Here is a 72,089-nt window from a genome sequence, read left to right on the forward strand (position 1 = left end):
GTGGATGTAGCTTGATCAACTACATTTTCTTAGGAATGACTAGCATGTGTCTAAGAATGATTGTGGTGTTGCAACAAGTCTAAAAACTTACCAACACTACTACAGAACATTAGAACACGAATACTATAGGAGTATTATGTATTACTATAAGTTACATATGTGAAAACTAAAAAGGTCGTTACTATTAGAGCAATAGTTGCTAAGTGGATACTCTATGGTTACATGTGACTAAGGCATTATAGACTTAGAATCTGTGATGTTTGCTTTACTTCCTGTTCCTTGTTTGGTTGTGGATTTAGAGTTAGGGTCACTTATTCGAAGGTCTATTTTGTTTTGGTCGCATGTAATTAGTATGCGTATGCAAGTATTGGTCTAACTAATAACGATCCTCTTAGAAGTATCTTAGATTAGTACGCCTATTAACTATTCTTCCCCTTTTCTCGCATAGATATCATGGCTGGATTTCTTCATGGTGACCCGTACTTCCCAAACCACGACAATGCTGGATGGCTTGAAGAAGAGCCTGATGATGAACATCAAATCCCTTTGGATGACCACCAAGAAGAAGGCTTCTCGGATGGGTCCGACTCCGAACCCGAAGTCAACAAGTGGCTTCGGTCCCAAATCCTAACCCCTACTAGGCCTTCCAAAGCCCGACGCCTGCATGGGTGGAATGCATAAAAACATGGAGTGAAGAGCAAAATCAACCCATGTCATTCAATGGAGACCAAAGCTTTTATGACAAGAGCGAAGGAGGATCAGCAAACAGAGTCTTGCCCATCCTGGTCCAAAGAGTTGACCGCAATGAAATCCAAGGCAGGACAGCCCTCCAATGCATCGTCAAAGTTGATACAAATGGAGGACTGCACTTCATTCGCACCAGTCGTCTGGAGCATGCTAGGGAGAGGTCTGCAGCGGACCACGAGGCCTTACTTCAAGCATTAACTGAGACTCCGGCTGAAGTCATAGAGCTCCGGGTTTGCCAGAGATTCTAAGAGCGACACCTCCTCGACATGGAACGCCAAATGGCGGACCTTAGGGTTCGCCTGAGAAACGTCTACCGCCGCCATTAAAAAGATGTCTAGCACATCTTTTCTTTTGACTAAGAATTAGCCTATAGCATCTGCGCTTGAATGAAACACTTTTCGGTAGAATATTTCTATCTTTCAGTATGCTATGTGGTCTTCTAAAACTGTCAATCATTTTCCCTCATATGGTTTGATGTAAGGCCTACTGTTAGGCCGTTTTTCCCGAGCTTATTTACGTTAGTAATACCATTAGTATTAGCAGTTATCTAATCTCTTGGAAAAAGTCTATACTCTTATGTTTCCCTAATCTGTATATGACTCTGTCTGACAATTTATCTATGGTGATTTAATCCATGAAACACTCTCATCATAATCACAATTGTTTCTCACTATTGTCGTCATCCTTATAAATTTTCAGTAAAAGATGTCGCCCCGCAAGCATCCAATCAGAAAAACACCCGCAACTCAAGCTCCTCCACCACCTCCACCTCCTCCTCCACAGTTCGATCTAGTGATGTTTCAAACAACTGTAACCGTAGCTGTGACTGTAGCTATGGCCCAAATAAATTTCGGTGATGCAAGTGGAGTTGGAATGGGTACCAACTCTAGACATGGTGAAGTCCACTCACGTACACAGGGGTGTACCTATAAGGATTTCATGAGCTGCAAACCCAAATTATTCAATGGAACAAGAGGGATCATTGTACTATCCCAATGGATCGAAAGAACTGAAGCCATCTTCGAGATGTGCTCGTGCCATGAAGAAAGAAAGAATAAGTTCGCTGCTTGCACCTTCACTGAAAGGGCCCTGACATGGTGGAATGGCCATGTTAAATCACTCTCCTTGGTAATAGCCAACGCCATGGGCTGGGACACTGAAGGACCTATTAACAAGGGAGTACTTCCCTAGGGGTGAAATACATAAACTCGAGGAAGAACTATGGAACCTCAAAATGAAGGGGACCGACATAGTGGCTTATACGACTAGGTTCTGCGACCTGGTAACTATGTGTCCTAACATGATCCCCACTGAGGGCAAGAAAATTGAACGATACATCTGCGGTTTAGTACCCCCGTATCGAGGGAACGTTTTAGCATCACGCCCTACGACCTTTAATAGTGCCAAGGAATTGGACCAAAGGTTGATTGATCATGAAGCTCCTTCCACTACATCAACGACAACAACGGTTGCCACTGCACCAATCAAGATAACCGACAATAAAAGGAAACGGTGGGACTGGAAGAAGGGCAAATCAACCCAATCCTCTTCAAAGAACCAACAAGTGGTGGCTGTCCATGCGACCACTACCCCTGTTGCCCTCGTACCAACCAAAACATATGCAGGAAACCTACCCAAGTGCACCAAATACCCTTTCTATCATAACGTCCCCTGCCGTGAAATGCACTGCACTAATTGCGACCGGAAGGGCCATACCACCCGGTTTTGCAGGTCTCAACCCAAACCCATTTCTTAGGTCCCCATCTTGGGAGTAAGCCAGGCCTGCTATGGTTGTGGCGAAGTAGGGCATTTCAAAAGAAACTGTTAGAAAGCTGGGAATATAGGAGGAACAGGAAGACTACTTGCTATTGGCCACAATGAAGCTGTAGCAGACCCCACAGTAGTCATGGTTACGTTCCTTCTCGATAACTCTTATGCTTGTATCCTATTCAATAGTGGGGCAGAAGGAAGCTTCGTAAACCAAAACTAAAAACACTTACATAAACAATACCCACAACCATTAAAAGAAACCTTCTTCGTAGAAATGGCCAACAGAAAGACAGAGAGTTCTAACGAGACCTACATGGGTTGTACCCTCATGCTGGATAATCACTTGTTCCCAATCAACCTCATACCAGTATCGATCAAGAGTTTCGATGTCATTAAGGGCATGGACTGGTTGAGTCTCCATCATACTGATATCTTGTGCTTCGACAAGGCTATCCTTCTAAACCTACCGAATAACGAAACCTTGATGATCTACGGAGACAAACCCAGCACGAGCCTTCGTATCATCTCAAGTATTTAAGCCCAAAAGTACTTGCGTAAGGAATATCGTGCCTCCCTTGCACACGTCGTCGATACGAGCCAGAAAATGAAAGATCTAAAGGACTTCCCCGTAGTAAGCGACTTCCTCGACGTTTTTGCATAAGAGCTACTAGGTTTACCTCCCCAACGTCAGGTCGAGTTCAGGATCGACTTAATTCCAGAAGCTACACCTGTAGCCAAATCGCCCTATCGTCTAGCGCTTGCTGAGATGCAAGAACTGTCCGGTCAACTTAACGAGCTGCTCAGCAAGGGCTTTATAAGACCAAGCTTCTCACCATGGGGAGCAACGGTCTTATTCGTAAAGAAGAAAGACGGATCATTCCGTATGTGCATCGATTAAAAAGAGCTCAACAAGCTGACGGTCAAAAATCGTTACCCTCTTCCTCGTATAGACGATTTATTTGATCAACTGCAAGGGGCGAGTTACTTTTCCAAGATTGATCTAAGGTCCGGGTATCACCAGTTACGAGTGCTAGAGGAGGATGTCCCAAAAACAACCTTCCGAACTCGTTACGGACACTTCGAGTTCGTAGTGATGCCGTTCAGACTGACCAACACGCCCGCAGTATTCATGGACTTAATGAATAAGGTGTGCCTTCCTTACTTGGATCAGTTTGTCATCGTCTTCATTGATGACATACTCATCTACTCTCGCAGTAAGGAGGAGCATAGCGATCATCTATGGCAAGTCCTGGAAACTCTATAATCGTAGAAGCTATACACGAAGTTCTCTAAGTGCAAATTTTGGATCCGAAGAGTCGAATTCTTAGGACACGTGGTTAGCGAATAAGGAATCCACGTGGACCCATCCAAAGTTAAAGCTATTGACTACTGGTCAACATCGAAGATTCCTACAGAAATTCGTCAATTTCTAGGCCTCGTTGGCTACTATCGTAGGTTCATACAAAACTTCTCTCGAATCCCGAAACCCCTTACAACATTGACCCAGAAAGGCATGGCCTTTGACTGGGGAGAGAAACAAGAGAAGACATTCCAAACCCTGAAACGAGCCTTATGCACCGCACCGATACTATCCCTCCCCGAAGTGATAGAAGATTTTTTGGTATATTGCGATGCATCAAATTAGCGGCTCGGTTGTGTTCTGATGCAACAAGGTAAGGTTATCGCTTATGCCTCAAGACAGCTAAAGACACACGAAGTCAACTACACTACACATGATCTCGAACTCGGAGCAGTTGTGTTCGCCCTAAAGATCTGGAGGCACTATCAGTATGGTACAAAGAGCACGATATACACCAACCACAAAAGCCTCCAACACATATTCAACTAGAAGGAGCTCAATATGAGACAATGACGATGGATCGAACTACTCAACGACTACGAATGCGAAATTCATTATCACCCGGGTAATGCCAATATAGTAGTAGATGCCCTAAGCCGAAAGGAATATTCTGGACAAAGGGTCAAGTCATTAATAATGACTATCCATTTGCATCTATCCACACAGATTAAGGAGGCTCAGCTCAAAGCCTTGAAACCTGAAAATGTGGCGGGAGAATCCCTGCGAGCAATGGATAAGAACTTGGAAGTCAAGGGTGACAGAGCCTTATATCTCATGGACCGAATCTGGATGCCACAACACGGTGGCTTCAGAGACTTGGTCATGAAGGAAGCCCACAACACTCGATACTCCATTCACCCAGATTCAGATAAGATGTATCTGGATCTTAAAAAGTTATACTGGTGGCCTAACATGAAAGAAGAGATTGCTACCTTCGTCAGTAAATGCCTTACTTGCGCCAAGGTCAAGGTCGAATACCAGAAACCATCAGGTCTACTACAACAACCGGAGATACTTGAATGCAAGTGGGAGCGGATCACTATGGATTTCATAACCAAGCTACCCAAGACAATGGGTGGGCCTGTGTGACAACCCGAAGTTCGTTTCAACATTTGTAACCCTTTCCGTTAATAAATTCGTTGTTTTCAAATTCATTTCCGTTTACGTTATTAAATTAAGTCATAAATTTGAGATTGCTATTATGACTTAATGGGTGTCCAAACACATTTAGAACACATAATAACACTCCATTTTAGTAACCGGAAAAATTTTAGAATCGACCATATCGGGTTACGGCAACTTAATCGGGTGCGACCAAAAGACACGTCTAACGTCGGTATCGGGTAGAATTCCACCGTGTCCCGAACTTAGAACATATTTAAAGCCCAAAAGAATTCATTTTGAAGCTTTTGCACTCTCTCACTACTCTCTCTCTCTCTAACCTCTCTCCTCAAATCCAAGCTTTAGGTCCAAAATCATCAAATTAAGGCTACAAATCATCAAGGTAACTACCCTAACTTATAGATTAGCATCCTTAGCCTTCAAATTCATGTTTAATATATGAAAAAGGACCATATTCATGTTTTTATGTCCCTGGAACACTCTTGGGCCGTGAACACACATAGATGGGGTTTTTGAGCCTTAAAACCCTTCCAAACCACCTTTGGAGCTTAGATATGGCTAAATGGCTTAATGGAACGGAATTAGAATACCTTGAACTTAACTTTTGGGTATTAAACATGAGTTTACTGCCCAAGAACATGCTTGGGCTGTAAACTCATTATCATGGGTAGTAAACTCAATTTCAAGTGTTTAAATGCCACTTAAACACACCAATAGCCTTGGATTAAAGTCTAGAACCAACCACAATCGATTTAGGGGCCTTAAACATGATGAAAACCTTCCTTTTAGGAGTTTACGGCCGTAAAACCCCCAAGAATGGGTTCCTAGGCCGTAAAATCACTTACACAAGTCAAATGATGCCCTAAATTCATTCTAAGGCTTGTAAAATTGGTTTGAATCACATGTGATTGATCTAGGGCCATCAAATCTTTAAAGGAATGGTCACATAGGAGCTTACCGCCGTAAACTCCTAGTTTATAGCCATAAACTCCATTTGGTAATGTGCTTGATGATTAAATCCATTCTCATGCTTTAGATTTAATCATATCAACCTTCCCCAAGTGATATTTGACCATTTAGCAACATAAAACCCCTCATCCATGAGTTCACGGTAGTGAACTCATGTGGAGTTGGTCTTAGGGCCGAAAACTCCATAAGGAGTTTACTCTTGAAGAGTAAACACATTATCCAAGCCCTATACGTTCGTAGATGTCACTCGGGTCACTCCAAACACTTGATTTGAAGTGTTTTTGCATCTTGGAGTGCATAAACATTTCTAATTAGTGATTTAGAGTATAATTAGATACATTTGTATATCATTTCATATTACATAGGAACCTCATGTATTTTCAAGCCCTAAACCGACACTTAGCATCAAATCCGTCACGTTTTCTCGTCTGGTGAGTTCATACCCCTACCCTTTTTCAATGTTTTTCACTGTTTTCAGGGGGAATACAAGCAAAGTGCAAGGAATACATGTACTCAAAACTTGTTTTATATGTGTTGTGTTTCATATTACATATGCTTTTAACACTGACAATCATAACAGATAACCGTTTGAACTTGCAGAACACATTATCGTATTATTTGTGAAAAACGTTATAAAATGTTGTATTTTATATTTTTCACAAATGGTTTTCCACATTATAATAGTTAAAAGCATAACATTTGAACTTTGAACATGAAACTGAGTACATTGTTTTGTCCTCGGTAACACTCCATAGAGATACGTAAGTGGAGGATCATTATTTGTAATAGGATCATTCTCTATTATTACTAGTAAATTTGATATTCCTATAAATTGGAGACACATCCTCGGAAGAACACTCCACAGAGATATGCGAGTGGAGGACCGCCTCTATAACCAGAATCTCTTAGATAGGGAGTGTGACTTAAGTGTATAGATCTATACGGGGCTGACTACCCCGCACCTGGCTGCTAGCTATAGCCGAACCGAAAGGTTCAAGGGTGACGAAAGTCATAAAGTGATTTGGACTAATTATTGCCGTATCTAGTCTATCGTATTGTTATGGAACTCGCAATTTGGATTAAAGAGATTTACTTGTTAGTAATATGTGGAGGACCGCCTCTATAACCAGAATCTCTTAGATAGGGAGTGTGACTTAAGTGTATAGATCTATACGGGGCTGACTACCCCGCACCTGGCTGCTAGCTACAGCCGAACCGAAAGGTTCAAGGGTGACGGAATTCATAAAGTGATTTGGACTAATTATTGCCGTATCTAGTCTATCGTATGGTTATGGAACTCGCAATTTGGATTAAAGAGATTTACTTGTTAGTAATAATGGATTCAGTAACTAGTTTACTTTGTACTTATTAGTTTTATATATGTGTTAAAACTAATACTTTTCACAAGGATAATCAAGTTTTCAGTATACATCTTTTACATTACATTTCAGATTGGTAACCAAATTTTAGGAAAATATGGGATTTTCCTGGGTTAACAGTTGTTGATAACCGGAATCGTGTAACAAAGAAGATGATTAAACTTTACATATCAGAAAATATGGGATTTTCTTATATACATAAATTTTTCAGAACCCGAAAGGAAACTTGTACATTTTCAGAAAACAAACCGCTTATGAACTCACCAGCTTTATGCTGATTTTTAATATGCTTGTATTCTCAGGTCCGCATTAGACAGGTACCCGATGATCCTTTTGACGAAGATGGAGTGCGTTGAAGACACGTCTTAACTTTTGCTCATATATACTTATGTATAACACTTGTACAACTTTATTTTCAAACAAATGTAAATTTTCATATGTAATGTAATGGTTGTTTACTTTTTTGCTTACTATGTACATTGGTTATGATATTCAACATGAAGTCACCTCCGCCCTGGAACATTTCCGCCCTGGGTTTCGGGGTGTGATAGCTTGATACCATATGGGTCATCGTCGATAGATTGACCAAGTCTGCGCACTTCCTACCCATCAAGGAAACAGACAAGATGGAAAAGCTCACAAGAACATACATTAGGGAAATCGTACGACTGCATGGTGTTCCCATATTTATTATCACCGATAGAGATAGTAGACTCACTTCGAGATTTTGGCAGTCACTACAAAACTCCTTGGGAACGAGGCTGGACATGAGTACAGCCTAGCATCCGCAGACCGACGAACAAAGTGAGAGAACTATCAAAACTTTGGAAGATATGTTGCGAGCATGTGTGATCGACTTTGGTAAGGGATGGGATACCCACTTACCCCTTGTCGAGTTTTCCTACAACAACAGTCATCACACGAGCGTCAAGGCTTCTCCATTTGAAGCCTTCTACGGTCGAAAGTGCAGGTCCCCTCTGTGCTGGGCTGAAGTGGGTAACACTCATTTTCTGTCGGTCTTTAGCTTTTCTATCGGTCTTTAGCGGCTTTCAATTGAAAGCCGCTAAAGACCGACAGAAAAGCTACGTAGACAAATGAAGAAAACCCTCAGAGTTCTAGGTGGGAGACCGAGTCCTTTTGAAAGCCTCACCATAGAAAGGCTTGATACGCTTTGGAAAGCGTGGAAAGCTGAATCCAAGATACATAGGGCGTTTCGATATTCTCGCTAGAATCGGCCTCGTAGCTTACAAACTCAATCTACCTTGAGAGCTCAGCAATATACATCCTACTTTCCATGTCTCGAACTTGAAAAGGTGCCTATCCAACGAGACTCTCGTAATCCCACTCGACGAGATTGAGATCAACGAGAGCTTCAACTTCGTGGAAGAACCTATGGAGATTATGGGTCGAGAGGTTAAACGAACAAAAAAAAGCTGCATACCAATTGTGAAAGTTCGTTGGAACGCCAAACAAGGACTGGAGTTCACTTCGGAGTGCAAGGATCAAGTGAAACTTAAATACCCTCATCTTTTTGCTTAGTTATCGTGTAATAGCTTAGTTGCTTGAACTCTAATTTCGTGATGAAATTCCCTCTAACGGGGGGGGGGGGGGGGGGGGGGGGGATCATGTGACAACTTGAAATTTCTTTCTTGTACAAGAGACCAATTGAATCCAAGTTAGACTCATTTTGTTTGCTTTCAACACCATTTGGGGTTTATTAGAGCGTTCTAAACGTAATACAAATAAGGTAGGAACCTAGAAACAGGATAACACAATGCATATCAAGCAAAATCGGGCCAAGCACTCCAAAACATGGAGTGTGTGGCCACACACTTGAGTGTACGGCCACACACCCGTCCCCCAGCCCCTTCATTCATTCTTTGCCTTCTTTGGTTGCACTCTACTTCTCTCTCTAGTTTGTCTCTCTAAAAATCTCATCCAAAGAACACTCTAAGGTCCCCAAGAACGTGAATCGCCCCATCAATCAACTTGTTATACTGGTAAAACACCTGAATCTCAGCTTAAAACTCATAGTATTCTTAGTGTTCTTCATCCTTTGAAGGAGTGCGGCCGCACACCTTCATAAGGTGGCTGCACACACCTTAAAAACTTTCCAAAGTGAAGAGTTTGGCCTTCATTTACTTGTAAGACTTGGTATTACTACAAGAACACCTCAAAAATCGATATTTTGGGCACAAAACAGGAGTGTACGGCCGCACACTCCTGTGTACGGCCACACACACCCTCTGTACGGCTGCACACTCATGTGTGCAACTGCACACACGCATTTGTGGTGCATTTTGACCATACACTCCCTTGTGTAGTCATATACAACTCATATACAGTCTTATATGGTTGTAACACTTCATAATAAGTATTTACTAGTCCTTAAAGCATTCCCAATGCAATAAATAGTTATTCCAAACACTAACTGCGCACATATATATGTCATTATATAGTTAATAGGATCCGTTTGTGCTCAAGTCCACAATTGACACTCAACCTCTTAAATCGATCCTACCATCGCATCACTCACTACAAGTGAGTTCATACCCCTTAATCAACCTTTTAAATATTTTTAAATGCTTTTATGGGGGGGGGGGGGGGGAATACAAGTTGAATCAAACAAGTTATAGTATCAATCACATGTGAATTATAACTTACAACCAAAAGGACTTTCTATACTTTTAACTGCAATGCCAACAAAATTGTTTTAAATGTTTATCAAACTCATTTTTATGTTAAATTGTTATAAAATTATTTTCAACTCTTTTAAATTTCTTTTGTTCCTAAATCATATCTACACTAATATAGTTGTATAAGTAAGAATTTAAGGACTTAGAATTGATAACTCACCTTACTTCCTGTTCTTGTTTGATTGTGGACTTAGGGTATCCTGTTATCTGTCCAACTATCGTTGAATTCTTAGTTATAATATATATATGTATATATATATATATATATATATATATATATATATATATATATATATATGTTGGATATAAAAGTCTTCACTTCAGTTCAATACCTTTGTGTATCAAACGCTTGCAGCCAACATCTCTATTTAACTATAATAGGTATAGTTAAGGATTACCGCTCATTACTATTATTACCATGACACTTACTATAGTCTATACATGCTAAATACTATACGAAGAGACTACTATATACTCTACAAGAGAACACTCAATACATTATACCAAGAAGTGCATTATACTCTAATACAAGAGAATACACTAAAATATAATCTGACATACTACTTCTCGATATGACACTTCACAGTGCGATCACCGTATAACCAGAGTCTCCTGGAGGGAGAGTGGGCATTATGTGTATAGATCTATACGGGACGGACACTCCCACATCCCGAATGCTACCTACAGTCCGAGCCGACTAGGCCCAGGGGTGACAAAATGTCACCATACTATGTGCGTGCTGGAGGGTTATATGTTATTCGATCGTCAATCAGCATGGTTACATACGAGTTCACATTCAGACCTTTAATTAACACATTAAGAATTAAAAGTAAAACAAACTCCCTGAGGTGTATTGTACATTTAATACTACCTGGAGTTTGCATCTTTATTACCTTCAGCCGACAGTGACACTTCTGGGGTAAAACATTATTTTCCCAATTACTTAATATGAACGAAATTTAAAACTATATTTTTCATACTGATAGTTTCACCGTGGAAAACTTTTACATTTTCAAAGGATCAAACATACAAAAAAAAACGAGTCTTAGTAGAAGACTACTTTTGCTGGAAAATATAGGATTTTCTAGGGATCATACTATTTTCAAACCTTGATAACAGCTATTATATTACACGATTGTAAACATTTTTATACAAGCAATGACACTAAATACTTATGAACTCACTAGCTTTATGTTGATACTCGTTTTGAAAATAACTTGTATTATCAGGTCCTCAGTAGACAGCTACATATGCAGCTTTTAAGAAGATGGAGCACACACAAGACTCATCTTTTATTTTGATTATACTTTTGGTGTCGAACAAACTGTACAGAACACGCTTGTATTACAATTATTATCCTATTGCAATGGATGGTGTTGCTTGTCTTTACTATTATGCATTGTTATGATATTATACATCATGTCCTCCACCCCAGAATGTATTCCGCCGTTCTCGGTTTTGGGGTGTGACATCTCACTAGAGCACATCAATGTGTAATAGATCATTTAGTATTTCGCTTGACTTAAATACATATGTGAACAAGGAATCAATCCTAATTTCATAAGGACCAAGATTCTCATACATCACATAGTTCAAATCGTATAATTCCAAGTTTCTCTCCAATTGAAATTTGGGTAATGAAAATCCTTCCTCACTTGGCAAATTACGACACTACTGCAAACGATATAATCAAGAATCAAATCCGTTTTCAACATTGGAAATAATAGAAATATGTAAACACCAATTTTCCTTAAATGCTATTGCAAGGAAACATCAAGTAAATAACAAAAAATTTATTAATAATGTGCAAAAAAACTTGTCATTACAACGTAAATACATATGAAAACTATGTTTCTAAATATTCCTAAGTGATCTATCATAACTCCTAAGCAGCAACTCAAAAAAAATGATCATCTAACCATGCAAGCGAAATCTACTTCTTCATGATTAGACTAAACTTACTTTTCCTTTAAGCTTTCTTCTTTCTTTTAGATTCTGCAAAACATCAAAATGTAACTTTACATCATGCAATAAGAATATATAAATAGGAACTTAATAGAGTTAGATGGTGAATGTACCTGATGTAGAGCCATACAATTTGACATTACCATCTCTTAGATCTCTCAGGTAGTCAGGGAAACATCGCTTCCAATGTCCCTTCAATTAGCAATAGAAACAAATTGACTTTTTATGAGTGACACATGGAACTATCTCAGAGTCAGCGTTTCTCTTATTTGAAGGTAGGCAAATGATGATTTACCGATTCCACCACGAAAACGAATTTTTTTTATGAATTAGGTTTTAAATGAAATTCATAGATCTTTTGAGATTCATTGAAATTTTCAATGTCATTTTTAATATCGTCTATGCCCTTCAAATTTGTGAATGGGATACCGAAGATCACAAACAATGTGTGAATAACCATGAAAATTAGCTTGGTACTCTCGATGCCATTTATCATCTAATCAATGTGTCAGTCAACCACACACGCTCCATTGATCAACGATAATTTCTAAGGTACCCATTATCATCCTTCATTAGTCCCAAATTAGTGTGTCAGTTAACCACACACGCTCCACTAACGACCAATAAGGTGTAATGTGCAATTTCATGGGTTAGCATCAAATTCACATTTTCCTAAAGTAACTAATAATGGGAATTTTATAAAAGCATTTAATTACTTTATAATTCATTCTACTTTTAATGAGAGTTTGGTGTCCTATCCTACCCGTTCGGTTAATGACCCTCTACTAGTCAAGAGTGTGGTGGGTAAGAGTGGATACCCAATGGCGGTCATTTTATAGGCCGCTTCCTTTAACACCCCATATAGATCAGTTTCGTGAATGAGACCTACTAACGGTAAAACTGACCTTTTCTTATAAATATATATAATTAAACTTGTAATGTTTACAATGGTGTATTTTAAACTTTTAAAATACTAAGTTGTTTAATCCTTTAATAAATTAAACTTTTAATTTAATTAAATTTAAACCATATTATGGATTTATCAATTCTCTTTTAATTAAACATTTAATTAATCTTATTAATAAACTCCTTTAGGGTGTATTTTAAACTATTCAAAATACCAAGTTTCTAAATTTAAGATTTCAAAATTAAAAATATTTAATCAAATTTTAAAATATAAAACCAAATGGGCACTTTTGAAACATTTTAAAATACTAGGTTAAATTTAAAATAAAAAATAATCTTATATTATCCAAATTTAACCAATCTTTAATTTCGATGAGAATATCAGATTACCATATAAGAAATTCAAATTTAGGAAGTAAAAATAAATTTTGGTAATTATCCATATCAAAATCAGATCTAAAAATTGAAAATTCTGGGGACAGACGAGTAAACTCGTCGAGTTGGCCAGAGAACTCGTCGAGTTCATCCAACTCTTCGAGTTCTTACATGAACTCGTCGAGTTCCATATCCAGACAGCAAAAAATCGATCTTCTTTTACTTTGGACAGTTTAGTATTACAACAATTCAATTAAAAAGATCATAGGCTCTAATGCCACTAATGGGTTATGAGGATATCTACATTCCTATGTGATCATGCAACCCTAATTGTTTTGGATCAAAGTTTTTCTCTATTGAACATACAAATATGAACAATTCAAAATTATATATATATATATATATATATATATATATATATATATATATATATATATATATATATATATAATTAGGGTTCGATCATTACCTCACTTGTTATGTAGCAATAACAAGAGCCACCTAGACTATTGGAAGCTTAGTGACCCAAGTGTTCCATCTCTAATGGAGTCACAAACACCTAATGCAAATGATGACTTGGAGAGAGGTGGAAAATTAGCTATCCTAGGGTTTCTTAAGCTTAGGGCCAAAATTCTAAGAGATGTAAGGGATTTATATAGTTGGGTGGGCTGCTAAGGTTTCTTGAGGAAACCCTAATTCCTACTTAAGGCTTAACCAGCCCATGGACCTCCTCTTTAGAGCCCTTGGGCGAAATCTTATGGTCTTACCCATAAATTTCATCAATTCCACTCTAAGGAGTACATCAGCTCAGTTTTGCAACTATTAGTGGTTTGCAAAATAGCCCCTCCATTATTAATCAGTTCCTTTAATCCCAAAATTAATATCAAATTAATTTCTGATTAATTACTAATTAATAACATGATTTCCAAATAATATATCAATCTTATAATATATTGATAAAATCATTATGAGTACCACTTTATTATTCATATAATAAATCTCTCTCTCTCTCTCTCTCTCTCTCTCTTTCTCCTCTAGTTATCCTATCAAGTTGCATGAGTGAAGAAAACCCAAAAGGACCATGCTACAAATCAAATCAATTACATACCATATATAGTTATGGACATTAACAACTAATCCAACATAAAATACTTGCATCTTTAAAAAGTGTGGTGCATAAAATCTTTAAAGTAATGCATCTCATCACATAAGAAAGCATACACCACGTTTTAAGGTTGAAAGAAAGAGAAAAAAACATATTTGATAGCTCACTTTGTGAGAATTAAGTCCTCACGACATGAATATGAATAAATCGAATAGCAAATCGTGATTATATATGCCCCACTATGTGAAATGTAAAGGCTCATGTTGTGAGAACTGAGTGCTAGTGCGTTCCTTTCTCAAATTCTCCATATTTGAAACCTCAACTACCCTCTTAACTCATTAAGACCCATTTTAAGACCCTTTATTTTTTATAACTCTTTTTTTCTCACTCTCTCTCTATCTCTCTCTCTCTCTCTTCTCTAATCTCTTTCCGCACATGAAAGTCACCCCACACTTATAAAAAAATGTGGTCTTGAGTTTTTAACTCAAACTCTCACTACGTCTTTCTCTTATTTTTCGATATATCAACAATTCTACAAATAAAACAAAAGAAAATCATAGGTTGGGGAAAACAAACATTCCAACATTTGGTTACATGTCTTTAATCAAACCAAATAAAAATAAAAACACACATTAAAAAACACCAAAAATTAACCAAGAATAAAAACTAAAAACTCAAGTCAACATAAAACGGATAAGAAGTCATCATGCTTCATCTCCATCTCCATGCATTACCCTCGATCCGGTCTCATCATGTTGTCCCAACACATCTGTCTCCATTATGGACAATATGGGTATTGATTTCCTAATGTCGGTGGTTGCGTAATGTTGAAATGTTGCACCATATTTTTTATTATGACCTTGATCCAATTCATACTCAAGAATATACCATCCATATATCATGCCATAATCTCATCATGAGAAGATCCTTCTCCTATCGGATGCCCTCTCTCACTCCATGCTCTAACATTTATTCGTCCCCTATGTCGTGTTTGTTCTAATTGTACCACCTCATCTTCCAGAGGTATGTTATATACCCCACCCAAGTTCACTACAACTTGCATAAGTCCCCAAAATTGAGTAGTGAGTTTGATGTTTTAAACGTGTTAGATTACGAATAAAATTTGGACTTAAAACTACATAAGATTTTGCCAAGCATGTGAAAAAATGCCCCCTGTAATAGGTGTAAGGTCAGACCTTATGATCTGATGAGTTCAACAGTGTATATGCTGACCACCAGTGCTAGCGCCAACATTAGCATCGGCACCAACGCCTCAAGACCTTATTAACGTTATCGTCTAGATAATGATCTTATGTAATCTTTGTATATTGGGAAATTATATGGATATATATAGAATATAAAGCAGTTCTAATATCGTAGTGATAAGGATCAGTTCGTATTATAGATTAGATACAATCCTTTGATTGAAGGGATATATTATTATAGATTGGTATATATTCAACATTATAGTGAAACCATAATGTATGTCTTGGTGACCGTCTTTGTGACCTTCGCTCTCCTTTTGAGAACAACCCTTTCTTGGTGAAAGGCATATTTGTGATTAACTCATGTTCTTTACATTTTTTGCTCCTTATTTTGTTTAAGTTACTTTGTTCTATGTTAATTTTACTTGAAGTGTATCCGATCGATACAAACCTTCAATTGGTATTAGATCGGGTTTTTGATACACTCAAGTAATTATGTCGACCTCTTGCAATCCCAAACTGTCGGCTCTTACCAAGATCCTTCCCTTCGATGAGAAAAAATTTTACCATGTGGAAAACTAAGGCTATGGTTGTTCTTGAAACCATGGATATGAGATGCTTAACATTGTTGAGAAAGGTTCTCACGTTATCATGTATCAACTTATTGTTAACAATGCTCCTGTTGGTCCCTTGAAGCAAAAGCCAAAGACTAGCTATGGCGATGATGACATGATGTTTATTAGTCTTAATGTGAAAGCTAGGGAAACCATAGGAAACTCTCTTTCCTACCATGTGTATCATTTAGTTCAAAACTATGAATTAGCTCAAGAGATGAGGGTGACACTAACGGTGGCTTATGAAGGCACTATAGAATTTCAAGCTATGACAATCAACAACCTCCACCGGAGATATGAGCATTTTGTAGCAAAAACTTATCTAAGAATTTAGAATTTATATGAAAACAACATATGCTTCACCTTACCAAAATGATTCTTCAACATTTAGATGAACACCACAAGGGCTTTTTTGGAAATCTACATAGTTTTCTCCGTTTTTATGTATTTAAATTGCCAAGCCTAACATTACAACCGTAATAAAAAATATGTATTGATGATTGAAGATAGTTTTGTAAGTTACAACTTGAAAAAAATAAAACATTACGGTCTTCATTTGATCAGTCAAATGTAACTAATTTTTTTAAAATAACCTCTAGCAAGATGGCAGAGGAGAAGACTTAGTTACCAACATCGTGCTACCTACAATAATAATTAATGAAGACATCACACACAAATAAACATACAAAGATGCACATAATAAACACATCACACACATTTACATACAGAACATATGGTAATACATGCAACACTAAAAAAGGTAAGAAACAATAGATTACCTTTTGGATGCGCTAGAGACAGTAGATTTAACTGGTTCTTGAATAACCACGAGTCTTGTAAAGTATATAATTTATCTAACCTACAAACATATGTTCAACAGTAAAGCAAAAAAAGCAGTCAAGAATGCAAAAATATTTTAAAAATAATCGTAAACTAAAACTCAAAGGAGTAATCTACCGTAGAAATGAACTGGTTAGATGATTATGAAACTTGTAGAGATTAAAAAAGCATCCCAAGCAGAATACAAAACTGATTTAACTGGATGGGTAAAGTTTGAAGTTCCTATTATTAATCTGTTCAACAAGCACGAAAATAATTAGATTTGAGGAAGTAGAACATGGGTCGATAATTTGGAGGATATTTCCAAAGAGCTATCAAGATTTCTTTGTCTTTTTTAACGGAGATCAAGATTTCAGATTAAGGTCTTAAGTGTTTTGTTCCGTAGAAGTAAAAGAAAGAAGCAGGTCATTCTTCCTTCCATCATCGATCAATAGGTGTGAAATAAGAAAAGAGCAGCAGATGGAGATCATCAATGTGTATAACAACATCTGAAACAAAGGGTAAATAATATTTCACAATTTACAGAAAAGCCAAGAATTTGTAAAATAGATTGCAATACCTTTGGCTTAAGGGTGGATCATTTTTTATTGCCTCGTTCCTATACAAGAATAAAGATCCAACAACAGTGTCCCATAATGAAAGTAGAGCGGAACTAAAAAAATAGGGCAAATCAAAAGGAAACAGAAGGCAGAACATAAAATAATCCAAAGAACCCATAATAAAAACAAAATAAAAGTGTTCAAGGGTTTACAAAAATGATTTAAGACACCTCTTATTTACATGTAGGTTTTGAAAAAAGGAATTGAGGTCAATTCTTTGTTTCATCTTGATTGTTTCTACCGTGCTTATGATTAGGAAGACATGGAGATGTAAGACCAAAATGGTGACAACCAAATCATTGAGCGGTAATGGTGTAAGGTCACTACAAGAAAACAAAGCATTAGCGGCGACACCTAGCAATAGCAGCGACATGTAAATAATGTGTTACATGTCGCCGCTATTGCTAGGTGTCGCTGCTAAAGGCATCGTCGTTAATGCTTTGATTTAGCGATCCGCGTCATTCTCACTTCATCCGTCTGATTTGTTTTCAATCTAACGGCTATTGAGGAAAGCGGAAAGGCGCGCTGACATTTCCCTCCGCTTGTCGCTGCTAATGCCCTAGTGTCGCCGCTATTGCCCTAACGTCGCCGCTAATGCTAAACGCATATATCCCCTTCACAGATTACCTTTCTACCATTTCTTACCTTTCTCTCGTTTTTCTCTCTTTCTTTCTTCAATATCACGAATTTTTTCCAACTTGGTGGACTAGGGATTGCTTCTTGGACCGGTGTTAGCCCCTCCTTCCCCCAAGATAGCCACAATACCACCACAACCCCAAAAACTGGCGACATTTAGCCAAATTCCGAAATTGCCCCAACCAAGGTCAAATTTCTCATCTTTTTATGATTTTTCTGTTTTGGTGTTAATTTACATGATAAATTGTGAATATTTTTCAATTTTGTTGAGTGATTATGTTTGTATTTTGAGATATGAGGTGGTTATGCATTTTGTTGGATTGTATGTATTTTTTTGGATTATTTTGTTGGATTGTGTGTTTTTCAGATTTGTGGGAATTTTATTATGCATTTTGTGTATATTTTGAAATTTATGTTTAGATTACATTGAAGTATAAAAAATAAAATAAAAAATTGACATGAATATATACATTTGCTGGATTGAAATTTATGTTTATACCACATTGCCTTAAAATGAAATTTAGATGTATATATTTGTATGAAATTGGATGAAATTGGAATATGCAAATTGGATGTATACATTTGACTTAATTGTATGAAATTGGAATATGCAAATTGGATTAAATTAGAATATTGTATAAAATTGGATATATACATTTGGCTTAATTGTATGAAATTGGATGAAATTGAAATATACAAATTGGATGTATGCATTTGGCTTAATTAGGTTATTAATAGCAACTTACTTCTAGTAATGTATTGTATATGGTTTCAAAGTGCTTAATTTTGTTAGTGACTTAATGTTTGATCAACTTAATAGCAACATACTTTTAGTGACTTAATGTTGGTCATTACAACTTTAACTTTAATTAGGTTATTAATAGCAACGTACTTCTAGTAATTTTAATTTAATTATAAAATAAATTTAAATTAATTTAAAAAAACATTAAAAAAGTAATAAATTAGTTGTAAAATCAACTTAAAGTACTTTTAAAATCAAGTTAATGTTAAAATTAAAATAAAATAAAGTTAGTTTAATAAATTAAACTAATAACAAAAACGAAAATATTAAATTAATTATAAAATCTAATTAATTTACCTTTAGAATTAAATTAAGTTACCTTTATAAAATCAAATTATATTAATTATAAAACTAACTTAATAGCAACATACTTTTAGTGACTTAATGTTGATCATTACAACTTTAGCTTTAATTAGGTTATTAATAGCAATGTACTTTTAGTAATTTTTAATTTAATTATAGAATAAAATTAAATTAATTAAAAAAACATTAATAAAAAAATAATAAATTAATTGTAAAATCAACTTAAAGTAGTTTTAAAATCAAGTTAATGTTATTATTAAAATAAAATAAAATTAGTTTAATAAATTAAACTAATAACAAAAAAGAAAATATTAAATTAATTATAAAATCTAATTAATTTACTTTTAAAATCAAATTAAGTTACCTTTATAAAATCAAATTAAATCAATTAAAAAACCAACTTAATAGCAACATACTTTTAGTGACTTAATATTGGTCATTACTACTTTAGCTTTAATTAGGTTATTAATAGCAATGTACTTCTTGTAATTTTAATTTAATTATAGAATAAAATTAAATTAATTTAAAAAAAACATTAAAAAAATAATAAATTAATTGTAAAATCAACTTAAAGTAGTTTTAAAATCAAGTTAATGTTAATATTAAAATAAAATAAAATTAGTTTAATAAATAAATTAAACTAATAACAAAAAAGAAAATATTAAATTAATTATAAAATCTAATTAATTTACCTTTAAAATCAAATTAAGTTACCTTTATAAAATCAAATTAAATCAATTATAAAAACCAACTTAATAGCAACATACTTTTAGTGACTTAATGTTGGTCATTACAACTTTAGTTTTAATTAGGTTATTAATAGCAACGTACTTCTAGTAATTTTAATTTAATTATAGAATAAAATTAAATTAATTTAAAAAAAACATTAAAAAAAATAATAAATTAATTGTAAAATCAACTTAAAGTAGTTTTAAAATCAAGTTAATGTTAATATTAAAATAAAATAAAATTTGTTTAATAAATAAATTAAACTAATAACAAAAAAGAAAATATTAAATTAATTATAAAATCTAATTAATTTACCTTTAGAATCAAATTAAGTTACCTTTATAAAATCAAATTAAATCAATTATAAAACCAACTTAATAGCAACATACTTTTAGTGACTTAATGTTGGTCATTACAACTTTAAATTTAGCTTTAATTAGGTTATCCCGTGTTGGAATACTCTTTGAATCGTCAACTTTATGAATAGTCTACTTGATTTTTGTTTCTCGTAAAGTAAACCTTAAATACTAAATTATGTTTCAGTTGCATCATGTTTATTGATAAAAGTTGGACTACTAATCCACATCGTCAATCTCCCGAGTTTCAGCAAGGACTCAACACTTTTGTCGAGAGATCCATGTTACACCTAGATTGTAAAGGTGAAACCAGATGTCCGTATGAGAAATATGATAATCGTTACTTCATGAATCCAAAAGCAATGAGACGTCATGTTCGTATATATGCTTTCAGTCAATCATACAAAACATGGATATATCACGGTGAACCTTTAATCCCTCCAGTTGTAGATATGGTATCGCCAAGCAACGAGATGGCTGATATTATTGACGATGTTATGTGGGAGTCGAGAGAAAATGATATATAAACCTCGGTGAAGGAACCTCGAATACAGGGGGTAGTGGTGTCGATGATGATTTTGAAGAGTTGTTAGAGGCAGTCGAAACCAAGTTATATCCTGGTTGTACGTTTTCATTCCTTGATTTTTTTAGCAAAGCTTATGCATATGAAGGTCAACAACAAATGGACTGATAGTTCATTTGATCAACTCCTTGAGTTGTTGCATTCGGCATTTCCACTAGACAACAGGGTTCCTCGTTCATATTATTTAGCAAAAAAGAAACTAAAGAAGTTAGGTTTGGGGTACGAGTCAATTCATGTGTGCAAAAACGATTGTTTTCTCTTCTTGAAGGAACAAAAGTCATTGCAAGTTTGTAAAGAGTGTCGGTGGATTGATAAAAACACCAAGGGTAAGCAAGTAGCTCATAAGGTGTTACGGTACTTTTCAGTGGCCCCTAGACTACGCCATTTGTATTGTTCCCGGTACACTTCCAAAAATATGATATGGCATAGTACTGGGAGATCAGAAGACGGTGTGATGCGTCATCCCGTTGATGGAGAGTCTTGGCAAAAATTTGATGTAGATTACCCTGACTTCTCGAGTGAACCTCGCAACATACGACTAGGGATGGCAGCTGATGGCTTTAATCCATTTGGTAACATGTGTAATCCACATAGTACGTGGCCGGTTATACTCACCACTTACAATCTGCCACCATAGCTTTGTATGAAAGAATCATCATTCATATTGGCCTTGTTGATTCCCGGCCCTAAAGCGCCTGGAAAGCATAGATGTTTTCCTTAGGCCATTAGTGCAAGAGCTTAAGTTTTTATAGCAATCATGCATACGCATTAAAGACGCATTGACAAACACATTCTTCACGATGAAAGCTATGTTGTTATGGACAATAAACGAATTTCCTGCTCATAGTAGTTTGTCAGGATGGAGCGGACAAGGGTATAGAGCATGCCCGACTTGCAATGAAGACACTCCTTCGTACCGTGTAGTAAATAAAGTCGTTTATATCGGTCATCGTCGGTTCTTAGATGCTGATGATCCATTAAGGATGAGTTTGAAAAGTATGTGACTTTCACCTTCTTATGTATTATGTAAAACTATGTGGTTTTGGTATAAGCACGATGCTATAATTGAAAAAAAAATACATTATTTTTATAATTTGAAAAAAAAAAACACAAAAAAACTATAAAATTGTTTAACTTATATACAAAAACTAGAAAGCTTCTAGTTTTTACCCAAGCTAACTCCAAATTAATTAACCAATAAGTTATATAGTTAACTTATAATTGGAAAACAAACACAAAAAAATTATAAAATTGTTTAAAAACTTATATATATTTTAATCTCGACGGTAAAAAAAACAATACAACAACATAATATGTATATAAAAGTATGTGAATTTCACCTTCTTATGTATTATGTAAAATTATGTGGTTTTCTTATAAGTAGGATGCTATAATTGAAAAAAAATACATTATTTTTATAATTTGAAAAAAAACACACACACACACACACAAAAAAAAAACTATAAATTTGTTTAAAAACTTATGTACAAAAACTAGAAAGCTTCTAATTTTTACCCAAGCTAACTCCAAATTAATTAACCAATAAGTTATATAGTTAACTTATAATTGGAAAAAAAACACAAAAAAAAATTATAAAATTGTTTAAAAACTTATATATATTTTAATCTCGACGGTAAAAAAAACAACACAACAACATAATATGTATGTATATAAAAAAAAGTAATTTTAATTAAAATTAATTAAAAAAATGCATAAATAAAAATTTTAATTTATTTTTTTCATTTCTTTATTACTTAATTTTTGTATTATTTTAGATGTAAAAAAAATGTGGATTGAAAAAAAAAAAAAAAAACAATGCTAAGTCTGTATACTAAACTCTAAACCCAAAGTTATGTTTCAGCAACATCATGTCTATTGATAAAAGCTGGACTACTAATCCATATCGAAACCATCCCGAGTTCCAAGCAGGACTCAAAGCTTTTATTGAGACGTCCAAGTCGCACCTTGATAGTAATGGTAAAATCAGATGTGCGTGTGAAAAATGTGATATCCGTTACTTCAAGTACCCGACTGCAGTTGAACGCCATATATTTATAAATGGTTTCAGTAAGGCGTACAAAATTTGGATCTATCATGGTGAATCTTTTATTCCTCCAGTCGTCTTGCCAAGTAACAAAATAGCCGATTTAATCGACGATGTGATGTGGGAGTCGAGAGAAAATGATACCAACCTCGATGAAGGAACCTCGAATACAAGGGGTAGCGGTGTGGATGATGATTTTGCACAGTTGTTGGAAGAAATGGAAACTCAATTGTATACTGGTTGCATCTTTTCTTTCCTTGAGTTTCTAGCAAAGTTAATGCATATCAAGGTGAACAACAAATGAACTGATAGTTCATTTGATCAACTCCTTGAGCTCTTCCAATTAGCATTTCCCAAAGGCAACAAGGTTCCCCTTTCACATTATCTAGCCAAAAAGAAAGTAAAGTCTCTTGGCCTAGGGTATGAGTCGATACATGTGTGCAAAAACGATTGTTGTCTCTTTTGGAAAGAACATGATTCATTGCAAGTTTGTCCCGTTTGTAAAGAGAGCCGATGGATCGATAAAAACACCAAGGGTAAGAAAGTACCTCATAAGGTGTTACGGTACTTTCCTGTGACCCCTAGACTACGACGTTTATATTGTTCGAGGCACAGTGCCAAAATATGATTTGGCATAGTACCAGACGTTCAGAAGATGGTGTGATGATTCATCCTGTTGATGGGGAACATTGGCACGATTTTGATAAAAAATACCCCGACTTCTCGAGTGAACCCTGTAACGTACGCCTAGGTCTTTCAGCTGACGGTTTCAATCCATTTGGAAACATGTGTAATCCACATAGCACATGGCCGATCATACTCACCACATACAATCTGCCACCCTGGCTTTGTATGAAAGAGTCATCATTCATGTTGACTTTGTTGATTCCAAGACCGAAAGCTCCAGGTAAGGATATGGATGTTTTCCTTAGACCGTTAGTGGAAGAGCTTAAACATTTGTGGAACTCAGGCGTACGTATTAAAGATGCGGCGACAAACACATTCTTCACGATGAGAGCTATGTTGTTGTGGACAATAAACGATTAGTCAGCTCGTAGTAGTTTATCAGGTTGGAGTGGGCAAGGGTATAGAGCATATGCTACTTGCGATGAAGACACTCCTTCATACCGTGCAACAAACAAAGTCGTATATATCGGTCACCGTCGTTTCCTAGATGCTAATGATCCGTTAAGAAAGAGGTTGGACTTTAACGGGATGGAAGAGACAAGACCCGCTCCGAGACACTTTAGTAATGATGACATACAAGAGCAACTAGGTCGTCTACTAACTCGTAAACCGGGTAAACATCCTGAGCATGGAGGCGGGGAGCCAAAGCGGCAAGATTATGAGTTGAACTGGTCGAAACGAAGCATTTTCTTCGAACTCACGTATTGGTCTTCTCTACAGTTGAAACACAACATAGATGTCATGCATGTCCAGAAAAATGTAGACGAGAGTTTGTTAGGTAATCTCCTAATGAACGATAAAAGCAAAGACACATCAAATGCACGAGAGGACTTGAGAATTCTAAACATTCGGAGAAATGAATGGTTGCAAAAAAAATGGTGACAAGTTTCATAGACCCCAGGCAAGATACTCTTTCACGAAATCTAGTCGACAACTCTTTTGTCAATTTATAAAAGAGGTTAAACTGCTGGATGGGTTTGGTTCTAACATTAGTAAGAAAGTGAACGATACCAATACTAACATTATTGGGTTGAAATCGCATGACCACCACATTCTTATGCAACATTTGATACCGATTGGAGTAAGAGGGTTGTTAGACAAAGATACTTCTACACCTATTGTAGACCTTTGTAAGCTTTTCAAGCAACTTTGTTCCAGAACATTGAAGGTGGAGGATATGAGGAAAGCAAAAGTAGACATTATTGCAATCTTGTGCAAGTTAGAATTGATTTATCCTCCGGCATTTTTTGACATTATGGTTCATTTACTTTTGCATTTACCTGATGAAGCAATTGCTGGAGGCCCGGTTTGTATGAGATGGATGTTTCCATTCGAGAGATATATGAAAAAACTAAAAAACTATGTCATAAACAAGGCGAAGCCAGAAGGTTCTATAGCTGAGGGTTATGTTGCTGAAGAAGCTTTATCATTTTGTTCAATGTACCTTCGAGACGTAAAGAATCGTCCGGAAAGAAATGTAGATGTTGTCATTGAAAAAACATAGTTTTGGATGTTTGAGTCTAAATGTCGACCAACCAGCACAACTCAAATCAAAACTCTTAATTTAACGGAAACGCATAACATGGAATGGTTTGTATTGAATAGTTCTGAAGAAGTCAGACAGTATATCAAGTAATTAATCTTATCTCTAACTTTCATTCTTAATTTTTTATTTTATCTTTTTAAATCTATATCTTTTGGTCATCAACATAGGAAATTCAAATCTGAGCATCCCCAAAGTGATGAAAAGAGAGAATTTCGTAATTGGTTTCGTGAAAAGGCAATATCTTTTGGTCATCAACATAGGAAATTCAACTCATATATGCGTCACAAGCCAAACAAGTGTTCTACATCAGAGAGCCAAAAAATAACCATCGGTGTGTTGTCGAGCATGTTAATCATCGAAGTATTTGGGATCTACCATCGAACGATGACCTTGTTCAAAATGTTGACAATGTCTCACACGAAAATGTAGATGATGTCGATGTACTTCAAAATATCTCTTCATCCGATGCTCCACTTTTTATCGATTTCAGCATGTACTTTCAAAACATTCCTAGAGTCATTGTTGATGTAGAAAGTGCATTTGAAGTTCCTCCGCCAACTGGTAGAGTCAATGATGTTTCTGATTGTGATACTGATTACGATGACACCGATTCCGACTATGATACCGAAGAAGACACTGAAGGATATGAGGAAGATTCTGATTAGAATAGTTCTTATGTAATGTGTATTTGTAATATGTGTTTGTAATATGAACTTTATTTGGATTTCTAGTTTAAATAGAAATGTTTATTCTTATCTAAATGTTTATTCCTATCTAAATGTTTATTTCTATGTAATGTGTATCTATAATAAGAATTGTATTTGTATATCTTATAATTTTTCAGGAAATGATGAGAGTGTAGCTGTTGTTTATGTTTACCATGGCTGCTGTCATGGGTCGTGGACATGGAGGAGACGGAGCTGAGGACCCACCTTTCCCAGGTAGTAGAGGTCCTGGCCAGCACGAGCAGGACGGTAAGTCTTATCATGAATTTTTATTTACTATTTGGCTTCTCCGACGTTTCTAATAATTTTTAATTACATTTGTAGTTGAGGAACGTGCCCGAAGGAAAGTTCGAGGAAAAGAAAAAAATATAAAGCTTGAAAAAGCAATCTTGCAGAACCAGGGGAAACCAATAGGCATGCAATATGATAGGGATATCACATTTAATCCCGTAGCAGAGGCGCGAGACATGTTTTCCCGAGAAGTTGGGAAAACAATGTGGCAGATGGTCCCTTTCGACAAATGGAGTTGGAAAATAGTTTCCCCTGATATAAAGGACACTGTACTACAACATTTAGCGGTAATTATTTATTTAAATATATTTTATAGGTTTAAGTATAATTGTTTTTTACTTGGTTAACTTTTTTTTTTATTGTAGACAAAGTTTGATCTCAATCAAATGTACCAGGATGCACAAGCTACTCTATTGACAAAGTTTTCAAGCAGCCTTGTTAAAAGGTTTTCGAGAGCGTAAAGCCAACACAAAAGAATATTTCAAGATGGTCGGAGGGTATGAAGATATCCCGAGAGCATTGGCAAATCCTCCGGATGGTATGCTTGTTGATAACTGGGAGAAGACAGTTGAGTATTTTCAAACTGACGAACACAAAATTGCTTCAGAAAGGAACAAAAAAATCCGTGAAAAGCAAACAACTGTGAATCGTGGGGGTTCGAGCTCGTATAGTAGTACTTGCTATAAGAAGGTACTGTACGATACATGTAATTATTTATTTAAAATATAATCTAATTTTTAAACTTAAACAGAACCTTAAGAGAGTGGAAACATTTCGCAAAACTCATACCGATAAGAATGGTGTATTTGTTACTGCTGAATCGGAACAACAATATGTAAGTATTTAATTAGAATTTTATCATATATTTAAATGTTTATTTATACTTAATTGTTACTCACTTTTGGGAGTTACAGAATCGGTTAGTTGAAGAGCTGCTAGAACAAACTCAAGGTGAAAGTGAGTTCACGCCAACTCAAGAAAGAGCTACATTCGAGAAAGTATTAGGAGAGTGACGTGGCCACATTAGAGGCATTGGCCGCAAACCTTCTGGTCTCCCGACGATTCCACAGCCTTCGCAACCATCACAACCACCATCACAACCATCACAGGAAAAATAGCAATCTACTTTAGCATCGTAAAATGCATATTGATTTGGTAGTTTTGGTTTTGTGGTGGTTATTTGCTAAAAAGTTTGGTAATTTGGTTTTTGTCCCAAGTGCAAAATATAGCAATGTACTTTGGTTTTCTATCTTACTTTAAAAATAACAATGTATTTTAATAATTTTTGTTTATGTTTGACGATCTAACTTTTATTAATTATGTAGTTGGAAAATCTTCGTGCAATGGTCGCCGACCCGGCATATAGGGATGAGCTTTATTTGTTTTTTCAATCCCAAAATAATCAAGGAAACGATGGGAACGGGGATGAGGGTATGTAAGAATGGGTTTTATTTGCATATGTTGTTTCGTTTTGCTACTTGGTAGATTGTAAAAATTTTGTTGTTTTGCTACTCAGATATTATGACTTTTGATATTTATTTGTATTTTGGATGTTTGTTTGTAATTTGCATTGACACTATTATGTTTTATATTTAATAGGATGTTTGTTTTAAAATTAGCGTCGATACTATTGGTTTTGATATTTAGTCGAATATTGTTATTACCGGCGACATTTTTACCTGTGATATTATCATCGGCAACGAAAATCATTATTTAAAAAAAAAAATTGAAAAAAAATTACCAGCGACGGAACTCATTACCGGCGACATCTGTCATTACCGGTGACAACATTATTAGCGGCGACATACTAATAGCGGCGACTATTATCATTAGCGGCGACAAACTGATCAATAGCGACGAGGCAGTAGCGACGATTCAGTACCAGCGACGTGTCGCCACTATTAGTATTACCGGCGACTTTTGGGACTTTTACCGGCGACTTTTGTCGCCGGTAATGACCTTTTTCCTTGTAGTGGCGTTGTATTAGCGGCAACTATGAGTATTAGCGAAGACGCGTTGTTTCTTCCTTCTTTATAATCAAGGGGTGTGGTACTATTATAAAAGGGATTTTGGTTGGATCTATCTTCTCGACAACTAGAAACGTATTTCTTAAGCCTCTTTTTAAAGATAAGGTTGCTATATATAGATTTAACTATTATCAAGAATTTAGTCAAAATGTTATGGTTTTAAATATTTCTAATTCTTATTTGATTTTTTTAATTTGAAACTACACACAATGAACTAAAGGTTTTGAAGCTTTGGTGTTTATTTTGGAAACCTAGCAATGTTGGGCAACCTTTTGATACATTTAAATATAAATTGTTAGAAATATGGTTTAGTGGCATTTGGAAATCTGAGAATCGTGATAATCACTTTCAAATCGAAGTATTTGGGTGGTACTCCCAAATCCTCAATTGGATAAGACTCAGATAAAATCAAAGAGAAAGAAAGAGAGAATGAGATGGTGTAATTTTCGTTAGTACCAGAAAACTGACTAAAAATTGGTTATATACATTCTTTGTCTGAAAAAATGTCAAAACTGTCATATAACAGTTTTTCTTAACAGTCAAAACTGTTATAAATCCGGGTTTGGTATAAGGATTAATGCAAAGTCAAAACCGGGTCAAATATTCAAATATTCAAAATTTGGATTTTCTGATACATTTTTAATACAACTCGATCCCAGCCAGGGGCTCTGCCCCTTGGACCCCGCTCCCAGGGGCGCTGCCCCCGGACCCCCGTTCGTTCAAGGGTTTCGCCCTTAAATGACAGTGTACTTTGATACTTGATCAAACTTAAACAAGTGTGTACTCCACACCTTCCTTACTTGTTTAATATTTATCAAGATCATTTTTAGTCAACAAAGTAATCCTATTACACTTAAATAACATTGATGATAACAAATCACCAACAAACCTCCCCCATTTAAGTGTAATCTTGATTAATTTTAAATGAAACATAACACCAACAAAACTGATGCATAAATGAAATATCGTGACGATTGAATTTCACATGAGTATATTATTCATTCCAAATATTCGAATATTAGGGTGTCACTAAGGATTGAACCCTTTCTATTCTAAGTGAATACATGAAGATAATGTACACAACAGTTTACATTCTCAAAGTTCTAACTTGACACTATATTTTACTAGCTTGTGTCCCATCCTTCAATAAGCATATCAAAGTCAAGTCCCAACTTCTTGAAGCAGCTAAACTTCATGCTTATATAGGTAGTTCTTTTGTCTTGCACCTGCAAATGCAATTTTTCAAAGAACTATTAAGAAATAATATTTCAACCTCCTTAACTTGCAGTACTGAACACATACCTTAGGATGATAATAAATTGTGTTCCAATCTTCAAATATCAAGCTTTCCACATTGAATTCAGCATCTAATATTGCATTAGATGGGAATTGGGTATCTTAATATAAAAGATTTAAGTGGACTTTAAACCCATCCCTACAGCCGCCTTGTGCACAAGATCTCTTGCTAACCCTTTGGTTAGATGATTCGATAAATTCAACTGAGTTCTTACAAACTCCACAGATATCACACCAATTATGATGAGCTCACGAATCATGCTATGTCTAACACCTAAATGTCTAGACTTTCCATTGTACACTTGACTATAAGCCTTAGCCAAGGTTGCAGCACTATCACATCTGATAGAAATGGTAGATATCGGCTTGGGCCATATTGGAATTTCATAAATCAAATTCCTTAGCCACTCAGCTTCTTTACCAGCAGCAGACAAAGCAACAAATTCAGACTCCATGGTTGAGTTAGTAATACAAGTCTGTTTCTTAGATGCCCAAGAAATGGCACCTCCTCCAAAAAGAAACACCCAACCACTAGTAGATGAGTGATCCTCTAAGTTGTTAATCCAGTTGGCATCTGAATAACCTTCTAAAACAGAAGGATATTCACTATAAGTCAAACCATAATTCATGGTCCCTTTTAAGTACTTAAATACTCTACTCACAGCTTGCCAATGATGTGAAATAGGATTACTAGTATATCTACTAAGCCTTCCCACAACATATGCTATATCAGGCCTAGTACTAGTCATGGCATACATAAGGCAACCAATAGCCCTTGAGTCTTCTAATTAAGACACTGGAGATCCTTTATTAGGTAGAAGCTTAAGACTAGGATCTATAGGAGTGCTAACAGGAGAACAATTCTCAAAGTTAAACTTTTTCAATATCTTCTCAATATAATGAGATTGAGAGATTGAAATCCCATTGTTTCCTTTTCTAATCACTTTCAAATCGAAGTATTTGGGTGGTACTCCCAAATCCTCAATTGGATAAGACTCAGATAAAATCAAAGAGAAAGAAAGAGAGAATGAGATGGTGTAATTTTCGTAAGTACCAGAAAACTGACTAAAAATTGGTTATATACATTCTTTGTCTGAAAAACAGTCAAAACTGTCATATAACAGTTTTTCTCAACAGTCAAAACTGTTATAAATCCGGGTTTGGTATAAGGATTAATGCAAAGTCAAAACCGGGTCAAATATTCAAAATTTGGATTTTCTAATGCATTTTTAATACAGCTCGATCCCAGCCAGAGGCTCTACCCCTTGGACCCCGCCAGGGGCTGCCGCCTCTTGGACCCCGCTCCCAGGGGCGCTGCCCCCAGACCCCCGTTCGTTCAGGGGTTTCGCCCTTAAATGACAGTGTACTTTGATACTTGATCAAACTTAAACAAGTGTGTACTCCACACCTTCCTTACTTGTTTAATATTTATCAAGATCATTTTTAGTCAACAAAGTAATCCCATTACAGTTAAATAACATTGATGATAACAAATCACCAACATAAATTGTACCATTGTTTGAACGTTATGTATTACCAAATATTTATTCATCGAGATGTCTTTTTTTCCCCCAAACTTAAGGTTTTGAGGCGTTTGAAGAAAAATTAGTTATGACTTATGCTATATAAATTGTGTTCTTTTACATAAAATACTCGGTAGGCTTCCTATGCCTAATGTACTGTTTTGACATGTGTTCTGATTATAAACAATAATTGGTGAGTTTTAAGATGGAAGAGCTTTGGGATGTTTAGAATACTATTTAAAATATTATTTGATGTCGGGTTTGAAATAAGTTACATACATTACGATGTCTCTTGTATGCATTCTTATGCCATGGTATAAACCTTTTGACAACAAGCTTTTTATTAGGTAAGACACTTTGAAGTTTCGGATTATTTCTGCAACTTAAAACTTAAATGCTTTTCTCACTAATTTTTAAACTACTATCAAACTACCCATACAATGTCTTAACTTAACTCTTTTTGATGAAGTAGATTTTTTTTTCTTTAAAGATTTATAGTAAGTAGGAGTAAAAACTCATACCTCAATTTGTTTGTTTGGGTGTTAAAGTCCCTTTTCGCTTTTGCTTATTTCATTGTAATGACTTAAAAAGGTAACGAAGTTTTAAAAGTGTACAAAAACGACCATTGTTGTTTTTTTTGTACACAAAATACCATTTTACCGGCTATTGTAGGTTATCCAGTTTCCAAATATTCAAAAAATACCATTGTTGTTTTTTTAGTACAAAAAATACCATTAATGTTACTATTTGTACACAGAATACCAACAAAATACACGTGTGTTCAACTAAAACATTCTAGTAACCAGGTACTTCAGGTAAATGGGATGAGATGAGCGTAATCAGCAAGTGTTTGTTTAATTTTTGTTGAAATTGTTGGAAAAGATCTTACTTCCACTGTATGATCAGTTGAACAAGATTACAGGTGATGCTTCGGCTGATAAATTTTTCTTCAAATCCATGATGAGAAGAGCTTAATCAACAAGTACTTGTTCGGCTGTTAGATAGGCTGAAGTAGAAGCATTCTTGTATGCCTCTTTCTGGCTTCCATATAGCATCGATTCACCATAATATCGATGCTAGATCAAATCATGCAGCTTTTGATAAATTGTATTATTAAAGGTCTGCAAGTGAACAAATTAATGTAGAGTAGAGTGATTAGGGATTTTACTTCGGGGAAGATGACCATGGCACCAAAACGAGGGGCGAGTTCCCAAACGAAGTCGGTGTTAGCAGCGAACCATTCGATGTCGCCTTCGTTGCCGCAATAAAGGAAGATTGGGCCCAAACGACTAGGGCCTGGGGCCACCCAGTGATCGGAGTTGATGAGATAATGTTGTTGGAACTTGGGAAGATCATTGAAATTGAAATGATCAAGAGTCTAATCAAAGTATCGTGTCTCGTAAGTGTACTTCGGCTGAACAAGAATTTTTGGGTTTGGAGAAGCCGTGGGGATTTGCCGAGAAACGGAGGTGGTCGGTGAGATTCCGGCATTGATGAAAGTAGGCAGATGATTAGGAGGAAGAATAAGAAAAAGGGTTTTGCCATGGTGGTGGAGGGTGGCAATGAACAACAGTAGTGGTCGAAATGAACTGGAGGGTTCTTTATAAAAAGTAGCTAAATTTCCATTACATTCAAAGAAGGAAAAATGACTTAAAAAGGTAACGAAGTTTCAAAAATGTACAAAAAAGACCATTGTTTTTTTTTGTACACAAAATACCATTTTACCGGCTATTGTAGGTTACCCACAAGGTATTATTTGAACACATGTGTACTTCATTGGTATTTTGTGTATAAAAAATATACTTTAATGGTATTTTAAATACTAAAAATAAAATAATGATATTTTTTGTACATTTTTGAAACTTCATTACCTTTTTAAGTCATTATCCCTAATGAATTTTGCTAGCCGATAGCTACTATTTTATAACATTGTCGATTTGTAGACCCTGACACTCTTGCAAAGTTAATTATTCTTTTAGTATGCTATGTACTCTTTGTAGATCTCAAAAACTTCACACTCCGATAATTATTTTTCCTCCAAAAGCAATACATAAGCAAATATCAAAACTTATCAAATATTAACAATTTTAAGTGGGAATGTATTGTTTTTATGACCATCAAACTAAATTTTATATCATACATTACATGCTTTACCAATCAAACATGACTATTTAAGAAAGGCCCTCAATGCTCATAACACTTTTCAATTGTAAATAAGGATTAATGTTCCTTCTTTTTAGTTTTCTTATATTTAATTTTTAGACCACATCACCTATCCTTAACCAAAATAAATAGAATTTGACCAACTAATCAACTGCAAGAGGATGAACTAAAAGAACTAGAACTTGATCTCTAGTCTCACGATCTTGGACGCCAAATCCATCTCCATTATGGTATATAAAATGTGCAACTCGAGCCATATTAGTAATATGCTTAATAGATGGGGATAATGACGTAGATATGCTGTTGATTTGGGTCCATATATCGGTAATCATGCTTTTAATGTACTTCTTCGCAACCTCTTCTGTAACATTTGCTTTGGTCATATGACATATGATTGATGTCGGGGCATCACCTCTGGACAACTCCGCCTATGTATAAATAACAACCTGGCATGTTATATGTGTATTTCTCAAAACTAAAAGTATAATAATATTTAAGATTCTCTTGATAGCTGAATAAAATTAAAATATAGTGATATTCGTATTTATTGCTTTCATTTTGAGATTTTTTCAACAAAAATGATAAATAATTAACTATGTAGGAAGTAAAAATAAAAATGTTACCAAGAAATTCTAAAATTTTTCCATTTTTAGTGGGGCCAAACTATAACTTTTTTTTTTTCGTTCATTTTTATGTATAATATAGGTGAACAACTATGTAAAAAATTATAAACACTTATATAAAAGAATAGAAGTAAAAATAAGAGTAAATTACACGAATGGTCCTTATGGTTTAGGGTAATTTGCATGTTTGGTCCCTAACTTATTTTTTTAACTCGGAAGGTCTCTATTGTTTGTTTTTGTTACACGTTTGGTCCCTATCTTACCTAAAAAGACTATTTTGCCCATGATTTTTTAAATTATTTAAATAAACACACTCCTAACCCCACTCCCCTGACTTTACCCTATCTATCTCATTATTTTTCTCTGTTCAAATAATAGTCTTTTTAGGTAAAACAGGGATCAAACGCGTAACAAAAACAAATAAAAGGGACCAAACGCGTAATAAAAACAAACAGTAAGGACCTTCCGAGTTAAAAAAGTAAGTTAGGGATCAAACATGTAAATTACTCCAAACCATAAGGACCATTCGTGTAATTTACTCTAAAAATAAAAATGATCAAAAGAAACTCTAAAAAATTTCCATTTCTAATGAGTCCAAACTATATTTTTTTTTTTTTTTTTTTTTTTTTTGTATGTGATGGGCGGCCACTAATATGGTAGTACATGACTAAAATAGTATATAACCTACCTTTGATGTCCCTTGATCGTTGCATAGTCGAATAATCATAGAGGCGTTGTAGACAAGATCATGATTATTTTTCAAAAAATTTATAGCCTCTTCTTGTCGTTCATATAAATCCCAAAAAACGATATGAATTGATAGCAAAGGGCCACATGATGTTACCCAACCATTTTCTAAATACTCATGTAGACCTGGAGTGTAACCATTATGATACCATCTTGCTTCTGCTAGTAAGCCTTTGCAGAAATCTTTCCACTGAAACAATAATAAATTTTAACTTCCATTTCTAGTAAATGTATTACATAAAACATAAACTAAAACCAACATTTATTGTCAAGTGAAAAAAGAGAACAATTTTTTTTACCGAATTTTGTAAATGTGTTTTCACCATATATCCTTTTTCATTCAGAAGTTCGTTGGAAATTTCATCAACAGTATCATATAGAATGTTCAAGCAAAACTTCATAGGTTCTGGAAGACGTTCAGTTCCTTCAGTGGCCCACCTGGAATTATATTTATTTAAGTTTCATCAAAAGTATATAGGAACATGTTGTTATTGTTGGATTAGTGTCTAAGTCCATAACTATTTTGGTATGTACTTGACCCGATGGTGCATGGTCCTTTTGGGTTGCCTTCACCAAAGCAACTTGATTGGAGAAATGAATAAAGAGAGAGAGGATAATATGATTTATTAATATGTTATAAGAATAATATATTAAAGGAGAAATCATATTTGTTTAATTAATATTGGTCAATAATTAATTAAGAATTAGTTTTGTGATCAAATGTAATTAATTAAACTAGAGGGGGTGAATTGTAATTATGTGATAGTTACAAAATAAGGTAAGGATTATCTTATATATATGGTGAACGAATTTGAGGTGTAAATCCCTTAGAATTCGAGTATGATAAGGATTCAAGGATTATCTTATTGGTTGCTTAATGGATAATCAACTAGATAAGGATAATGACTGAAACCCTATCTCTACACCTATATAAACACCCCTAGGGCCATGAATTCGTGTATCCCTTCCCAAGAGGTTCTAGATACGAATTCTAACCTCTCACCTCTCTCCTTATACCTTCTCCACTTGCTTATGGTGTTTGTGAGCCATTAGAGGAGTGACACTTGTGACTCTAAGCCTTCCAAAGTCAATACAAGGAGATTTGGGATTGTTATTGCTACATAACAATCAAGGTAACACTATAAACTTATTCTCATGTTAATATGATTATATGTATGCTAGAATTAGGGTTTATAGTCTTGGATTCAAAGCATGTACAATAGAGAAACCTAGATCCAAGCATTAGGGTTTGTATGAGCACATAGGATGTCTTATGACCAAAACCCAACAGTGGTATCAGAGCCTAGATTGGTTTCAATTGTATTGATGCATATTTGATCGAAATAAGCACTGAAAATCGATTTTTTGAGTTTCTGAATGTTTGACTCGCCGAGTCACTTGGTGAACTCGCCGAGTCAGCTGTACTCGACGAGTCCAGGTCCAGACTCGACGAGTCAAAGGGTCTGACAGCTCAGATTCGCGATTTTCTTCCTGTTTTGGTTTTGGATAATTACCATAAACTTGCTTTTGTGATAAAATCCGAATTTTTTCATTATTATGTGATTATCCTTACCAAAATAGAAGATAATTGTCAAAATTTAGATAATCACTTGTTTTATTAGATAAAGTTTGATTATTTGTAATTTAGATTTGAATTATCTTGTGAAATAGTTTCAATTTATCCCTTTAGGTTTTATAGTTTAAATTTGAACCCCAAAAGTTTTGTTGTTTTGAAATTTAAATAGTTAAAACCCTAATGTTTTGAAATGTTTCAAAACTTGCCCTCAAGTTTTGGAATTTAAAAGTTGATTGAAAGGTTTAATTAGAAATGTTAAATTCTAAAACTCTAGTAATGTTTTGAAAAGTTCAAATCACCCCTTTATGGTTTTATTAATTAATTAAGGAGTATAATTAAAAGAGGTTTAATAAATCCATAAGAGTTTAGGTTAACAATTTAATTGAATTAAAAGTGTAATTATTAAAGTTAACCACATAGTATTTTAAAAGTATAAAATACACCCTATACTATATATAAGATTAAAAGTCTAACATTATATATATGTATGAGTAAAAGTCAGTCTTACCGTTAGTAGGCCTCATTCACGAAGCTGGTCTATAAGGGGTGTTTAAGGAAATTGCCTATAAAATGGCGATTGAATGGGTATCCACTCTTACCCACCGCATTCTTGACTAGTGGAGGGTCGTTAGCCGAACGGGTAGGATAGGACGAAACCTTCCATTATAAGCATAATGAAATACACAGTAACTAAATGTTTCACAAATTCCCAATCTTAGTTACTTAGGCAAAAGTGAATTGATGCAATTCCATGAAATTACACTTTGTGCCCTTGCGAAGACGTTAGTGGAGCGTGTGTGGTTTACCGGCACACTAAATGGTTCTAAGCAAAGGTAGCAAAGGGTGACTCAATGTTTGTCATAGTTCGGTGGAGCGTGTGTGGTTTACCGGCACATCGAATAGGTGATTGTAACATGTGAGGGCACCATGTAGTTTGCATGGTTATTCACACCCGCTTTGTGATCCTCGGCATCCCAGTCACAAACAAGAGGGGCATATCGAGATTTAAACATGCCATTGAAATGTTCAATGAATCTCAAAGGATCTAGGAGTTTTCATAGATTTAAAACTTAAATTCCTTTTTCGTTTCTCATGGTGAAAACTAGTGAATCGTCATTCACTTACCTTCAAATGTTCTGCGATTTGGGTTACGGCATCCCTCTCCCGAGTTGTAGGATATTGTGTTGGGTCCTAGCCTTGGAATTTCATTTGGGTGATTTACCAAGGAGTCAATCAATCAACTAACTTGAATTCGTTTTTCTCCCGATGTCAAAGTTCGACAACTATGGTCTTCGCAAATTCCGTGAAACAAGCATTCCACATGAAGATGATATTCCACGATTCGATCAAGGAACAAGAAATCATGCTTCACTTCCTCCTCCTCCTCCAATTATTCTCCCTAACCCACAAGTTCAAAGGCTTGAAAAGTTCAAGATCACTCAAGCCCTTTTGGCAAGTGAACATAAAGAAGGAAAGTCGGTGTGTGCACACGTCCTAGGGATGAAGTCACACATTGATAGACTAAGAATGATAGAATCCATTGTCGGTGAAGAGATGGCTGTTGATTGGGTTCTTCAATCACTTCCTAACTCGTATAGTGAGTTCGTAAGAGAGTACTATATGATGAACCGCGACGTGACCCTTATAGATCTCACCTATATGCTTATTGCTGCTGAATCAGCAATGGTTTGGCGCAATAGAAAAGCAAAGTTGATTGGTGAATCTGCCTTCGAGACCTCTGTGGATATAGACAATGGCAATGAAAGACATGCAATGATCGAAAAGTTTGATCATAAGAGAAAGGCGATGTCTGAAATAGTTCCATGTGTTGTTCCAAAAAGAGTCAATTTGCTTTTATTGCCAAGAGAAGGGGCATTGGAGACGAAGCTGCCCTATTTACCTAAGAGATCTAAGAGATGGGAGAGTCGAAACGTATGGCTCTAATTTAGGTAAAATCCATTGACTAACTCTTTTAAGCTTCATTCTAGGTTCTGAATACATAATGTGATAAGATTACAATTGATGTTTAGAAGGATCAAAGAAAAGAAAAGAAGCTTAAGGGAAGAAGTGAGCAGAATCTAACCGTGAAGGAATGGATTTCGATTGCGTTTCTCGAAGATTAGATTCTTGAGCTACTACTTAGAGTTAGAATTAGATTGCTAAGAAAGATGTATTCGCATAAGTTTTTCAATGAGTTGCATTGTGAAGGACAAATTTTTCCGCAATAAAATAAATTTTGATTTTAAATTTTATTTATCCTTACAATGGCATGTATGAAAAAATTGATGTTAAAATTATTAGCAATAATGGATTTGTTTCTTATTGTGTTATGGAAAGTCAAGAATTTACCAAATAGGGAGAGTTTCTCATCGCCCAAGTTTCAATTGGACAGAAACTTGGAATCATGCAACTTGGTTGCATGATGAATGAGAAATTTCATATTTGATAATTAGACTAATTCGTTGACAAAGTGTCAAGTGAAGGACTAGGAGATCGAGTACACAAAGTTGTGTGTTGATCAAGTTCACCATAAGAGTAACAAAGATATTCGTCATCATTTACTAAAGGTTTAGTAAATATGATTATACTTACAAGATTAAGTGTAATTTTGAATTGATTAAAGGGTTTAGATCAATAGCAAAACGAATAAGAAGAATCAAATAGGCAGAAAGATAAGAGTTTCTCCATTCTAAGAAGAAGGGAGAGTGGCTTTTATGCTTTATGAAAGGTCTTAATGATTAAGAACCATATCTCAATTGATCCTCTAAGTGAGTCTTGGTACAATTGTATGTTAAAGAAGAGGAATCAATGATTGATGAAATGGTCAAATCAAGAAGACAATCATACTTTGTTCCAATAACAAGTCTTAAAGTTAAGATTGTGACAATGAGTAAAAGGTATTAAAGGTTTATAACATTCATCAAATGTGGAAAGTTGTGATGTCTTGGATAAGACAAAGACCAACTATGATCAATTTATGAAGTGTTTTGATACAAGCTACACTAACTCTTGAAAATTTGTTTGTCAAGAAATGTTTATTGACAAAAGAATCTTATATGTCAAGGAGTCAGTGGGAGTCTTAATGGTCTCGAAAAGTTTCAAGAACAAATCAAATAAACCTTATCGATCATCACTAGCACACGAGTTGAGGTTTACAACCTATCGTAAAGACATTATTTGGTTTTTGTGCCAATCCAATCGAGTTAATTATGCATGTGAGTCCTATGAGTTCTCATTTGAATGCGTAAAAGGCAAGGACCTTGATCAATGAAAGGTACATTGATAGGAAAAAGGTAAGATGCTTAACTACTTGGAAGACGTGGTGGGCAGCTGTGCTACCATAAGGCAAGAAATCAAGATTAAGAAAGTTCGATCCATATGAGTTTGAATTTGTCGTAAACTTTGGTTTTAACAAATTCGCATGGATAGGAACACATGCACCGTTTAAATCTAAGTGTCATAAGATTTCCTCCTTCATTAAAATGATTTTGAGAAAATGCTTTCACTAAGAAAGATTTTAAAAGATAGTGATTGTAAAATTGCATTCTCAAATTCGATCATGGTTACGGCATCCCTTTCCATAATTTGAATTGTGAGGTTTGGCAATTAGTCTTAATTGTTAAGACACACATATGAACTATCTAAGGCAAAAGTGTATAAGTTCAAGAAGCCTTGATAAAAGATTATCAAAGCACTAAGTATTAGAAACATGAACTTAAGAAATTCAATAAGTATTGTTTTTCTGAAAGTTAAGATGTTTATGAATACATGTCGAAGCTAGTGGGAGCATAAGTGTTATGTTTTATAATAATCATCATGAAAGTGGGAGCATAAATGTTATGATTGTATGATTATAAAGGCACGTATTGCATAGTTGGCAATATTAATTATAGAAAACAAGAGTCGTACTTTGCAAAGTTGTAAGAGTTGAAAGGTTGTTTTTCTATAATTAAGGGAGAGAATATTATGCTTCATTTCAAATCTAAAGGATTAGGTTGTGGAATGTTGATAAATTTAGTCAAAGGTACATAGTGTGTTCTTAAAATTTCGATTGTGATTACGGCATTCCTCTTCGCAATTCGAGTTTTGAGAACATAGCAAATAAAACATTATGCGTCGTGTCCCATACGCTTCGGGTATAGGATCGATTGCGAATGCTTTAATGTTTGACCATTCTAAAATTTTCCAAATGTATAGTGCATTTAGAGGGAAAAGGGACTAGAATTGGTTTTGACTAAAATAATTAAACAACTATCAAAGGACAATCCAAAGTTCGACGAGGATTGGTCGCTTGCGAGTAGTTGGAAGTATAGTATTGGAAATTATGGAAGTGTTTCCATATTGGATGGACGATATCGACATCATTACGAATAGATAAGATTCTATTAAGAATGAGTTGTCATATAGAAAATATGGAAGTGTGTCCATGTTGGGAAGTAAAATCTATGTCTAGATTAGAAACTTTATGCGAAAGGATGTTCAAAGGAATGTACTTTGAGTGAGAGACATCATATCTAAGGAATTATCTTGTAACAATTTCCGATAGAGGAATTTGTAATATCATTGGCAATAGTCTTTGAGACTTTGGTGCAGTGACATTACAAAAGGATCGTTGCATAAAGTGTTAGAATCTAGTATATTCTATAAATAACAAGAATTTGACATTCTTACACTTAAGAAAATGGATTTGGTGTTGTAAAATGAGAATGATTGGAAATGTGTTCAATTTGTCTATTTCGCAAAAGTAAGAACCATAGGTAAACATTGTGTGCATACTAGGAGCATGGGACAAGTGTTGGAATTAAAATGCGAAGTTGATTACCCGAAACGACAAATAATGAGTAATCGATATGGTGATAAATAAAACGTGTTTTGTTTATACTCAAAGGTTTGAGGCCATATGGGATTAGTATTATTCTTGTGTTTCACCTTGCATGTTTTGACTTCCAGAATAATTGAGTTTATTAAGAATAATCGAATTATTCAAACGGGCCACAGTCGTTCATATGTTGGAAGTAGATATGAATGAAGACTGTCGTGAATTGGTGTGTGGATTGTCTAGAAGAGTATTAGACATAAGCAAATGTTTGCTGCAACGTTCATGAGTGCTTATGAATATGATTTGAGCATTGGATTAAACCCACGCTCACTTGGATCACTCCATGAATTGTATTACGAGTGATTGGTGAGACGATAACATCTTATATTCTTGAAACCGAGATGTGTGAGTTGTATCTTGCGAATCGGTTGCACATTGATAATATGTAAACGCACCAGTAACTTGGTGTTATAAAACATATTGTTGTGTGTAATTCGGTGAGTGAGTGCAAGCAAGCATTGTATCAAAGTTTATCCGTTCCTTTTATCCAAAGTAGGATAAAAGCGATATCTTTGGGCCCCTCGATGGTTTAGTGATGACATACGTAAATGCTCGGCCGGGCTAGGGCTAATTTGATTTGTTCAATTAGTCTGTCGTCATAAATCAGAAATCGAGAAGTAGTACAAAGAGAATGATTAGAAATCATATCTCAGACGATATCCAGAATGGAGGAATATATGATCCCTTATCTAAGGACACGTGTATCTGATATGATCAGAGTTGACAGCAGCTTTGGAAAGCTACGATTGCAGATCAGGATCTGAAGTCATACGCAGAATAGTTGTTAGACTTATCCAAGTGGGAGACTGTTGGATTAGTGTCTAAGTCCATAACTATTTTGGTATGTACTTGACCCGATGGTGCATGGTCCTTTTGGGTTGCCTTCACCAAAGCAACTTGATTGGAGAAATGAATAAAGAGAGAGAGGATAATATGATTTATTAATATGTTATAAGAATAATATATTAAAGGAGAAATCATATTTGTTTAATTAATATTGGTCAATAATTAATTAAGAATTAGTTTTGTGATCAAATGTAATTAATTAAACTAGAGGGGGTGAATTGTAATTATGTGATAGTTACAAAATAAGGTAAGGATTATCTTATATATATGGTGAACGAATTTGAGGTGTAAATCCCTTAGAATTCGAGTATGATAAGGATTCAAGGATTATCTTATTGGTTGCTTAATGGATAATCAACTAGATAAGGATAATGACTGAAACCCTATCTCTACACCTATATAAACACCCCTAGGGCCATGAATTCGTGTATCCCTTCCCAAGAGGTTCTAGATACGAATTCTAACCTCTCACCTCTCTCCTTATACCTTCTTCACTTGCTTATGGTGTTTGTGAGCCATTAGAGGAGTGACACTTGTGACTCTAAGCCTTCCAAAGTCAATACAAGGAGATTTGGGATTGTTATTGCTACATAACAATCAAGGTAACACTATAAACTTATTCTCATGTTAATATGATTATATGTATGCTAGAATTAGGGTTTATAGTCTTGGATTCAAAGCATGTACAATAGAGAAACCTAGATCCAAGCATTAGGGTTTGTATGAGCACATAGGATGTCTTATGACCAAAACCCAACAGTTATAGCATAGGTAGGCGTACTTACCTTTCGATAATATGCGTAAAGGTTTCCAGTTCATCCAAAGTGCCAAAAACATCATAAACGTCGTCAATAATAAGCACCAAATTGATGACTTTCGTTAAACATTTTCTGAGATATCCATATTGTGGCTCAAAGGCAACTCCCACCGACCATAAGTAACTTTCAACCACCCGATTTCTTGTAAAGCTTATATTTTTCATAACTCCTACTTTCTTCCACCAACTATTGACAAAAAAGAAGCATAAATTAGGATAGAAAATGAGCCTAGAAAACCTGATAAGATTATTTAATAAAAAGTGTCCACACATGCCACATTTCTGAACTCGGTAATTTTATACTCAACAGTATTGCATACGTACCTTAACATATCTTTGAGCTCACTTTGGTGAACGGCTTGAACCATGTTGAAGTTGAGTTTCGCTAGCTTGAGCAAATTGAAATTTGGACTCACTTTAGCATAATCTTGAATGTGACTTTTGATATTGAACCATTCTACTCTCATGTTCAAAGGAAGTCTCAATGGATCATATATTTCTTTTCCATGCTCAACATCTAACTGTTGATAAACGTTCTTCAAATAAAATGATGCTAAAGCTTGAGCCTTTCCTAGTATGTCTTCACCTTCTAAAGCTAGATGTGAAGCCTCAAAAAGGCTAACCATTGCTTTAACATTAAAGTTCATGTTTTTCTCCACATTATCTACAAACCCTTTGAAAATACCTGTGGTCAAACAAACAATTGGTATGTTTTATATACAAACAAAGTTCCAATTCAGCGTTTCAAATGAATATTTTGCTAAACATACTTCAAATTTAGTTTTCTACTTTTTATATATCAACCAAAAGTAAAGCATGAGTTGCCCTCTCCGGCCCCTATATATGCTCTTTTTTCTGTACATTTCCCTTCTAGTGATCTTTAAAAGTTTAATCCACCAGGTTATTTAACAGAAAAGTGAAATTCAATCCACTATGTGTGACAAAGGTAACAACAAGCAATCGAAACCCCATAAGGACGTTAAGGAGCATGACATTTAGTTTGATAATAACATTTTTACGGTTATCAATATCAGTTTCAAATGTTGAACATCCAACTGAGGAACTGAAGCAAGAGAAAATTTAGTTGAATAAAGAAAGAATAAAATGCGCTCGTAATATAAGGGAGTTTTGGATAAGATATGATGTGTTATACTGTATATGCCAAGGATGATGCTTCTAGAAACACACACGCCTATTTCTTGTTGTTTTTTTTGTATGGTCTTCGGTTAGGAATGTTTTGATTCAATTTACTTTAAATAACATGTATAGTGTGTTGAAAGAAATACAATGTTCTGATTTCCGTCACTATATGTAGATATACTTAACTTCGGCAATTTTAATTTTATGTCTTGTTATTTAAATAGTTATGTGTATGGAATTTTCGGCAAAACTAGTTGGTAACAGGTAGCGGTTAGCAGGTACGTTTAATTTTGGAGAGTTTTGTTGAAAGCTACTTTATATGTAACTTTTGATTTTAAAGCGTTTTGTTTAAACTAAAAGCTAAATGCTCTTACCGCTGAACAAAAGTTTTTTCTTTTTTACTAGCGTTTTCTTAGAAGCTAGAAGCCAAAAGTTCTCAAACGTTATGTATCAAAAACGCTCTTGATATATTTTCCCATATTGATAGGGTTAATGAAGGACCTATCACTTCTGTATCCATTCTTAGCCCCTCTAATTAAAATTTCTTTCGCGCCAACCTATACAATCGTATAGTAGGTATTTCTGCATGCCAACTTATACAATATGTCGTGTAGTACGATACTAGACAATGGGGCTTTATGGTTTTTGAAAGGTTGGAGATAGTGGTGAGCATCTGGTTACCTTTCAAATTTCAATGCCATTGCTAAGAACAGAAACCGTATGGTTAATTGTGCAGAAAAAGATAGAAAGTTGGTCGTCTATAATGCAACTTGTATAGGAGTTGAACAAGGTGATTAGGATTGAATGATCGAATAGGAGGTTTAATAGAGAGAATAAATTAAATGGTGAGTATGATTGAATATGTGATTAATGAATTAGTGTTATAAATAAAGTTAGAATAAGAATAGCTGATGTATCAATTCCTTGACCTCTATAAAATAGGAGGATGAGAATAAAAAAATCGAAGATAATACAAAATGAATAATGAGTGGCCAATGAATCTCTAGAAGCATAATCTCAAGTTCTCAACTATACGACAACATTAGGTAACCTATTAGGTAACCTCATGCTACGAGTGTACCCTTGATATATATATATATATATATATATATATATATATATATATATATATATATATATATATATATATATATATATATATATATATATTCCTTGACCTCTATTTGAGAATAAAAAAATTGAAGATAATAAATCTATATTGGACAAATAATCACTTTTAAAGTAGGAGGATGAGAATAAAAAATTTGAAGATAATACAAAATGAATAATGAGTGGCCAATGAATGTCTAGAAGCATAATCTCAAGTTCTCAACTATACGACAACATTAGGTAACTTATTGGGTAAACTCATGCTACGAGTGTACCCTTGAGATATATATATATATATATATATATATATATATATATATATATATATATATATATATATATATATATATATATATATATATATATATATATATAAAATGTTATGTTAATTTGAGACCATCTATATTTTGTAACGCCGTGAGAGGCATTTTTTTTTTTTTTTTAATTAATTCAAGTTTCGAAAATAATATTTAAAAAAAGAATTTTTGGATTTTTCCATTTATTTGGTATTTTAAAATTATTTTTTAAAATATGTACAGTATAATATTCTATTAAAATATTTCAAGTATATTTAAAAAAAAACGAGATTTTTTTTTAATTTTTTTTAGTTAATTCAAATTTCGAAAATAATATTTAAAAAAAGAATTTTTAGATTTTTCCATTTATTTTGCATTTTAAAATTATTTTTTAGAATATGTATAGTGTAATAGTCTATTAGAATATTTCACGTATTTTAAAAAAAATGGGATTTATTTTTTATTTTTTTAATTTTTTTAAGTTAATTCAGGTTCCGAAAATCATATTTAAAAAAAGAATTTTTAGATTTTTCCATTTATTTTGCATTTTAAAATTATTTTTAGAATATTTCAGTGTAATATTCTATAAGAATATTTCACGTATTTTTCAAAAAAAAAACAGGATGTGTTTTTTATTTACTTTTTTTATTTTTCTTAGTTAATTCAAGTTCCGAAAATAATATCTAAAAAAAGAATTTTTGGATTTTTCCATTTATTTTGAATTTTAAAATTATTTTTAGATTTGATCTCATAAAATTAGAATGGTCTCAAATGAACCTGAACCTATATATATATATATATATATATATATATATATATATATATATATATATATATATATATATATATATATATATCATATTTAATATTATATATATTGCATATAAAAATATGATCATTATAATGATAACATTTTGACGTTAAAGTTCAATATAACCGGTGTATTAACTATGGGTGTACCTTGGGAAATATTGAACCCATGCAACCTCAGTATCCTAAAGCAAAGAGAAGTGCCATAAAGATCCGATTCTATGTTGACATTGCCGTTTCCATCCTTAAATGATTGAAAGCTATCTATAACTCCATTTATTTCCTTCTGAAAATACGTTGTCAACCCTAACTTTGAAATGTTATCTATTAGTTCTAACTTCGCCACAGGTTCTAAGCTTTCAACAAATAAACTCTTAACTTCTTCTCTGGCCTTCTGGACTTGTAGTCTATATTCTTCTTCCTGCATACAAAAAAGCTTTCTAGAACTCTATTTTGAAAAGGTAATCAAGGATAAATTGTCATACAGAAAGATATTATTACATGAAATTCCGATTGGAGAGATTGTAGGAAGTCGTAATTCCAAATGTTTGGTTTGTAATCAGCAGAGCGCCTTTCAGAAAATTGATTGGTGATTCCAATCGCCTCAGTGGTCATGTTCAATTGTTGTTTGTGCAAACGTGTATATATCTTATTTACACTACTAGATATTTGCATGAAACAAGTGATATTTATAGTAGCGTACTAGCGTCGGTTTATTAGATCGTGTAATACTCTGCATGGTTAAACATTAGTTCGGGGCGGGCCAGTAGAAAACTAGTGCGTTTATTTGTCTTGATAGGTGGAATATGGGCCATGCCAGTTTATATCTTTTCTTATTTTTGTTTATTTAATTTCATGTTCACACTCTGTCTAACATGTATAAATGTATTTTAACGTGGAAAACATAGAAAATTTAAAATTATATACGTAAGAAGAAGTTAGGAAAATACTCATTCTTAAGATATCTGGACATTTCGCTGTCAAAAATCAAAATTTGAGAATTACAAAAAAAATCAATAACGCCAATATGTTATAACGTAGAAATGTTTGTCAACTTTAAGTTATTCACTTTTAGTGTTAATTCCTCTGGAACAATCCTTGCTTATCATTTTTTATCATTTTCATATGGATTTGCATACTCGATCGACAATAAGTTGTAGTTTATGTTAGAAATAGGGGATGAACAGATTGCTTGAATTTTCTGAAAGTCGTGATTCACTATCAAATTAAAGTATTTCGATGGTACAAATCGAACACTTAATTTAATAAAATTTATAGATTATGAAATTAGAGAATGTATGTGAAATGTTCTTAAAAAAATGTACTAGAAAATGACCAAAAAACGGTTATATAATTATTGTCTGAAAACCATCACAATATAGTTCCAAACTATCATAAAACCGCCATACATGTCATAAAAACAGATCTCAGCTCGACCTCAGTCAGGGGATCTACCATTAGACCCCGCCAGGGGTTGTCGCCCCTTGGACCCTGCTCCTAAAGGGCCCTGCCCCCGGACCCCCGTTCGTTTAGAGGGCTTCTCCCTAAAATAACAATGTACTTTGAATCTTGAAAACTTGAACAAGTGTGCACTTCTGTACCATCCTAACTTGTTCAATATTCAACAACATTACTTTTTATCAACAAATTTAATCCTATTACACTTAAATAATATTGATGATTTTAAATCACCAACAATTTATATGATTTAAGTTTAATCGGAGTTCAAATTAAACTTCAAAATATGGAAAAGATAACATTTTGTTTTTTATTTTTGTTTTGTTTTGTTTTGTTTTTGTGTGATCAATTGATTTAGTATTTAAATAAACTTCTTGATTTACTATTCGTTTTTAATTTATGTAATAGTGATAATCACATGTGCCTAATTAAATAGAGTCCTAAGATTATAGGGTACGGGCCGTTAACCCCCATTTTTTCTATGTGGATAGTATTTAACACGACTACACCACCCCAACCACCCATTGTGTTGTGAGCCATTGTCATGGTAATGAGTTGCAATGCGTATTTAGCCAATAAATTCGAACACTTTTTCTAAATTAAATATGATGCTAGAGGTAAGCGATGATCTATAGGGTTGCAGAAATGTGATGCAGCAATTAAGCTTATGGGTATGGGGAAGTCGCCTGAGTCCAGGGTTCTAAAAAGCTTTCCATGGCTTGCCACAATTCCAAGGCTTGTAGTTGCTGCCGAGCTTTGACAAATTGTCGCGTTAAGTCATATATGTATATAAAAATGAATAATACTAGAATATATATATATATATATATATATATATATATATATATATATATATATATACCAATTTGCCGCCTTACGGCACGCCTTACAAACGACGTGACTCGGCATAGCTCGAAAAGCTTGAAGCTTAACATTGTCGCCAAGTGACGCCTTACGTTATTTAGAACATTTCCTGAGTCTATTGATGATTATATAAGAATGTCTAAGAGAACTGCAAGAGAAAGTTTATATATATTGGCGAGAGGTATTGTTGAAACCTTCAGTGATGATTATTTGTTCAAACCTTCGTTGAATGATATGCAACAACTATATGTAGCACATGAAGATATACATGCTTTTCCAGGTATTCTTGGAAGCATTGATTGCACACACTGGAACTGAATAAATCATCCCATCGCGTGGAAAGGCTAGTATGCAAGTGTTCATCATGGAACGCCTTCGTTGGTATTAGAGACAGTTTCATCCTAATATTTATGGATTTGACATGCTTTTTTGGGTTTGCGGATTCCATCAATGACGTCAACGTTCTTGATCAGTCACCAATATTTAACGATCTCTTGCCAGGAAAGGCACCAGATGCTCATTTCACAATAAATGGAAATGAATATAATTTTAGGTATTACCTTACGGATGAAATATATCCAACATATTCTACATTCATGAAGGCGTTTCGACACCCAGTAGAACCAAGAGACAAGTTTTTCAATAGAAGACAACAACAACCAAATCATGTGACATCCCCAATTTTAAAGCCAGAAAAGACCGATTTGTTTATGCTTTATTTGAAAATCAGAGTATACGTTAAAAAAAATATGTTGCGAAATTTGTTCCTAAAGATATGATAAATAATTTATCAAAGCATTTCCAAAGAAATGTATCTTCATTATATTAAAAACCTGGGGATGTCATTGTCAATACAGATCAAAAGCATAAACAGAAACAACATAGTCCTTACAACTTCTATTTATTCTAGTGGCCTATCATCCATTGATCTCTCATCAGACCATCATTCCTGTGCTATCTTGCTACTACCTATATACAAGAAACTGAGTGGGTCAGGCTTAAGAGTCTAGTGATCACATAGGGTTTTCAACCATAATAATTATGTTTATTAATTTCGTCAAATAACTCAACCCGATTAACAATTCCCATTATCCTCACCTTACGTCCCTAAAGCATCTAATTCAAGGGACCTACCCTAAGGATTTTTGTCGAGATGGACAACATTACTCAGGGGATTCTTCCGCAATATATGTCAAATAAGGCAACCATGAAGGGGATGGAGTACACCTGATGAACACGTAGTTCAAATAAACACCTACAGGTTGCGAGCCTGCCAGCGTTCTATTAGATTGTCTAGAATAATCCATGATTATCATCTATACTCCGCAAGATGATTGAATCATCGTAAACATCGAGGCCTAGGCTAACACGCATTTCTTTATTCGATCCTGTTTGTAAAAATAATACGATATTAAGTTTAAAATATAGAACAGAGGCTGGACAATTTATGTGTAAAGACATTTAGTGAAATAGAAACAAATAAATGTAGGATGCAATAAAAAAATAGATAAACGAAAGAAAATAGCATGTGATATATACATGTCCCCAAAGAACATTTGACCCAATATGGAAGTTATGTTGTCCATATATCAGATATTTGGAAGAAATTTGGTCCAATTAAAATGGAGATTAAGCAAGAGGACAAGTGTATGTGCATAACAAAAGGCTCTAAAACATGGATATTCACATATATAGGGAATTACCCATAAATACCGCCACTTCATGGTTTTCAGCATAACATTCCCTATTCTCTAGTGCTACTTACAACCTTTTTATAGTGCAACACCTGGAGGTTAGGTAGCATAAGAGACTTTAATCCCAATCATCATTCTAACTTTATATAGTGACAAAAAGAGTCTACATCCGATCATTCTTCCATGTTCAATGCAACCAAATTGGAATAAGAGACATCTAATGCCTGCGGTTTTAGATGAAACATTAGTAAACTTGACAAACAAATACCCTTCTTGTTTAAACATCGAGCACATATTGTTTATGAATAATGGATCATCTCATCACTATTTGACCAAGACTACAAAAAAATGTTTTTTGTCATATTCATTTCCTGCCTAAATCTTTATCTAAATGTCCAATTCTGATCCAGATAACTTCAAATAATATTAGATATGATGCACACTAAATAGATTACAAACTAATAATAAATTTTTATTAGAATAACCAAAACAAGCAAAGGGTGGACATGAACTTTATATGTATAATATGAATTGCTTTTTCCACTAAAGACAATATACAATGTTAGAATAGTGTCTTCGTTTTCGTCCTTGAGAGGTTCCTGTAAAGAAATATTAGATGCAAACGATGTGGCTGAGGCTCGAGATGGAATATTTCTACTAAATTTCCAACATACAAATCCTATATATAGGCGTTGAAAAGCCTAATCTATCTTTTAAAAGTCAGACTTTCAATTCTTTGTGAAATTAGTGTACCCAAGACCCCCACAAACTACTCTTCAAGTGAAAGATCACATTTTTATTTCAGTCAGAAATTTTATCAAATGGTGATTATGCATACACAACCATTATATATTAAAGTCAATATATACCATAAGCCACATAACAACTACAAGTTGTAATAGCAACTTGGTTCACTACAAAAATTCTGAACGATATCAGAAATACAAAAAGCCAAGAACAATAAAAAACAATAACCTCATGTCATATTCTCTCCGACCAGCAAACCAAACACCAGATTTGTGAAAATTTTAACATACTTTCAAATGTTAAATCCCTATAAATTATGGTCAGCAAAATGGAATTAGAGATTTTTGAATCCTCCCAACAAATCCCAAGATAAAGTGCAAATGCAATCGTTGTTGATCCTACCTGAATCCTTGTTTATTGATTTCTTTCTCGATTGGCTTTTTTACTTGCTATCCAAGCCAATTGAGCAATGACATATGCAAGAAATAACACCCAAGTCCCTACAACAGATTAAAATAAATCAATCTCTTTTTAGAAAACACGAACATACTATATTAGAAAAAAGAATACCAGCAACAAAATCATTGAAAGATAGCCATCAACAACAATATATGTAGAAAAGATGTTAGTCATTGAGGCATTTTGTTAAACAGTTGGTGTTCATGAAAACTAAAAAACCCAAAAAAACGAAATCTAAAAATTATGTTCAACAACCTAATTCGACAATGCTGAGATGGGTTTTGGAGATGAAGCTAATCTGATATCAATGCTTTCATTATTCATTATACACTTTTTTTGGCTTCGGCTCTTCAAAATATCATCGATTCATGATTTTGGAGGCTAGATTTTTGGTAGCAAAGAAAACAATAACAAACTGTATGAAAGGAAAAATTAGGAAACTTTTTGAGCGATTCCTGAACGACATCTAGAATTTGAGCGGTAAAAGAAAAAAATGGTAGCCTAAGAAGATGACCTTTCCATATGTTGAGGAATTTCTCTTGACCGGAGTGTCGAACCCTTGTGTCCCCTCGGAATGCGATCCTAAATTACTTCTCCATTGAGGTATGTGGTGGTTTATGATCGTAAAACAATAAGAGAGAGACCTATGTGTAAGTCGTTAGTCGTCATAAATGGTGTTCTTTCGTTGAGATACTACCGTTTTCTTGAGCAGAGAAATAGGTAGCAATGGTGGTTTTAACCATATATATATATATATATATATATATATATATATATATATATATATATATATATATATGTATATAGAGAGAGAGAGCAAGACAGAGAGACGGGGAGAGAGAAGGGCCAGTGACTGATGAAAGGCTGGATTAGGGTTTCAAATTGATGAGATGCGGTCTCACGATGATAACAAATGAATAAGAGGTACATAGGGTTGTTTCGGAAAATCACTTAAGTATTTTAGGCGGGAGAAATTGCTGGGGGCGGGCTAATACAATGTTACGTAGCAAAATTGCACTTATTTATTAGAATAAGGGATATATATATATATATATATATATATATATATATATATATATATATATATATATATCATGATGTTTTGCGAATCAATATGTTCCTGCGAACACTGCGAGTTTTTTCGTGTGAAATTTTTCTTAAAAAATGACTTAGGGCATTAAGTCGAACATATAGAAGTGCATTCGTAAAAAAATATCTCGAAAAAATTATGCACACATGAAAAGTGCATGTCTGCATGAAAGTCGAAAGTGCATTTCTTCATAAGAAAAATAATTGACATATTTGCACACTTTGTCAGAGTTTTTTTTATACCAATGTACTTCTTTATGACCAATTTAATGCCTATGTCAATTTTTGTAAAAAAAAAAATTAACACAAAAAAGTTTATGGATTTTGCGGGAATATATCAGTTCCCAAAATATATATATTCGAATTGTAGTTGTTAAATAAAAAAAATTAAATATAATCGTTGAGAGCAGGGATTTTAAAATAATAATAATCATAATAAATCGACCAATGGGGTGAAGAGAGAGGAGGTTGGGTAGCGTGCCCTCACTCCTAAACCGCATCGGCAATGTAGTGTTCCGGCCGCATTTCTGGTTTCCGCGCCCTCCTTCTCACTCCACTCCGCTTGGTGTAAGGTTGTATGTGTGGTTTTATTTAACGTTGACTTGATGGATAAAATTATATTCTATACTTCAAATAGCAAAAGAGACTCATCAGATAAGGAAGTGTTATTTTGCTGAAAAGACGAATCCAATCATCCTACAAAATGGAGTTTCACCGTGAAAATGAATCCTAACCATTGGCTAATGCAGTTTGGTTGCGGTAACTAAGGCAAATTGCAGTCACCCGATTCGCTACAGCAAAATGGTGGGTGTCTCTATCCAAGGGTCTATTGTGTTGCTATAGGCTTCAAAACACAAAGAACACAACGTTCGTGCAGTGGCACTCTAATCCACCGAATAATCAAAAGTATCCTATCCAACATACTACAACCCAAACTAGGAGCAGGGGAGCCTCAAATTCAAGTAAGTAAAAAGTTTCGATCTTGAGACCTTTAGTTTTATAAACCAGTTCTTTTACCACCAAGCCAAACTTCAGCTTGTCTTTGTATCCCAAGCAATACATATATAAAAGAATAAACTTTAAAATTGGGAGCCCTAAGTCTTTGCTTAGACTGTGTTTGATATGCATCTGATCGTGTCAAGTGAGACATTTTTGGCTGACTCGGTCAGTTAAAGCTGTTTGATAAAACAATTTCGGACGTCTGACTCCGAATGGAAAATCTGACTCAGTAAGAAGACTGGAATTGCCTGACTAAGAAAGAAAAAAGATTTTTCCAGTCGTGCCCATTCCCTACCGCTACTCTTTCACCGTCTCCATAGCCCTACCGATCACGCCTTCTTCCTCTTTTCATTAGGTATGTTTTTTTCTCTACAAGTTCCGATTTTTTTTGAAAATGTATGGATTCCGATTTCTATCGATTTTGTTTTTGAAAATGTCTGGGTTGGATTGATATTGTATTCGTTCTTGACGTTAGTATTCACATTGATTTCTATTTCACTGTGTATATCAAGAATTGAGTAAAATAATATGGGCTGTGATAATTATTGTCCTCGTTCTTTGTTCTCGATTTGTTTACGCATCAGTTTTCATCAAGTCAAATCGATTTCATTCATGATTCTCGATCTTTCTCTTGTCGCTATTCAATTTAATCGAGCAATCAGTTTAGTGATTCAATTTGTTTTGTCGTAATTTCTTAAATCAAGAAATTAGTTTTGTTGCTGAATCATTAATCGAAAATATTTTTAATCAATAATTCATCTCAACTTGTTCTCATCCACTTACGTTTAATCTTGCATTATTTATGTTTTATATTTTGTTTCCAAATGTTGTGTTATGTCATCTGTTACAAGCCGTGTAACAAAACTATTCTCTATTCTTTACGTTTTTGAAGTCCATGCTTCAAAGTTCAAATTTTTTTTGTTGTTGAATGATTACTACATGATACTTATATACTGGAATATGAATAGTTATAAGTATTGATAGCTTATTTTATTTCCTTATTTTTATGAGTTTATTTTAGATTTTTAGATCTTTTTATCATTAATGCATTGTAATTTCTTTATTTTTCTTTAGTATGGATCATACCGGGTGCTTGTTAGGTTTAGATTTAGGTTAAGTATAATTTTTATTATTTTATTTTATTTTTGATTTTTGGTGAGAAAAGGCCCCGACGATGAGACGGTAGACTGTAAAGGATAGTACAAGGGAGAAGCCTCTGAAACCGGATGTTTGCCCGGAGGCCGTGCTGCAAAACCCTATTTCGTTATTATACACTTTGGCCTGACAAATGTAGGAATCATAGTGTGTGAAGAGGCGCCTTTCCTTTGTGCACTATGGTCTACATTGGTGATTTAAAGTGTCCCCACTGGGCGCATCTCTGTTTCCTTTGTCTTGCACACCGCGACCGCATCCAGCCGTGATCTATTCGCCCATCAAGTGGTTGAGAATGTGGTTTATGGTTGTAAAGCGGGGAACATTTTGAAGATGCGTAGGGTCTATTGAAGGACTAATTCTGACCATGTTAACTGATGTTGACCAAGTTCTATGGTATCTTTCTTTTTCCTTTTTAGATAGTTCATCCGAGCTCATTTTTAGTCTTGTTCTAACTTGAGGACACGTTAGGTTTAAGCTTGGGGTGATTTGATAGCTTATTTTTATTTCCTTGTTTTTATTAGCTTATTTTAGATTTTTAGATCTTTTTATCGTTAATGCATTGTAATTTCTTTATTTTTCTTTAGTATGGATCATATCGGGTGCTTGTTATGCTGCATGAGATATTTTGTAGGTTTTTCGGTGCTTGTTGTGGTTGCGGGTTGATTGGAGATGGGCTTAGTGGGCTCCCGAGGCATTATTGGGCTTGGCGGAATCAAAGAGGAAGAATCGGGCTTTGAAAGTTATTGGCTTAGATTATTTGGGCTTGTGAAGATGGATCATAAAATTCAAATTTTGGGCTTGGAGCATCCATTTGGTGGCTAAATGATGATTGGTGCATTTCAAATTACATGGACAAGGAGGGGGGACCAAAGGAATCTTTGGTAGTGGAAGGGTGGAGTGGCTTGGTTGACCAATAGCATTACAACAACATTTGCGCGGGTGGAATTTTCGTCGCGCGGGTACCCGCGCAACTGCCCAGTTTGGGCATTTTGGTCATTTGGCTTGCCATAACCCTTGGGGATCAGATCTAGAAGCTGATTCACGATTTTCCACCATTGGAGACCTGCAAGAGGCGATTTTGGGAGCTAGAAACCATTTCCTTTCATCTTTCCAAATCTTAGGTAGTTTCTTTATGCAATTAGATTATTGTTCTTGTTACTTTGTTGCCATGAGTGGCTAATACTCTTATTTGGTTGACTTTGGCTAAAAACCAATGAATGTTTGTGGGTTTTGAAGGATTTATGTTGATTATCAATTTATTCCATGTTTATGATTCAGTTTGCAATTCTTATGCTTATTTGATACTTTGATCATGAGCTTAGTATTTGATTGAGCAATAGTTGATTTATTTCATTGATTTTGCATTGGATCATTATATTTATCTAGAACAAAGGATATATGATGGTAGAAATCATCTCTAGCTTATGAATCATATCTCCTTTATGGATGTGTAAGCATTTGAGATCCTCTAGGAATTGGGGATTTCTTCATTCTTAAGGCTAGTTGATTTCTTGGGATTAATTGCTTCAATTGACCCTTGATCTTAATTAAGAAGGTGTGTTGTGGGCTTCCCCAATCTCCATACTACCTATGAGGAATCTTGGCATATCATGCTTCATGATTGCTATAACCAATTTGTGATGAAGGATAAGCTTTGTATTAGATCCTAATGATAAACACACAAATATTCATTGTGTTGATTTGCCTTAGTTACCCAATTATTCCCAACCTTTGAGCATCTCATCAACTTGCTTAATTGCAAGGTTTTTAATTATCCAAGTATTTTAGTTTTCAAGTAATCAAATACCCCCCTTTTATTTTAATTGTAGTTAGTTAGTTTAATTTCACTAGTTCTATTGAATATCATTGGTGATTGAATACAACCATTTCCCCGAGGATCGATACCCCTTTTTACCATTAGATTACGTTTATTTAGCAATCAAAGGGTGTAATTTTCTTGGTGGGCTTGACATCCCAACCAAGTTTTGGCGCCGTTGTCGGGGAAATTGGTTTTTGTTATTTGATTGTTTATGCCTAGGTCTACAAGAACCGGTGAACTACTCTACAATCCGGAAATTGAAAGAGAAGCAAAAAGGTTGAAAAAGTTAGCCAAACAAGCAAAGCAACAACAACTAGTTCAAGCTTCTTCCTCTTCTCCACTAATCAACATAGATGATCAAGTTCATACTTCAAGTGATACCGACACCGAACCGAGTTCTCCAATTGTTGGTCATTCCTTTGAATACATTCCGTTTGAAAACCACATAGCCATGAATCACACTCCACCTCATAATCCCAACCCAAACCCAATCAATCAAGATGCCAATACCCCACCCCATCAACCAAGACAACAACCACAAGAACCTCTCATTGATATGCCACCTTGGCATCAAGCCCCTCCTCAAAACCAACCCAATTATCAACCACCACCACAACTACAAAACCAACACTTCCACCAAAACAACCAACCTCAAAACAATGCTTTTCAAATTCAACAAGCACATTACCCAAATCAACCCAATTACCAACCCCCTCCAATGTACCAAAACCCAATGTACCCACAACAACAACCTCCTTACAACCAATACCCTAACTACCAACCTTCTCCACCACCAATCTACAATCCCCAACAATACCCTTACCCACCTTACCAATAACCACCCAATTACTTGCAACAATATCCCAATAACCCCAATCCAGCCAATCCTCCTCAAGAGTTGACACTTAGACAAATGATGGAAACGGATGTTACTTATACACCTCTTGCTATTGTTTATCCCGCAAACCGCCGAGGGATTGAATTGAAGTCAAGTTTCATCCATCAACTTACCAAGTTCCATGGGTTGGATAGAGAAGATCCTCAAAAGCATTTGAAGTCCTTTCATATGATATGTGTTAGCATGTTGCCCAACAATGTGACATTGGATGATTTCAAGTTAACCGCATTCCCGCTCACCTTGGAAGACAAAGCTAGAGAGTGGTTATTCAACTTACCACCGGGATCTATTCACACATGGGAAGAGTTACTCAAGGCCTTCAATAGCAAATTCTATCCCACCTCCCGGATATCAAGCCAACGAAGTGACATTTTGGGGATTCGTCAAGGGGAAAATGAAACATTTCATGATTTTTGGGAGCGCTTCAATAATTTGTGTACAAGTTGTCCTCAACACAATATACCCGAACAACTACTTCTTCAACAATTTTATGAGGGTATGGATGAAAAAGATCGGAGGATGATTGATGCTTCAAGTGGTGGTGACATCTTCAACAAAACCCCTCACGAGATCCGATTACTTTTTGGTACCATTTCTCAAAATCAAAGGAATTTTGGGACTCGAAATGACATGAAGAGAAATTCTACACAAGTGGTTGGTGAAGTTAACAACACTCAACATTTGGAATCAAAGCTCTTGGATTTGACTAATATGTTAAGTCAAATGGTGGTGGGAAGTGGTCAACAATTGATGGTATGTGGTATTTATGCAATGACGGGTCATTATACGGATAAGTGTCCCACACTTGAAAGTGAACCGGAAGATGTGAATGCAATGGGTGGATATCAAAGTCAACCAAGACCCATGGGATTTCAAAATAACTTCAACCCAAATTGGAGGAATAACCACAACAACCCTTATCCACCAAAGCAAAATCCACCAAATCTTTTGATGAGACCCCAACATCCACAATACCAATCCCAAAAACCTCCATATCCACAAAATTCTTATAACCCTCCAAATTACCAACACCCTCCACAACAAGGTCAATCAAGTGGTAACCATCAAATGATCCTTCAAGAACTTGTTATTTCTCTTGCTCAAAGTCAAACCCAATTTCAACAAGAAACCAAGAATACTTTCTCCAACATTCAAGCACAAATTGGAGACTTGGCAACCGCTCTCAACAAGATGGAACAAAGGGGAAAACTTCCATCTCAAACCAAGAAGAACCCCAATGTGAGTGCAATAACTTTGAGAAGTGGGAAAACACTTGGAGAAAGCAACCCTAAAAGAGTTTCAAGAGAAGAAGAAGATGAAGTCATCATGGTTGAACCTTCAAAAGTTGTAGCTCCCCCAAAGGAACCGGTTGTGCCAAACGTTGATCAATCCGACTCTTCCAACAAACCCATCAAACCATTGGTCATACCACCCCCCCCCTTCCCTTCCCGGTTAGCCTTTTCCAAGAAGATAGAGGTAGAAAATGAATTATTTGAAACTTTTCGCAAGGTCCAAATCAACATTCCACTACTGAATGCTATTAAGCAAATTCCAAGTTATGCAAAATTCCTCAAGGATTTATGCACCAAGAAGAGAAAATTCAAGGAAAATGAAAAGATTCAAGTCAATGCAAATGTGTCTGCGATTATCCAAAAGAAGTTACCTCCCAAATGCAAGGATCCGGGAATATTTGCTATCCCTTGTACCATTGGTGATTTGCATGTTGAAAAAACTATGTTAGATCTTGGAGCCTCGATCAATGTGATGCCATATTCGGTTTTTCAATCTCTCAATGTTGGACCTTTGGAAGAAACTGGAGTAATCATTCACTTAGCAGACAACTCAAGCGTGTCTCCAAGAGGAGTGTTGGAGGATGTGTTAGTACAAGTTAATCAACTTGTTTTTCCGGCGGATTTTTATGTCATTGATCTTGAAGAGAAGACTCCTTCCAAATCATCTATAATCCTCCTTGGAAGACCTTTCATGGATACCGCTCACACAGTCATTGATGTCCATAAAGGAAAGATAACTATGGAGTTTGATGGAGAAACCATTCACTTCAACATCTTTGAAGGAATGAGGTACCCTAGTAACATTTCTCCATTGTATCAGGTTGATGTGACTGAGCCAATAAACAAGATAAGCCCTAATGTATGCACAAACAAGATAATCATGGAAGATGATTGTAATCCTAAAAGGGAACCTCAAAGAAGATTGGATCCTCCAATGATGGAAGTGGTCAAGAAGAAGATAATTAAAAGGTTCAAAAGGTGCAAAGAGAAGAAAAAGGCATTTCATGACAAGCATATAACCCAAAAACACTTTATTCCGGGTCAAAAAGTTCTTCTTTATCATTCACGCTTAAAGTTATTCCGGGAAAATTGCGATCTCGATGGCATGGACCTTTTATTGTTATAAAAGTGTTTGATCCTAGTTTGGTTGAAATCAACAGTTTGGAAACAAACCAAATCTTCAAAGTGAATGGGCACCATTTGAAACTATTTTATGAAGGCTTTGACACGGGAGAATTCGAGAACGTAACAATAGAAACACCGATTTACGAAGGCTGACGGAAGCGGTGCTATGTCTTTGCAAAGACGTTAAATAAATGCATTGTGAATAAATAATCTCCGCTTGAAGTTTTGGGTGTTTCTAAACTTGAAGTTGGCCTAAAAATAAGCATACAGAAGTCTTCCAGTGAATTTGGTGACGTTTGAAAAATTCCAAAAATTTGACTTTCACGCGGGTGCCCGCACAGACTTTGCACGACCGACCCCAGCCACGCAGGTCCCGAGTTCCAAATTACACCAACATGGGGTGCTCTCTGATTGCTGCGCGCGGGTGCCCGCGTAGCCGTTGCGCGACCGGCCCCCAGCCGCGCAGATTCTGAGTTCCAAATTACCCCAACATGGGATGTATTCTGACATGTGCGCGCGGCTGCCCCCCCCCCCCCACCCGCGTAAAGTTTGCGAGGGTACCCGCGCAAATATGTCATTTCATAAGAAAATTTCGAGCCATTTCATATGCGTCCTTTGTGCGACCAAGCTTTCATCCATGTGTATTTAGGCGGCTAAGAACTCCATCTAAGCATCATTATGCGACCCATGTGTTGCTTCCATACCCTCCTCGCGGGCCTCCTCCATCTTGATCCCGGTATGATCCTTCCTTACTCTCATCCTAAGCATTGAGGACAATGCTTAATTTTAAGCTTGGGGTGAGGTAATCTAATCTTTTATTTTTATTGCATTTAGGTTGTATATAGTTGCATTTAGAGTTAGTCATTTAGGTTGTATATAGTTGCATTTAGAGTTAGTCATTTAGGGCATTTATAAAAATTGCATAAAAAATTCAAAAATATTGCATATTTTCTTTCTTTCTTTTTCTAATTTTCATACTTTTTAGATGCATTCTAGTTTAAGTTCATGCATTTTTGTTCTCTCTTGTCTTCTCATCCCACAGGTACCATAGCGCCGAGTCATAAGTATTGAATCATAGATTGGTCCTGGGTCTTGATATGAAATTCCTTGTATTTGATGAATGGGGCACGTTTTGAGCCTCACAGACCACTTTGAGACCGCTTGTGTGGGGGTCAGATGCAGGTAGCTTGATTGGGTCTAGGTGTGGAGGGATGTGGTTGGTCATGCCAATGTGTGCGAGCAAAGACTAGCCCGGTAAGGTATTTTGATGACATTGAAGATATTGAAGACTCGCATCTTGGTTTTGGAGGGAGTACCCCTTAGTACTCCTGAGTCTCGTCCGAGCCTTATTTAGTTAGATTCTCACCGCCTTTTTAGGATGGGTTATCATTTTTCTAGGGGTCTAGAGTAGATAGTTAGATAGATTTTGTTTATCACACTTTGCATTGAGGTGCTTGATGAACTTTGAAGTGGGTCCCCCAATTCACATCTTTTGGGACCAAGTCTTTTCGGTAACACCCATTATTGAGTCATTCCCCACCCTTTTTAGTTGATCTTGGCACATTGTCAATGATCATTAGGTGTTCATATTAGCCTCCATCTATCACTCAATTTTCACTATCGGAGTCCTATGTTACTTGGTGAAAATCCTTAGAACTTCCAAGAAGCAACACAAAGAATGAAGAAATTTGAAAAAGTGAAGAATATAAGAGCCTATTAAAGATGATTCAAGAAAAGCAACAAAAACAAAGAAGAAAAAAATGAAGAAAAAGAGCAACACAAAAAGAAGAACAAGATTCCAGGTTCAAGATTCCAAGTTCAAGACTTATGTTATATATCTAGTTTCAAAAAAAAAAAAAAACAAAAAAACTGGATGTCAAGCAGCAAATGTGATTGAAGACCCAATAACAGAAGTTGAAGATTGAGGATTTAGGTTGTTAGGTTTAGATTTAGGTTAAGTATAATTTTTATTATTTTATTTTATTTTTGATTTTTGGTGAGAAAAGGCCCCGACGATGAGACGGTAGACTGTAAAGGATAGTACAAGGGAGAAGCCTCTGAAACCGGATGTTTGCCCGGAGGCCGTGCTGCAAAACCCTATTTCGTTATTATACACTTTGGCCTGACAAATGTAGGAATCATAGTGTGTGAAGAGGCACCTTTCCTTTGTGCACTATGGTCTACATTGGTGATTTAAAGTGCCCCCACTGGGCGCATCTCTGTTTCCTTTGTCTTGCACACCGCGACCGCATCCAGCCGTGATCTATTCGCCCATCAAGTGGTTGAGAATGTGGTTTATGGTTGCAAAGCGGGGAACATTTTGAAGATGCGTAGGGTCTATTGAAGGACTAATTCTGACCATGTTAACTGATGTTGACCAAGTTCTATGGTATCTTTCTTTTTCCTTTTTAGATAGTTCATCCCGAGCTCATTTTTAGTCTTGTTCTAACTTGAGGACACGTTAGGTTTAAGCTTGGGGTGATTTGATAGCTTATTTTATTTCCTTATTTTTATTAGTTTATTTTAGATTTTTAGATCTTTTTATCGTTAATGCATTGTAATTTCTTTATTTTTCTTTAGTATGGATCATACCGGGTGCTTGTTATGCTGCATGAGATATTTTGTAGGTTTTTCGGTGCTTGTTGTGGTTGCGGGTTGATTGGAGACGGGCTTAGTGGGCTCCCGAGGCATTATTGGGCTTGGCGGAATCAAAGAGGAAGAATTGGGCTTTGAAAGTTATTGGCTTAGATTATTTGGGCTTGTGAAGATGGATCATAAAATTCAAATTTTGGGCTTGGAGCATCCATTTGGTGGCTAAATGATGATTGGTGCATTTCAAATTACATGGACAGGGAGGGGGGACCAAAGGAATCTTTGGTAGTGGAAGGGTGGAGTGGCTTGGTGGACCAATAGCATTACAACAACATTTGCGCGGGTGGAATTTTCGTCGCGCGGGTACCCGCGCAACTGCCCAGTTTGGGCATTTTGGTCATTTGGCTTGCCATAACCCTTGGGGATCAGATCTAGAAGCTGATTCACGATTTTCCACCATTGGAGACCTGCAAGAGGCGATTTTGGGAGCTAGAAACCATTTCCTTTCATCTTTCCAAATCTTAGGTAGTTTCTTTATGCAATTAGATTATTGTTCTTGTTACTTTGTTGCCATGAGTGGCTAATACTCTTATTTGGTTGACTTTGGCTAAAAACCAATGAATGTTTGTGGGTTTTGAAGGATTTATGTTGATTATCAATTTATTCCATGTTTATGATTCTAGTTTGCAAGTCTTATGCTTATTTGATACTTTGATCATGAGCTTAGTATTTGATTGAGCAATAGTTGATTTATTTCATTGATTTTGCATTGGATCATTATATTTATCTAGAACAAAGGATATATGATGGTAGAAATCATCTCTAGCTTATGAATCATATCTCCTTTATGGATGTGTAAGCATTTGAGATCCTCTAGGAATTGGGGATTTCTTCATTCTTAAGGCTAGTTGATTTCTTGGGATTAATTGCTTCAATTGACCCTTGATCTTAATTAAGAAGGTGTGTCGTGGGCTTCCCCAACCTCCATACTACCTATGAGGAATCTTGGCATATCATGCTTCATGATTGCTATAACCAATTTGGGATGAAGGATAAGCTTTGTATTAGATCCTAATGATAAACACACAAATATTCATTGTGTTGAATTGCCTTAGTTAACCAATTATTCCCAACCTTTGAGCATCTCATCAACTTGCTTAATTGCAAGGTTTTTAGTTATCAAAGTATTTTAGTTTTCAAGTAATCAAACACCCCCCCCCCCCCCTTTTATTTTAATTGTAGTTAGTTAGTTTAATTTCACTAGTTCTATTGAATTGCATTGGTGATTGAATACAACCATTTCCCCGAGGATCGATACCCCTTTTTACCATTATATTACGTTTATTTAGCAATCAAATGGTGTAATTTGCTTGGTGGGTTGACATCCCAATCAAGTATCTTGGTGGATGGGTTACTTCTAGACTAAAGATTGGGTTGTTGATGGTAGGTTAGTTTTTGGTGTTTTGTTGACTAAAATTTTGTTTATGATGAGTTAGGTAATTATGTATCAGGTAAAGTATCCCGGAGAAGATGGGGAAGATGTTCTTATAGCTGGTGCAGTTGCTCTCAGCGGGCCTTTTGGTTAGTCTTTATTATTTATCAAGATTCATCATAAATTGTATTTCAACATTATAAATTAATATAAATATGTGATTGTTTCTTGCATTTAACCCTTAGAAATATATATATGTACCCTTTTGTTCGTATGTATCGCATTTTAACAGCAATTGTTAATTTATGTATCTGGTGGCAGATTGGATCTAGATTTATGTCGTAGTACTGTTCAAAAATTCTATGATAGGGCTATATACACAACTGTATGTACTCATTTCCTCACTTAAATAGAACATACACTATACAATTAATGTTTTGGCATTTTTATTGTTTAATGTGATGAACAACTTTCATGTTAATTGTAATTTCTAATTGCAGATTATTAGTTTTTCCTCATCTTCTTTCCTTCTTTATAAAATGTAGGCTCTTACCATAAAAAGTTTAGTTTTGACTTTTGACCTTATATTCAAATGTGCAGCAACTATTACAAGTGACCTGATTTCATCCATCCACGTTTCCCCTGTTCTTGATTCTTCAATTTCATCCATCACTTGCTTAAATTGATTAATGAATGTGAATCTGATCAATGAATGAATTGTGTGAATTGTTGAAAAACAGTGTATAGAGCAGCAGGGTAAAAAGGTCATTTTTCATCAATAAGCACATTGAGTCAGATGTACAATCAAACAACAGAGTTTCTTACTCGGTCAGGAGTTCTTACCCAGACAGATATTTTCCAGTCAGCACTTACTCAATCAGCAACTATCAAACGGAACCTTAGTTTTGCAAAAGGTAGAGTCGGCCCTGACTAGGAGCTTCCACTCCCGCTACTAATTGTCTAACGAATAATCAGAGTATTATTTTGAGGGATTTGGGCATACTCTCAGGTGTGTCTGAACTCAAACAGAGGATTTTGTAAAGTTTTCAAAAAATATATATATATATTTAAGAAAAAAGTTTTCTAAAATAAAAAAGTATGTGGTGCATGCAATCAGTTAAGTGCAAGTAATTTTCTCCCAAATACTCATACATGTTATTTGGTATGATTTGATTTATGAATAACACTTACACAAAATTAGTTAATAAAATTTGTTTCTATATATAGAATTAAAATTCCCACTAATCTTCACAGAATATTAAAATATTTTAAAGCTGTATATCGTTTTTGTATTATTTAATTAAAATATTTTAAAGTTGTATATCGTTTTTGTATTATTTAATGCAGATATATAAACTACTACTGCTAAATATATTAGTATTAAAAAAACGAGTAAATTATTTATTGGTATAACATTTTTGTTATACGGTTGGAATGGAAAAGGATTTAATGATACAAAAATTCAGTATTAACTATTAAGTCATAATATTATTGGTTTGAGATATTATTCATATGAAAAATATCTGCCATTTTGCTTTCGTATTGATTTTAACGTTAAAACGACATAAAGTTGCAGTTTAGATTTTTTTTTTTTTTTAGAACAGAATTGTGGTTTAGATGGTTTGAGTCCAATAGTGTCCGTCCATGTTTGCGTGGTCTAATTTGATTCAATATCTAAATATCTCGAATATCTAGGAAGTCAATTTCCATGTTTTCCTCGATTAACACTATCACCTAGTAAAAGTTCCCTACCTCGTGAGCGATGATTCTTTGGATGTGTAAATTGCTATGTTGTCCTCTTAATTATCTATTGAGACAAGATATTTTAGATCTTGTGGCTACCGAGGGATGTTTCCATACGATTCATGATACACGTACAACAATTGATGATGATGAACTCTGCATGTTTCATCTATGTCTTCCGTGACGTCAAAACATACCTTTTGGATGTCATTATCATCCACAATGGGAAATAATATAATTAGTTAATACAAGTCGAGATTAATATCATTAATTAGTCAATGGTTGGCAATCGTAGGCTTGTAGCATGTCACTACTATAAAGTACTTAATACAACGCACACGGCACATCCAACTATATAACTTGATATCAATATGGAGGGAATTAAATTTCCTGAAAATGGGACTCCATATATATTAGACTAGCGTTTTTAAGAAGTAACCTAACCCTTTTTCTAAGTAGAAAGTGTCCCTGCATTGTTAGCATACCGTTTGAGGTGCTTAATTCATAGCAAATGCTCAAACATCAAACCAAGTTAACTATACGCTAAAAATATCTACAATTTACCTTCCACATGATCACGCTAAAAATATCTACAATTTACCTTCCACGTGATCACCATACACACGGTATTGGCGTGGGTCCTCAAGATGGTGGGTTGGATTAACTAGAGGCGAGCCTACGGATATCTCAAGGGTGTCCATGGACACCCCTAAGTTTTGGGTTTCTTTTGTAGATTATATGATAAATTTTCAATGGACACCCTTTTGGAAGATAAATTGGACACCTATAGCAGCACAAACATAGCAGAATATAACAAAGTGATTTTACTTTTTAAAACTTGTCAAAGATAAGATCAAATCGAACCTAATTTTAATCTTTAAACTTGTAAAATGTAGTATTACAGCTGTATTAGGAGGTTAGGAGATGGTTGCCAAAACAAAATCTTTTCTCTAAATATCCTTTGAAAAGATAAATCTTCTCAAACTTGTAAAATATAAGGTAAAAAAGACTACGATGGGAAAAAAAAGTAAGAAAACGATGGAAACGCAAAAGCCTTAAAAAATAAAAAATCATCGGACTGTCATTGTCTTGAAATTTTTTCTGCCGCTGCCAACTCTTTTGATGCTTCCGATGTTGTCACGGTTCTACCCATCTCCACCTTCAAAAATTACGGGATCTTGGTTCTTCCCAACATGGTTAGATCCCAGCTAGCGGCCCATCTTCGCCATCCTACTGTCTCTTTCCGTCGACCGTCAACCGGCCGGTGCCTCCTCCATTACACTCGTCTCCGTTATTTCGAGGTTTCTCTCTTTCTCTCTGTTTAATATTTAGTCTATTGCATTGTATTCTGAACCACCTATAATCTTGTTGCCAGTAAGTACAAGTCAAAGCCAATATATTTTACTAGCATTACTGTTAGCATTACTTTTGTTCAAGTCAAAGCCTATAAACTTTACTAGAATCACTTTTGTTTTAGAGGAGCGTTACTAGGTTAATGGTAAACGGTATTATCTGTCAATATATATGTCCTCATTTTAGTTTTCATTTTTTTCTAAATATTTTGATTTACTTAAATTATAGATTTATAATTATATTTAGAGAAAATAACAAAAATAACCAATTATACTAATTACATTACAAAATTAATAGTCAAAAAAAATCGAAATTGCAAAAACAGCTCTCAATTTCGCAGATGGACATGCCCCATCTGCGAAATCACCATTCCATCTGCGAATGTACAAGTTGCTAAAGCACAAATGTGCTTTAACAGCTTGTACATTCGCAGGTGATTTTATTTTTATTATTTTTTTCTGTATATATTTGGAAAATGTAGGGTAAAATCGCAGATGGAATAGCCCCATCTGCAATTTACTCTCAAACCATCTGCGAAATTGTTAATATTGTTTTTTTTTTGTTTTTTTTGTTTTTTGTTTTTTTGTTTTTTTTTTTCTCTATGAAATCAATTGGTTTGACTACGAAATCATGTTGCTATATAAAAAGTTTTGTAGAAAATTATTAGTTTGGTTGTTATTTGTTTAGGAAGTTTCTCTAAAATTTGCTCTAAAAAATAATTAATGGAACTAATCTGGAATACGTATGTCCACAGGGAGGTATTTCTGAGTTTGCTTTGATATTTTCTGAGTATATTAGTTATAGTGATTTTGTATCTTTGGTAAGAAGCAAAATTGGTTTGTTAGATAAATATAGAATTAGTCTTCGTTTCCACCATCCTGAATTAAATTATTATATAGCTATAGTTGAAGACATGAGTGTTAGAATGTTGATAAATGTAATCAAATGTAGTGGAGGAAGGGCTGTGAAAGTGTTTGTAGTAGTTGATGAAGTTGAGGAGGTTAATGGGGGTGGTGAAACTGGAAATCAGTTTGTTGGTAATTTATGCAGTTATAAAGGGAGCAACGATCCGATAAGTACTTTCAATACTCCTAGTACCTCAGTTTCACAGTGTTGCTAAAAATGTTAATGTTAGTTATTCACCTATTCACTATGTGGATCCTGAGAATTACAAGTCTGTTGGTGATGATGATGTTGGTACATATCTTAATGATGTGGGTGGTCGTTGTGATGATGTTGCCGAACAAGAAGTTAAAGTTATGAATAGGCGTGTGGTAGATAAAACTAAAAAGAAAAAAACTCAAGTCAAAAAAATGAAAAAAAATCATGTTTACGGGCATTATGTTGATGTTGGTGATGTACGTTTAGATATAACCGGGCTACAAAGCAAGTCCGATAAAGATGAGTTGTGTGATGAAGTTAAAGCTAAGTTTCCCGATAACCTTTTTCACGGTATGCCCCCTTTACCAGCATGCCCAGTTGATATTAATGAAGATATCCCAACACAGATGGTAGACATAAATCTTCAAAAGATTCAATGTGAGAGTATATTTAAGAACAAACAACTTTTAAAGCGGTGTATTGGTAAAAAAAATATCTTCGAGAAGGTTTCCAGACGAGGACAAGTAGATCCTCCAAATCAAGGTATGAGGTTGTGTGTGTTTCGAAAAATTGTTCTTGGTTACTAAGAGAAAAAGCAATTAAAAACTCTGATGGACTTTTCCAAGTGAATAAATTTGTTGATGTACACACATCTTCTTCAACATTTTTGCAACCTAATCACCGTCAAGCAAATAAATATGTTTTGGGTGAATATGTTGCTGATGTTTTGGCTGAAGACTATAGTAGAGTTTATCGGGGAAAAGATATTGTTAATGATATGAATGCTCAATTGAATATCAATATCTCATACCATCAGGCTTGGCGTGCAAAGCAATATGCATTGCCGTCGTTAAGGGGTACGAAAGAGGATTCTTTTACCAAACTTCCGGCGTATTATCACAACTTGGTTAAACATAATCCGGGTATTGTCACACATATTAAATCAGATGTTGATGATCGCTTTGAGTTTTTGTACGTCGCACTGGGTTGCTCGGTTAGCATTATAATATTATATTAATTTTTTAATATTTATTTTGGTGTATTTGAATAGATATACAATGTATTGTAAATACACGCTTTTGTCAATTTTTGTAAACCGACCCTAGTAGTAGATGGAGCTCACCTAAAGGGCGAGTTCAAAGGTACCATGTTACTTGAAGTTACTAAAGACGGACAAAACCAAATATTACCGGTTGCATATGGTATATGCAAAAATGAGTGTACTGATTCTTGGACATGTTTTTTTCAAAAACTACGTGATTGCATAGGAAATATGCAGGAGCTTACAATTATATCTGATAGGTCTCCATCTATAGCAACATCCGTTGCCAACATTTTTCCTCACGCTCATCATGGAATATGTGGTTTCCATTTGTATTTCAACATAGTATCTAGATTCGGCAAGAGTAAGACGGTTAAAGGAATTTTGGGAGGCGTGTAGGGCGTACACAGTTGATGCTTTTGATGCTGCCATGGATGTTATGAAAAAGACAAAAGAACCAGTATGGGAGTACTTAAAAAGTATAAATCCAAAAACTTGTTCAAGGGCACATTTTAAAGGGAACCGATACAATCTTATATCGTCCAATACTGCGGAGTCTATAAATGCATTATCTAGACACGCACATAAGGTGTCAATACTTATGTTGATCGATTTTTTTCGTGCTACAATGCAACAATGGTGGTTTCAAAGACGTAAATTTGCAGGTATTAAGTAAATTTTTAATATTAATGTTTTATTAATTTTGATGTTATTGATCTTAACTTCTTCATTTTGGCTGTTTTTTTAGCGGAAGCAACAACAATACTTACCCCTTGGGCGGATGAAATTGTAAAAGAAAACAAGAAAACTTTTACTAAATGGGATGTTCGCATGATCTCAAATACGAAATGCGAGGTCAAAAAGGAGGTACAAAATGTGATTGTTGATTTCCAACATATGACATGTACATGTAGGCATTGTCAACTTGATGAGATACCTTGTGGTCATGTCATAAGATGTTTAACAGTGAACAATTACCAAGACTGCTTGAGGTATGCATTAGATGCTTACTTTACCGAAACACTGAGGAAAACATATGAGGAATCAATAAACCCTCTGCCAAAGCCATCCGAATGGGAGATCCCTGATGATTTGATGATTGTTAAGCCACCAATAATGGATAAATGTCACCAGGCAGGCCAAGAAACATAGACCGGATTCCATCCCAAGGCGAGGGTCCAATTATAAAAGAGTGTTCTACATGTGGTCAAATAGGACACACGAGAAATAATTGTACTGGAAGGGCATCCGGTAGTGGAGCACGTTACATAATTTCTACTGCAGAAATGGCATTTAATATTGGTGGTTCAGCAAGTTGCTCACAAACCTATAACGCTGATTTTGATATAAAACAACCTTGAAATGAAGAGTAATGACGAGTTGTTAACTTATTATGTATTGTAATATTTTTATTAAATCTTATAAGACGTTGCTATGCTTTCATATTTTAGTTTAGTTTGTTGATTATAACAATTAATGAAGCCTTTATATTATAAAATATAGTTTGCAGGTTTTTTTTAACAATTACAACTTGTTATTTAAAAAAACAACAAAGCATCCTTTTGCAACCTAATCTGTATCATGATAATATTACAACAATTTTGTAACTAATTTTGAAACTCATGGAACTGCAATGGATACTTCTCTTTCTCCATTGTTATATACTCATCCCTAATTGTAACGATCCAATTTCCACGTCCAAAAATTTCGTTTTTAAAACGTTACTTTAGAAAACGTTAATAATAAAAACATTGTTTGATCAAACTACATCACAACATAAACCATCTTCAAAAGTCAAGTCATACAACCAATCGAAACATCAGAGTATAAATCCCAGAGAAATCTAATAGATGCGGAAACCAGTGTGTGTGCATGATGTGCCGCTACCGTGCCGGCTCCTTCCCCTTCGATGAAGAGGTACCTGAAACCAAAACTGTAAACTGTAAGCACAAAGCTTAGTGAGCTCCCCCATTGTACCACATACCATACAATCACATAACATACATAAATTGTCAGGCATATCTGGGTGCCCGACTTACCCCTTCGGTCCTCTCGACCGGATATTGCCTAGCATATCTGGGTGCTGGCCTCCCCTTCGGTCCTCTCGACCGGATACTACCTAGCATATCTGGGTGTTGCCCCCCCCCCCAACCGGTCCTCTCGACCGGGTACCGGGGACTATTTCACCCCCTACTACTACCATATAACACATATATCACATAGTCTATCTAGCATGGCTGGGCATGACTGCCTCTTCGACCCTATCGACTGGTAACCTGGGGACTATCTCCCCTACTATCACTAGCACATAGCACATATCATACAAACACATAAACATAACACAGGTAGTAGCAACCCTAAATGAATATCACAGAGACAATCATCTAACCATACATCTCCTACTGGTGGGCCGACATTGTGGCCTTAGACCCACCGCTACTGGAAGGTAACTCACCTCGTAGTAGCTGTTGATTTGTGTGGGAATAGTCTGACTGCTGCTGCTGCTGCTCTGGAAATCCTCCGGCTGTAATTCCCACCAAACACTTAGTCAAAAACTGCTACCTGACCTTTGGTTAAAATGACCATTTTACCTTTGATCATGCCCTAAGTCAAAGTCAGAGTCAACTTCCAGTTGACCCGACTCGCCGAGTTGACTCGCCAACTCGCCGAGTCCATGTCCAAACGACTGACCTGAATTGTGTTTCTACTCGTCGAGTTAGGCGTCGACTCGACGAGTTCTCCTTCCAAAATGATATGCAAGTCCTTCATCCTACTCGCCGAGTTCATCTTCATCCGATGAACAACTTATACTGTGACTCGCCGAGTTGTATGAACAACTCGCCGAGTCTGATCTTGATCTAAGGAGATTGCCTTGAACTCGCCGAGTCTGGGCATCGACTCGTCGAGTTCCATTATGGGTGAGTTTTGGCTTCCAACTCACCGAGTCCATCCTGGACTCACCACACAACTCGACATAGCTAAAAGGGGACAAACTCGGAGACTCGCGACTAGACTCGCCA

The 72,089-nt window shown here is 35.2% G+C and overlaps 1 protein-coding gene across 2 annotated transcripts; it reads right to left on the reverse strand.

Moving 5' to 3' along the window:
* Positions 1-33,400: 33,400 nt before the first annotated feature.
* Positions 33,401-46,854, reverse strand: LOC145038612 (alpha-farnesene synthase-like). Of its 2 annotated transcripts, none has more exons than XM_078986916.1 (7): positions 46,709-46,854; positions 46,358-46,628; positions 43,176-43,536; positions 42,820-43,038; positions 35,033-35,171; positions 34,675-34,923; positions 33,401-33,791 (listed from the first exon to the last, which is right to left on the reverse strand). In XM_078986916.1, exons 1-7 carry the CDS (start codon positions 46,820-46,822, stop codon positions 33,507-33,509), a joined length of 1,638 nt encoding a protein of 545 aa, XP_078843042.1. In that variant the 5' UTR covers positions 46,823-46,854; the 3' UTR covers positions 33,401-33,506. The 2 variants fall into 2 exon arrangements, with proteins under 2 accessions (XP_078843042.1, XP_078843043.1); XM_078986917.1 differs by having other exon boundaries at positions 33,655-33,809.
* Positions 46,855-72,089: the final 25,235 nt, after the last annotated feature.

This window comes from Lactuca saligna, chromosome 4, assembly GCF_052625555.1.
Source record: "Lactuca saligna cultivar CGN05327 chromosome 4, ASM5262555v1, whole genome shotgun sequence".
NCBI classification, from domain to species: Eukaryota; Viridiplantae; Streptophyta; class Magnoliopsida; order Asterales; family Asteraceae; genus Lactuca; species Lactuca saligna.

Coding starts and splice junctions, on each gene's coding strand:
- LOC145038612 (XM_078986916.1), bottom strand. CDS start 46,822: ATGACCACTGAGGCGATTGGAATCACCAATCAATTTTCTGAAAGGCGC. Junction 46,629..46,708: donor CTCTCCAATCGGAATTTCAT/GTAATAATATCT, acceptor TTTTGTATGCAG/GAAGAAGAATATAGACTACA. Junction 34,924..35,032: donor AAACACATTTACAAAATTCG/GTAAAAAAAATT, acceptor TTATTGTTTCAG/TGGAAAGATTTCTGCAAAGG.